Source organism: Lissotriton helveticus, chromosome 4_1, assembly GCF_964261635.1.
Source record: "Lissotriton helveticus chromosome 4_1, aLisHel1.1, whole genome shotgun sequence".
NCBI lineage: Eukaryota > Metazoa > Chordata > Amphibia > Caudata > Salamandridae > Lissotriton > Lissotriton helveticus.
The window spans coordinates 13,519,177-13,591,265 of NC_136063.1; the positions used below are offsets into that span (position 1 = coordinate 13,519,177).

Genomic DNA, 72,089 nt, shown 5'->3' on the forward strand with positions numbered 1-72,089 from the left:
CTGTCTCCCTGCCTGGAGACCCAGTGTGCTGGCTCTGGGCCCAGCCTTGCCCCCTGCCTGCCTCCAGACCTTGCTGGAGCTTTTCTTTTGCCCCTAGCGCTGAAGAGCGCTTCCTTCGTGCTGCCTAGCGCTGGGAGCGCTTTTCCCTGTGGTCCATAGCGCTTAGGAGCGCTTTATTTAATTGAAAGCCGGTGCCCACCCGGCATTGCTCGTGATCACCGCCGCAGCCCAGGGGCTTTGAAACCGTTGCCGGGCCGCTGCCTAGTGCGACCCGGAAGTCCCGCCTCCATACCCCCAGGGCCGCGCTGTCATTGGCGGCCCCAGAGGAAGTCAGGCGGATTGCAGCGTGACGGGCCAGGCCAAAGAAGCAGGAAGCGGCCGGCGCGTCTTCCCGAGGCGCCCGAGTGAGAGGAGAGCCCAGGAGTAGCAGAAGAGCCGAGAGACAGCAGCGGAGCCCGCCCGCCTCCAGCGCCGCCCAGAGCAAGAGACCCGGTGAGTGGGGCCCGGGAGTGCAGAATCGGGGAGGAGGGTGTCGGGCATATTGCCGGTGCCCGCCCCTCCCCGTCAGAGTGAAGAGCCGGCAGTTGTATTGATCCTGAGTCCCCCCTGAGGGACTCCAACGAAGCCCGCATTTGAGATTGGAGCCCCGAAGCTCCTGGGGGCAATCTGTTCGTCGAGCCCGAGAGGCTCAAGGCATCTCTTGTTTTCGAGCCCCTGCGAGGCTCATCGCCCACATTTGTTCTTTGAGGCCCGAGAGGCTCCCGCCCTAATTGATTTACGAGCCTGCAAGGCTGTAGGGGCATTTCATTGGTTTAGAGCGCTGAAGCTCCATAGTGCCTGCATATTTGTTTTGCGAGCCCTGAGAGGCTCTTGGGGACACGAGTGTGGTCAGAACCCCGAGGCTCCCACACAGTACTTGCCCTCACCTGTGTTCTTGAGCCCACGAGGCTCCAACGTTGATCAGCTGTATTTACAACTGTCCAGGACTTAGTGGACAGTTGCTACGTTTAGGCTTGTGTTCTTGGCTGCCTGCGCAGCCTCCCCTGACATTGAGACTCAGGGCATTTCAGCCCTTTCGAGGCCAGTTGGCCTGAGGGACAATTCTAGTGTTGTGCTATATGCACCCTGCGCAAGTTATGATGTACTTGCTTATGTGATCCCTTTGCTAAAAGTGACATGCTTAGGTGATTGTTTATGGTTCTTCCCATGTGCTAAAAGTGACCTGCTTAGAGGATGATTAAATTTTTTATTACCTTTGCTAAATGTGACTTGCTTAGGTGATTATTTTAGGTTTCCTTCCCTTTGCTAAATGTGACTTGCTTAGGTGATGGTTTTCTTTCTATAGGTCCTGATGATAAGGTCCTAGCTCCCTGTGTAATTTTCCTACAGTGGTTAGGGTTGCGTAGGAGGTATTTACCCTTTACCAGGAATTACTGGTTGTGTGCTACATTTATTATTTTTAATGATACAGCCATTATATGTTTATGTGCTAAGTGTTATACCTACAAGTGCTATTTCTAAAAGGTGCATACCCCTGACAGTGGTCCAGGTGGCCCTGTCCTGTACATAATCCCTTGTAAATTCTGCCCGTGCCTTTTGGCACATTGTAAAGTGTGTGTCTTATCTAACGTGTTTTTATTATAATACAAAGGCTATTTTTGATATAACCTTGTGTGGAGTTTCCTTTGTGGTGGGCCTAGGGTGTTGTCGCTGGGGTGCGCGCGCAAACGCTTTACACATCGCCTCCGAGATTAGCCTTGCTGCTCGCGTCACGTTACCTAGAGGGTGAGCAGGGGTTATCTTGGTGTGTAACTCCCTTGCCCTGACTTAGAAATGGTGATCCCTGACTGACTTTGGCATGAGCGTTGGCCGGCCGGGGGTCCCGTTTCTAACATTGGTGGCAAGCGGTGCGGATTGGACTTGCTTTTGCGCTGTACCACAGTGGCGACAGGCCACACTACAAAACTCTGCAATTTTAGATAACCACATTTTTGGGGATTATTGTTTTTTTAGGTGAAGTTCAGTATTGCTTCTCCTGAAAGGTGTCATTTTGTAATTGTGTCCAGTTTATTTGTTTCCCGTCCTGCTCCCAGAGTTTGGTACCTGTGTCACTTATGGTCAGGTTGAGAAATCAGGGGTGGTAGAAACTGCCTTACAGGTCCGAGGGGAGGGTGTGTGTGGATGAATGGTGTGTTTCACTGGACAGATGAGTGCAAGCTCTCTGAGATAGGAATCTTGCTGAATTTTTGTAATTGTATACTCCTGTTAAGCTCAGACTCCCAGGTTCCCTGTGTCAAACTCTTCTTGAGAACGTCCGCCAAAATGGAGCCTGTTTTTATCTCTGTGGTCTTTTTAGGTACAGTAGGTCAGAGCTGGTCAGATTCTGTGAAGAGGGAGGCATGGAGGTGAGTGAGTCGGATACTCAGTCCCAGCTTAGGGACAGCCTGATCCAATGGCAAAAGGGTCAGTGGGATCTTGAGCACAGTGAGAGAGATAGGGCCCGGGCCGCACGCCATGAGGGTGGTGAGTCTGTGGGGAGCCCTGAAGATTCTGATGATGAGAGTGAATGGGCACCAGCAGATAATGAGGACCCCATAGATAGGGAGTCCCTTGCTGGGTCCAGTGTCAGTACCAGCGCCCCATCCCTTGTGCTGTCCCCAGAAGAGTGGTTGGATAGGAGGGAAGAGCGGGACCATCAGTTCGCGATGGAACAGCTCAAGTTAGAGCAGGCCCAGCTAGAGGTTGAAAGGGCCTTGTTGAGGGAGAAGATAACCCTAGAGGGTATGTTATCCCCTGAGTACAGTTTTAAATTTCTGGATTCCCCAGGGAGGGTTGAGTCCAGTGGTGGCAGCTATTTAAATTTAATTGTAGAAAGTCCCACTCCCAGTTCCCCGAGTATGGTACCTGTTTCCCCAGAAGAGGAGCTCAGGTTGAAGTTCAGGAACCATAGGAAACCACCTCACCAGAGGTGTATTTTGTGGATGACTGTTCTGATGCAATGTGGGGTTGGCTGACGGCTAACTCGGACAATGAGGTGGACGGAGTAGTGAATATGTTTCTCAAAGAGAAGTTGCTCAGTGTTGTGTGTCCAGAGTTGCGCCAGCACCTGCTGAAGTTGAAATGTTTTTGTCCTTGGGACCTTGCATAGGAAGCAGAACGCTGGGACAGTGCGAGAGGTTCTTTAGAGTCACTAGTGAGTGATTCCAACAATAGTGGGTCCGGTGTCCTCCAGCCCAGCGTGGTGGAGGAGGGTGAGAGTAGCCCAGCTAGGTCCCAGTATAGTGAGGAGGGTGTAGGGGCTTACTGCCTGTCTCAGTCGAGCGGGAGTGAGTGTGAGACCGAGAGTCCCCAGACGCCCGAAGCCCTGCCGCAGAGCCTGGATGGTTTCTTTAGGGAACACTAGGATGGGAACCTAAGCTTTCCTGTTAGTTCACTTGAGGGAGATCTCCTAGTGTGTAGAGGACCTGGAGCATCTGTAAGTGGAGCTTCTATGGTTCTAGAGTCTGGCAGTACCGCTCCGGTGGGGAGAGTACAGGAGTCCAGCACAAGAAGTGATAGGGGAAAAGTATGTGAGTCCCCAGAAGTCCTAGAGTGCCAGGCATTGGTTCCACCAAAGGTTCTAGACCAGAGGCTGGAAGGCCAGGTTCAGGATCAGCCTGACCTGAAGGGTGGGACTACTGTAATCAGTGTCCTGACCAGTTCTTCATCCAGAGGTACCGCCCCGGTTGGGAGGGAGCAGGACTCTGGAAGGGGGTGCAGAGGGTGGGAGAGCCCACCTCTGACCCCGGTGCAACCTGAGGGGTTAAACCCTAGGTTGGGAGAATGGTGTTCAGAGGGTACCCCTCGCAGGAGGAGGAGGAACCCTAGAAGAAGAGGTAGGGGGAGGAGAGCCTTCCCTGAGACTCCTGGTCCGCCTGAGGTTGTAGACCCGAGGCTGGAGAACCAGAGGCAGTCTAGCCCGGTCTTGCAGACAGGAAGGGTGGAGAATGGCTATTATGTGCCAGGGGTTACTACCCCCCACTCTGTGAGTAGGCAGGATTCAGTGGCACCTGGGTGGCCTAGGGCCTGGTCCTGGCCATGGGCAGCTGGAGAGTACCAGTGGGGTACCCCAGTTAGTCCCTACAGTAGTTTTAGAAGGAACCCCAGGGGTTCACCATGGCATAAAACAGGAGGGTGTCCCTGCAGTTGCGGGCCCGCGTTCGTGTTTTATCGCCCCAAGCAGGGAAGCCCATCATGGTGGTGATTGGTCTGCCCTGCGTTTTGGCCGGATGGGGGTTGTGTTGGACTTGGCCCTTAGGGCAGGTTCACCCCTAATCTTTTTGCTTTTATTTGTGACCCTATGTTAGTGATTTTTGGGTCTCTGCGCACTTTTTCCCTGTGTCCCAGGGTAAAGTGCGTGCGTGTAGTATGGCTGGCCTGCCCTCCCATAGGAATGCATGGGGAATGTGTGTGGCCATGTTAGTTCCTGATGTGTGGGGAGTGCAGGCTCGAGTTTGGTATGTGTGAACTCGTGAGAGTGAATGCTGCGCGATGGTATGTGCCGCTTGTATGTGTCTAGTGGGGAAGTGCTGCTTCTGGACATTGATGTATGTGTGCAGTGAGGGTGCTGGAGCGTGATTGGCTGGAGCTGACTGGCACGCCTGGCTCCAGGAAGTCTGGATGGGTATGCCCGGTGGTGAGTGTGAGATCAGCATGTTGATGGCTGGGGAGGGCTGCACCTGGTTCCTTGATGGGGCTGGGCTTTCCCCACACAATGCTGGCTCCGCCCCCCTGTGGTGCGTCTAACGACCCTAGCCTCCCCAGTGAATGAAAGGGGTGGTTGGGCCATCAAGGGTACTCCCAAGCCAGCTGCAACTGGTTTTCTCCCCACCCTGCACCTAGAGACAAAGGAATGACCTGTATAAGAAGGGGCTGTGTCCCCATGAATCTTGTTCTCTTTCAGGATCTTGCCAGAGGGGGCTGCTGCTGTTGCTGGGGCCAGGAGGACCGCCACTTGGACTGTCTCCCTGCCTGGAGACCCAGTGTGCTGGCTCTGGGCCCAGCCTTGCCCCCTGCCTGCCTCCAGACCTTGCTGGAGCTTTTCTTTTGCCCCTAGTGCTGAAGAGCGCTTCCTTCGTGCTGCCTAGCGCTGGGAGCGCTTTTCCCTGTGGTCCATAGCGCTTAGGAGCGCTTTATTTAATTGAAAGCCGGTGCCCACCCGGCATTGCTCGTGATCACCGCCGCAGCCCAGGGGCTTTGAAACCGTTGCCTGGCCGCTGCCTAGTGCGACCCGGAAGTCCCGCCTCCATACCCCCAGGGCCGCGCTGTCATTGGCGGCCCCAGAGGAAGTCAGGCGGATTGCAGCGTGACGGGCCAGGCCAAAGAAGCAGGAAGCGGTCGGCGCGTCTTCCCGAGGCGCCCGAGTGAGAGGAGAGGCCCGGAGTAGCAGAAGAGCCGAGAGACCGCAGCGGAGCCCGCCCGCCTCCAGCGCCGCCCGGAGCAAGAGACCCGGTGAGTGGGGCCCGGGAGTGCAGAATCGGGGAGGAGGTTGTCGGGGGATATTGCCGGTGCCCGCCCCTCCCTGTCAGAGTGAAGAGCCGGCAGTTGTATTGATCCTGAGTCCCCCGTGAGGGACTCCAACGAAGCCCGCATTTGAGATTGGAGCCCCGAGGCTACTGGGGGTAATCTGTCCGTCGAGCCCAAGAGGCTCAAGGCATCTCTTGTTTTCGAGCCCCTGAGAGGCTCATCGCCCACATTTGTTCTTTGAGCCCCGAGAGGCTCCCGCCCTAATTGATTTACGAGCCTGAGAGGCTCTAGGGGCATTTCATTGGTTTAGAGCGCTGAAGCTCTATAGTGCCAGCATATATGGTTTGCGAGCCCTGAGAGGCTCTTGGGAACACGAGTGTGGTCAGAACCACGAGGCTCCCACGCAGTACTTGCCCTCACCTGTGTTCTTGAGCCCACGAGGCTCCAACGTTGATCAGCTGTATTTACAACTGTCCAGCACTTAGTGGACAGTTGCTACGTTTAGGCTTGTGTTCTTGGCTGCCTGCGCATTCTCCCTTGACATTGAGACTCAGGGCATTTCAGCCCTTTCGAGGCCAGTTGGCCTGAGGGACAATTCTAGTGTTGTGCTATATGCACCCTGCGCAAGTTATGATGTACTTGCTTATGTGATCCCTTTGCTAAAAGTGACCTGCTTAGGTGATTGTTTATGGTTCTTCCCATGTGCTAAAAGTGACCTGCTTAGAGGATGATTTAAGTTTTTATTACCTTTGCTAAATGTGACTTGCTTAGGTCATTATTTTAGGTTTCCTTCCCTTTGCTAAATGTGACTTGCTTAGGTGATGGTTTTCCTTCCATAGGTCCTGATGGTAAGGTCCTAGCTCCCTGTGTAATTTTCCTACAGTGGTTAGGGTTGCGCAGGAGTTATTTACCCTTTACCAGGAATTACTGGTTGTGTGCTACATTTACTATTTTTAATGATACAGCCACTATATGTTTATGTGCTAAGTGTTATACCTACAAGTGCTATTTCTAAAAGGTGCATACCCCTGACAGTGGTCCAGGTGGCCCTGTCCTGTACATAATCCCTTGTAAATTCTGCCCGTGCCTGTTGGCACATTGTAAAGTGTGTGTCTTATCTAATGTGTTTTTATTATAATACAAAGGCTATTTTTAATATAACCTTGTGTGGAGTTTCCTTTGTTGTGGGCCTAGGGTGTTGTCGCTGGGGTGCGCGCGCAAACGCTTTACACATCGCCTTCGAGATTAGCCCTGATGCTCGCGTCACGTTACCTAGAGGGTGAGCAGGGGTTATCTTGGTGTGTAACTCCCTTGCCCTGACTTAGAAATGGTGATCCCTGACTGGCTTTGGCGTGAGCGTTGGCCGGCCGGGGGTCCCGTTTCTAACAAAGTGCAACACCAGAAGTGTGATGCAGTGCTACACCAGAAGTGTGATGCAGTGCAACACCTGATGTCTGATGCAGTGCAACACCAGATGTGTGATGCAGTGCAACACCAGAAGTGTGATGCAGTGCGGCAACAGATGTGTGATGCAGTGCAACACCTGATGTCTGATGCAGTGCAAAACCAGATGTGTGATGCAGTGCAACACCAGATGCATGATGCAGTGCAACACCTGATGTCTGATGCAGTGCAACACCAGATGTGTGAAACAGTGCAACACCTGATGTGTGATGCAGTGCAACACCTGATGTGTGATGCAGTGCAACAACGGATATGTGATGAAGTGCAACACCAGAAGTGTTATGCAGTGCAACACAAGATGTGTGATGCAGTGCAACACCAGAAGTGTGATGCAGTGCAACACAAGATGTGTGATGCAGTGCAACACCAGTTGTCTGATGCAGTGCAACACCTGATGTGTGATGCAGTGCAACAGCGGATATGTGATGAAGTGCAACACCAGAAGTGTGATGCAGTGCAACACAAGATGTGTGATGCAGTGCAACACAAGATGTCTGATGCAGTGCAACACCAGATGTGTGATGCAGTGCAACACCATAAGTGTGATGCAGTGCGACAACAGATGTGTGATGCAGTGCAACACCTGGTGTCTGATGCAGTGCAACACCAGAAGTGTGATGCAGTGCGACAACAGATGTGTGATGCAGTGCAACACCTGATGTGTGATGCAGTGCAACAACGGATATGTGATGAAGTGCAACACCAGAAGTGTGATGCAGTGCAACACAAGATGTGTGATGCAGTGCAACACCAGATGTCTGATGCAGTGCAACACCTGATGTGTGATGCAGTGCAACAACGGATATGTGATGAAGTGCAACACCAGAAGTGTGATGCTGTGCAACACAATATGTGTGATGCAGTGCAACACCAGTTGTCTGATGCAGTGCAACACCAGATGTGTGATGCAGTGCAACACCAGAAGTGTGATGCAGTGCGACAACAGATGTGTGATGAAGTGCAACACCTGATGTCTGATGCAGTGCAACACCAGAAGTGTGATGCAGTGCGACAACAGATGGGTGATGCAGTGCAACACCTGATGTGTGATGCAGTGCAGCAATGGATATGTGATGAAGTGCAACACCAGAAGTGTGATGCAGTGCAACACAAGATGTGTGATGCAGTGCAACACCTGATGTCTGATGCAGTGCAAAACCAGATGTGTGATGCAGTGCAACACCAGAAGTGTGATGCAGTGCGACAACAGATGTGTGATGCAGTGCAACACCTGATGTCTGATGCAGTGCAACACCAGAAGTGTGATGCAGTGCGACAACAGATGTGTGATGCAGTGCAACACCAGAAGTGTGATGCAGTGCGACAACAGATGTGTGATGCAGTGCAACACCTGATGTCTGATGCAGTGCAACACCAGAAGTGTGATGCAGTGCGACAACAGATGTGTGATGCAGTGCAACACCTGATGTCTGATGCAGTGCAACACCAGATGTGAGATGCAGTGCAACACCAGATGTGTGATGCAGTGCAACACCTGATGTGTGTTGCAGTGCAACAATGGATGTGTGATGCAGTGCGACAACGGATGTGTGATGCAGTGCAACGCAAGATGTGTGATGCAGTGCGACAACGGATGTGTGATGAGGTGTGACAACGGTTGTGTGATGCAGTGCAACACCTGATGTGTGATGCAGTGCGACAACAGATGTGTGATGCAGTGCAAGACCTGATGTCTGATGCAGTGCAACACCAGATGTGTGATGCAGTGCAACACCTGATGTGTGATGCAGTGCAACAACTGATGTGGGATGCAGTGCGACAACGGATGTGTGATGCAGTGCAACACCAGATGTGTGATGCAGTGCGACAACGGATGTGTGATGCAGTGCGACAACGGATGTGTGATGCAGTGCAACACCAGATGTGTTATGCAGTGCAACACCAGATGTGTGATGCAGTGCAACAGCAGATGTGGGATGCAGTGCAATACCTGATGTCTGATGCAGTGCAACACCATATGTGTGATGCAGTGCAACACCAGATGTGTGATGCAGTGCAACACCTGATGTGTGATGCAGTGCAACAACTGATGTATGATGCAGTGCGACAACGGATGTGTGATGCAGTGCAACACCAGATGTGTAATGCAGTGCGACAACGGATGTGTGATGCAGTGTGACAACGGATGTGTGATGCAGTGCAACACCTGATGTGTGATGCAGTGCGACAACAGATGTGTGATGCAGTGCAACACCTAATGTCTGATGCAGTGCAACACCAGATGTGTGATGCAGTGCAACACCTGATGTGTGATGCAGTGCAACAACTGATGTGTGATGCAGTGCGACAACGGATGTGTGATGCAGTGCAACACCAGATGTGTGATGCAGTGCGACAACGGATGTGTTATGCAGTGCGACAACGGATGTGTGATGCAGTGTGACAACGGATGTGTGATGCAGTGCGACAACGGATGTGGGATGCAGTGCAACACCAGATGTGTTATGCAGTGCAACACCAGATGTGTGATGCAGTGCAACACCAGATGTGTGATGCAGTGCAACACCTGATGTGTGATGCAGTGCAACAACTGATGTGTGATGCAGTGCGACAACGGATGTGTGATGCAGTGCAACACCAGATGTGTGATGCAGTGCGACAACGGATGTGTGATGCAGTGCGACACCGGATGTGTGATGCAGTGCAACAACAGATGTGTGATGCAGTGCAACACCAGAAGTGTGATGCAGTGCAACACCAGATGTGTGATGCAGTGCAACACCAGATGTGTGACGCAGTGCAACAAAAGATGTGTGATGCAGTGCAACACCTGATGTGTGATGCAGTGCAACACCTGATGTGCGATGCAGTGCAACAACTGATGTGTGATGCAGTGCAACAACTGATGTGTGATGCAGTGCAACACCAGATGTGTGATGCACGGCAACACCAGATGTGTGATGCAGTGCAACACCAGATGTGTGATGCAGTGCAACACCTGATGTGTGATGCAGTGCAACAACTGATGTGTGATGCAGTGTGACAACGGATGTGTGATGCAGTGCAACACCAGATGTGTGATACAGTGCGCCAACGGATGTTTGATGCAGTGCGACAACGGATGTGTGATGCAGTGCGACAACGGATGTGTGATGCAGTGCAACACCAGATGTGTGATGCAGTGCAACACCAGATGTGTGATGCAGTGCAACACCTGATGTGTGATGCAGTGCAACAACTGATGTTTGAGGCAGTGCAACACCTGATGTGTGATGCAAGGCAACACCAGATCTGTGATGCAATGCAACACCTGATGTGTGATGGATGGCAACAACTGATGTGTGATGCAGTGCAACAACTGATGTGTGATGCAGTGCAACAATGGATGTGTGATGCAGTGCAACACCTGATGTGTGATGCAGTGCGACAACGGATGTGTGATGCAGTGCGACAACGGATGTGTGATGCAGTGCAACACCAGATGTGTGATGCAGTGCAACACCAGATGTGTGATGCAGTGCAACACCAGATGTGTGATGCAGTGTAACACCTGATGTGTGATGCAGTGCAGCAACTGATTTGTGATGCAGTTTGACAACGGATGTGTGATGCAGTGCAACACGAGAAGTGTGATGCAGTGCGACAACAGATGTTTGATGCAGTGCGACAACGGATGTGTGATGCAGTGCGACAACGGATGTGTGATGTAGTGCAACACCAGATGTGTGATGCAGTGCGACAACGGATTTGTGATGCAGTGCAACACCATATGTGTGATGCAGTGCAACACCAGATGTGTGATGCAGTGCAACACCTGATGTGTGATGCAGTTCAACAAATGATGTGTGATGCAGTGCGACAATGGATGTATGATGCAGTGCAACACCAGATGTGTGATGCAGTGCAACACCAGATGTGTGACGCAGTGCAACACCAGATGTGTTATGCAGTGCAACACCTGATGTGTGATGCAGTGCAACACCTGATGTGCGATGCAGTGCAACACCTGATGTGTGATGCAGTGCAACAACTGATGTGTGATGCAGTGCAACACCAGATGTGTGATGCACGGCAACACTAGATGTGTGATGCAGTGCAACACCAGATGTGTGATGCAGTGCAACAACTGATGTGTGATGCAGTGCGACAATGGATGTGTGATGCAGTGCAACACCAGATGTGTGATACAGTGCGCCAACGGATGTTTGATGCAGTGCGACAATGGATGTGTGATGCAGTGCGACAATGGATGTGTGATGCAGTGCAACACCAGATGTGTGATGTAGTGCGACAACGGATGTGTTATGCAGTGCAACACCAGATGTGTGATGCAGTGCAACACAAGATGTGTGATGCAATGCGACACCGGATGTGTGATGCAGTGCAACTAAACTAAAACCTTACGTCCCCGTGCGTCAATTGAGATCGAGCAATCGGAAACTGCTCAGCACACGGAAAATTGGTAAAGTTAAAATGGGAGGTTGTGCTTTTTCCCATGTAGCCCCAACCCACTGGAACAGACTGCCAGATGAGATACAAGCCTGTTCAAACCTAGCACAGTTTAAGAAACAACTGAAAACCTGGATGTTCTAATGATCACTTTGAACCTGCAGTGTGCCACCGTGGCGCCGAGAGAGCCCCTAGGGGATGATTTGTTGCTCCATACAAGTCCTAATAATAATAATAATAATAATATTACAAAAATTAAAATATTGAAAAATGATAGTTCTGAGTGATTTAAAGTACGTCTATCCTTATATTATCACTCAGAGCAAAAACTAAGGGAATTAAAATATGGCTAGACCTTTCAGGAAACAAATCAATTTGCCCTAAACCAATCAGCTTATTTCCAATTACCATAGACAGAAAATGGAGTGAAAGTGGGGGTCAGGCGAGCCCCAGGGAGTTCTGGTGCAGGGCAGACATGGCTGAAGTCACCACGACCGAGCATGGTGCTGCTGTTATAAGCATGTCTTGGGCCCGCTATGCTGCAGTACCTGCCATCCGGTGGCTTTTAGGCTGCATCCTGAGTCGCAGACTTTCTATGTAGCTGCTCCCTATGCTGTCCCCTATGCTTTATATATTTTATATATAGCACTGCTAAAGCAGCGAAAGGTGTGACCTCCCGCCAAAGCATGCCTTTGTTTTGGGCTCCTGAGAGAGTTGACATCTCAACTCGGATTCCTGTCTCAGCAGCAGCAGTCTACCAGCCAGAGCACAAGAAAGGCAGGGACAGCCAGGTGGGCAACCTCTATGGTAGCCACCTGGGAGCATGCCACATTAAATGCAACTTTGGAATCAAGCCAGTTTTGATGAGCCAAGTCATTTGATACCAAACATGACACTTTTCAGTGGGACCAAATGGAAATAGCAACCTTGGGGTGCCCGTTTCCAGCACATATTATGCTATGGCACCTGCCCACTTATAGTAGCCTTCAATGAAAGGACATATAGGCTTGCACATATATGTCCTCACCTTCAATATAATTCATCCTGCCTCCTGGGCTATCCTAGGCCTATCCTAGAGTTGAGTGGACTATTTTAAAAATAATGCTTTGACGCTGCCATATGATGGTGAGGGCAGAGATAGGTTTGAGTAATTCGCACTTCTCCTGCAGTCTGCAAAGGCAGACTTGATGTCATCAGTTTACTTGGGTCACTCAGGGTGGCACCACCGGTGCTTCAGGCCCTGGTGACACCTTTGACACCTTTGCCCTGGGTACCACTGGTATCATTTAGTAGGGACCTATAAGGGGGTTAAAGTCCTTGCCAATTGGGGCTACCAATTCACATGCATCACATTTGGGGAGAGAGCACTGGGACTTGGTTATCAGGCTGCAGTGCACTTTCAGAGTCATAACAATTAGCATTGAAGAAATAAAGTGTGGGGATGACCATACAAAAAGGGCACATTCCTACACGTTAGCCCTAGTTAACAGTTTAAAAGTGCAAAAGTGCACTGAGTCATACAAGCCAACAATAAAAGCTGAGAATTCAAAGAGTGGGTTTCTGCCGCCGAGATTCTAAAAGCAGGTTAGTTTGAATTGGATTAAATGAGATGTTATTCAAGCTTACAGAGTTCCATTAGAAGGACAGAATTGCTAGGTGACAGCCAGTATTACAAGAAGAGGATAGGGGAAGATGGATTACTCTGATCATGAGGTATCAGGTCCTGAGCAAGAGAAGAGGAAGTCCGCCAAATAGGCCAAATAGGTGGCACTAGTAACCTGAAGAAGGCCTTGAATGTAGGGCTGTGAGGAGCAAGACCTGCTCTTCTCCCCAGTAGCTCCTCTGTGCGCTGCAGTGCCGCCGATCCCCAGGCCCAACCCAGGTAGGGTTCGAGACCACACCACCCCTGGCGAGTGCCCACCTCGCATTCTGACACTCAGTGTCCTGTATTTTTGTGCCATTAGTGATTCCTCTCTCTGTGTGATCTGTTCTCCCATTCTGCCCATTCATTGTTAGTCATTATTCTTTTTCTGTAACTGTGCCCATACGTTTCTGTTGCGTCTTTTCCCGCTATTACTGCCCCCGCTCCTGCCTCGCAGCTGCACATTCCCTCCCCCTTCCCTACTTAATGGCAGCCGCTGTGGGGAGCGGGAGCAAGTCCTTTGACCCAGGTCTGAGGCCTGCTCTTCTCCCGAGCAGCTGCGCTGTGCACTGCTCTGCAGCAGATCCCCAGGCCCAATCCAGGTAGGGTTCGAGACCCCACCTCACATTCTGGCACTCTGTGATAGCGTTGCTGTCCGCTTGTAGTGATCATGTATTTTTGTGCCAATTGTGATTCCCCACTCTGTGAGATCTGTTCTCACATTCTGCCCATTTATTGTTAGTCATTATTCTTTTTCTGTAGCTATGCCCATATGTTTCAGTTGCATTTTGTCTTTTTCTGCCTTTACCGCCATAGCTCCCGCCTCCCAGCTGCATGTTCCCTCCTCCTCCCCTACTTAATGGCGGACGCTGTGCAGTCGCGCCAAAGGCACGCCTAAGGCATGCCCATCTGCACTGTTCTGTGACCCGACTGCGGGCAACGCCAGGAACCCTGGATCTATGACCGTCCACTTCCACGACTCAACCACACTCCACACACTCAACCCTGGAACCATCAGAGACTGCCAACAGGCCTCTCCGAACACCACAAATGGCCAGTTCACCTGCCTCCACTACCGCCGGACCTTCACCACCACCCCAGGCTTCAACCCAACCAACCCCACCATTGACCACACCCGCAAATGCATCCTCCTCAACGTACGTTCTGTATACAAACACGCCTTGGAAATCTGGAACCTACTCGACTCCTCTCACCCAACATCGCTTTCTTCACAGAGACCTAGACCAATGCCACCTACGCTCCTGACATCCGCACCTCCATCCCGGATGGATAACAGATCCAAAGGAAGGACTGCCCAAACTGCCCTGGAGGAGGCCTTACCTTCTACCACAACCACCTCCAGTGGAACCTTCTCCCCCGCCGAGCACCTGCACTTCTGGATCCTGAACAGCCATAATACCACACTCCGAGGAACCCTCTTCTACAGAACCCCCGGTCCGCAGGCACCCTTTGCCACCGCCATCACCAACTTCAATGCAATTGCCATGGACCGACCACCACTGCGTTCACTTCACCATCGACAAACCCAAGGCACCAAAACCAGCCCCCGCCCACCACGAAGGAACTGGAGAAAGGTGAACGACGAGCAGCTATACTCCACCCTCACTCGGGACAACCACACCTGGGCATCCGACGGAAGGACCACAGCCAGAGGACTCTACACTTGGATCATCAACTGCGCGGACGACCTCACCCCGCTACACAACCCCAGCACACAGTGCACCAGGAAAGCCGCCTGGTTCACCACCGATCTCCAAAAGCCAGACGTACCTGCAGATGCCTGGAGAAGAACTGGAGAAACACCAAGACAACCGAAAACTACTCCACCTATGGACATGACGGACTATCACAACCATATCAGAATCACCCAGAGGAACTTCATCCACAAGAAAATCGCCGTCAACACCACCTACTCCAAGGAAATTCTTCAGTGTCATTCAGGAATTCACAAACCCATGCAGTGAAGCCACAGACATCACACTGTCCCAGAACCTTTGCAACAAGTTTGGAACCTATTTCCACCTCAAGATCTAAACACTCTACGGCAACTTCATTGATCACCCACAAGACACCACACCCAGCCCCATCACCCAGAGGCACCAGCCAGCCCACCATCTTCGAATGGACACCGATCACAACCAATGACACAACTGTGACCATGAAAGGCATCCACTCTGGGGCCCCCACAGACCCTGCCCTCCACACATCTACCACAGACACCATCGCAGCCGATGCAGAGAAGACAGAAGTCCTCGTCCTGGGAACCACCCCATTAACATGGGACAACACCTGGTGGCTCACTGCCCTCGGAATGCCACCTACCGCCACAGACCAAGCCAAAAACCTCAGCATCAAACTAGATGCATCGCTCACCATGAACCGACATATCAATGCCGTCACCTCCAGGTGCTTAAAAACCCTCTGCATCCTCCGCAAAACCTTCAAATGGATACCCTCGGAATCAAGAAAGACAGTCGGATCACAGAAACGCTCTCTTCGCCTGCATAAACAAGGCCGTACTCCGCAAGCTCCAGACGATTCAGAACACTGCAGCCAGACTCGTCCTCGGCATCCCACGGCACAAACACATCAGCCTATGGAGACTCCACTGGCTCCCTGTGGAGAAGAGAGTCACCTTCAAAGTCCTCACTCACGCCTACAAATGCCTACACAATAGCGCATCCAAATACCTCATCGACAGAATCAACTTCCACGTACCCAAAAGAAACCTCCAATCCTCCAACCTCGCACTGGCTAAAACCCTGCACAGCCGCAGACCCTTAGCAGGAGGATGATCATTCTCTCACACTGCTGCCAAGACCTGGAACAAACTACCAGCAGACATCAGAGGCGCCCCCTCCCTGAGCACCTTCAGGAAGACCCTCAAGATCTGTCTTTTTGGCTGAACAGATCTGTGCACCCCAATCGCCTTGCGACTCCCTTGATTGATTGATTGATTGATTGTGGAGGCTGGAATGTCTGAGTATGAGCTATCACACAGAGACAACTGATTTTTATGCATATCATTGAGTATTGTGACTTTGCATGACAGTGTTAACAGATGTGTTTAATTTTGTACCAGCGTCCGGAGAGACTCTCGACCTGATTTAGATCTTGGTGGACAGGTTACTCCATCATAACAGTGACGGATATCCCGTCCAACGAAATATAAATCCCAAAGGATATAATGGGTTTTATATTTCAGAGGACAGGATATCCGTCACCATTGTGATGAAATAACCTGTCCACCTAGATCTAAATACGGCCCTCTGTCAGGTAATTTCTAGTATTTGGACGCAGCTTTTAATTGTCAAAACCAGCACATATGACAATCTTTCTCATGGTGGCACTGTTTGTCCAATTTAGGGATCATCACAACAACAGCTGTTTATGAATTCAAAATACATTTAAAATGATTGATAGCAGCCACCCAAACCCTTCTTATAGCCTTGGGAACCTGTTAGTTGATGTGTTGGTACTGTCATTCGCAGCGCTGGAAAGAGTAGTTGGTGGCGCAAGCTGCAGTGGCCTTCACACAAGGGCCCAGACATTAATTTACAAATTAAGCACTGACGGGCCTCATTTATGAAAAGTGATGCATGGCAGCGAGAAAACAGCGATGCGTCACTTTTCATTGCGCCCTCCTTGAGACACCAATGATGCGTCCTATTTATAGAATGACGCATCATGTCGCAAGGAGTTACAGATACGTCAGAATTTCTGACATAGGTGTGGGTGCAAAAATTACACATTGCTGGTTCAGGTATAATGTGGTGCAGGGGTTTACAAAGTGACACATCCACATAGATGCGTCACTAGATAAATATGATGCAACATGGCGCATTTTTTACCCTGCTGGTGCGTCACAAAAAGTGATGCACCACCAGGGCAAAAGTGACACAAGGAGTCATAAATAAGTCCCTGATTGTTTTCGCATTTTATGCTGGCGCAGGGTCTGTAAGGAGCATGAGATGATTGGACAGTGTTTGGCAGAACAATTCCTAGTATTCCTAGGATTGAATGCTGAACCCATTCTAAAACAATTGATGGGTGAGGACTTAATGGAGACATTTTTACCAGGGGTGGGAGGAACTCACAGAGTTTCACTCAGCAAAAGTCTGCAGAGTTACATAAAACTCCACGGGATTCCACAGAGCTCGGCAAAAAGGGTGGAAAATATGCATGCTGCACTGCTCACGCTGCAATTTAGCAGCAGTAGTGCAGTCAGTGCTGAGTAAGCAGCGAAAACATTCCTCCACGTGGCGATTGGGGAAATTTGGCAGGATCTCAGCATTACAAGAGTAACACAGAGTCACCAAATTCTGCCAATTTCACAGGTGGAATGAAACATTCCGCCCACCCCTGATTCCTACACTGTGACTTGTGCTTCTATTGGTGGTTTATGTGGACAATACATTTATTTTATGAATTCACTGATGCCCATTGCTATGTGGACATTGATGTGGACATGTCTGTGACACCACTCCTTGAGATGTAGTCAGGGTTGCTAATTAGTTCTCAGACCAAAGAATTTTCAAATCTTGAGAGCTTGGTGCATATTCCTCACGTAGGATACTATTCAGTAACTACTCACTGTTGCAGGATGCATAAATAAAGGCCTCACACATGCTTTTTATTTTACTTTTCATCAGGCGGCAACACCAAAGACTCAAATGAAAAGTCTGTTGAGCTTATTCTCAGCATCCTTTGTCCATTCATGAGTGTACAATTACAAAGAGCATTGTCAAATTTTGTAGTTTGATAAATAGGTTTAGAGCTGCCTGTCTATGCTGTGCAGTATAGCACAAATTCCTCATATACTTCCTTTCACAATGTAATTCAAGACTTATTTGTGTTATTTGCAATCACATTTTCACAATTTTTATAGGATTAAGGAAAAAGAGAAGGAGAAAACTACAAACAAGAAAACAAACTAAAAAGAGAAGAAATGGCTGCAGGTATGGATCTTTATTACGCTCCTGAATAGAATTTATAACACTTATTGTCATACTATGTCCTGAATGTCCTGCATTTATGATAAACACTGTAATTTTCAGAAACATGGAGTGTTACAATTGTACAAAATATATTTTTTTAATTCTTTATAATTTTGTACTGGGATTGTCAGACTTTTGAAGAATTTTCAGTGGAAATAGGAAAAACAAATATAATGACTTTTTGGGTGTTTTTATTGAACAAAGAAGTAGTATAAAAACCCAAATTTCAAAGGGAGACATAAAAAAAGCAAATGTAATCAATATGTTATCTCCATTATACAAAGAAGGCAAATTATTCAGCATTTTTATTTGTTGTATTATTTGTCTATTGCATCTAGAAACATTTAATTGCGAAATCTGAAAAGAATGTGGCAAATCCAAAATTATGTAATGTTATGTTATGCTAAAAGAGACTTATAACGCGCACAATTACTCTGGAGTATCCCGGTGCAATATGGACTCAGACGTGCGGAAGGAGAAGATTAAAAGAAAGCTTGATAAAAAGGTGTGTTTTGAGAAGTCTCTTAAAGACACCGTGATCCTGCGTGTGATGTAAGGCGACTGGAAGACTGTTCCAGAGTAAGGCTGCCTTGACCGAGAGTGACTGACCCCCCAATCTAGAGCGTCAGAAGCGGAGGGTGGCCAACAGACGTGAGAGGCAGAGCACAAAGAGCGTTAAGAAGTATAAAAGGCCACACATTTCCTAATATAAGAGGGACCAGAGTCATACAGGGCTCTATGTGCTAAGGTGAGGGCCTTAAACTGCACTCTCTGGGCCACCGGCAGCCAGTGAAGGTCACGGAGGTGTGCCCTTATACTGGTTCTCTTTGATATATTAAATAAGAGTCTGGCCACCGTGTTTTGGATCAATTGGAGTTTGTTCACTAAATATCCCGGAATGCCAATGAAAAGCGCATTTGCATAGTCTAAACGGGACAATATAAGTGCCCGAGCGACCATTTCCTTGGCAGGCTGAGGAAGCAAAGGGAAAAATCTACTAAGTGACTTGAGTGTACCGAAACAGACACCCATTAGTCTCTTGATGTGATCGGAGAATCTAAGATCCTTCCCGAACCAAACCCCCACATTTTTAGCCGGACCTGCCTCTGAAAGTGGGCGGGGAAAATCGGAGGGCCACAAAGCCTCCACAAAATGAGGCAGAAATTGGCCATACAAAAGAACTTCCGATTTCCCCTCATTGCACTTTAGCTTAGCCTGTGCCAGTCATGTGAACACGGCGGTAAAGAAGCTCTGAGCAGCCCCAGTGCACAGGTTGAGTCCGTTCCAAGTAAATAAAAGCTGGGTGTCGTCGGCATAGGCCATAATTTTGGCCCCCAGCTCTTCAGCCAGGGAGATCAAAGGAGTCAGATAGATGTTAAAAAGCAGAGGGCTCAGAGCCGAGCCCTGAGGGACTCCAGTAGCGACCTCCCTGGCCGAGGATGAGAAAGGAGGTATCCAGAAACACATACATCTACTGACCCTCCTCACTCTCCATTGGTTTATCAATTAACTATTCATGATGGGTAAATCTAAATATTCTAATACTAGTCGGTTCAAATTGCAAGCTTCACTGTGGTGAAATCAGCTTTTTCAAGCTAACTTGGCCAAATTAACATGGTCTAGGAAAATACTTTACTACTCAGTGATTACATATCCAATAATGGTATAATGCAGCATAATACTGCAAACAAGGGCTTCAGATGACATAAACAGTCACCAGACCTAACAGCCCTGACGATGGTAAAGCTGTGGTTTAAGGGTTGTCATAGTAGATATGAATCCATAGTTTCATAATTCCCCCTGAAATGTGGATTTTATACCACTGTGTTTTGTGCACTAAAATCACCAAAACATAGAAAAACATGCATAATACATATGGTATTGAGAGGAAAGGTCTTTTTGCAAGTTCACCCCTACTTTATGCCTCATCTTTGGACTTGTAGTGGCTCGTGTAATGGTTCTGTAGTACACTGGGCCCGGCTGACAAGGTCTCAATGCCTGTGCTATGACTTTTAAATGTGTATATTTAATTGGCTTATTCCTTATTGGCATAGGTTAACTTTCTTATAAGTCTGTAGTATATGGTACCGGGGGCACCCAGAGCTTGTAAGTTAAACATGGACTGCAGCACTTACTGTGCCAGCACAAGTGTGACAAAGCCAAGCAGAGCTCATAACCAGTCATTGCTGGCTGGCAGGACAGAACTCAAACTGCTGACTCAACATTGCCTTTTAAAAACATGTCAAGTTCCAGACCCTCTGTTTTAATATAGATGGTACCCCTAAGGCAGGCTTTCAAGCCGTAGGAAAGGGAGCTGCATATTAAAAAGTGGAACAAGTGTTCTGGCATGTGTTAACAGTAAAATTCCCAAATTATCATAGAAAGGCAGGTACCCCATTGGTGAGAGAAGGGTTACACACTTACCACTCAGATGTTCTAACGTCTGAATGGGACTAATAAAATTTATACTTCCAGGTATCAAAATATTTTTTACATAAAACCTGACTTGTCTAATCTAATATACCTTTTGCCGAACATTTTCCAGTGATTGTTTGTGGTTGCTGGCTATGAGACAGCCTCCTGCACTCCTAGGGGGACAGTGTGAATGGCTCCCAGGAAGGAATACAAAGGGTTTTGTCTTTGGAAGAGGAGGTCTCTCTTCCTGGCAGGAAGGCAAACACAGGATGTGAGCCCAAAAAAGTGAGTTTAAATGGGGAAGCCGCCTTTGAAGGGCAAATGCTCCACAAACCAATAGTGGGGTCTGACATTTTGGGAGTAGTAGGAATATTGCATTCTGGGATAGCTAGATGCCACTCTTTGTAGGACGTCATCATGAGACAGGAGGAGACTTGCTATCCTATTGGTTAGTAACTGCTAAATCCCCCAAGGGTTCTTTCTGGGTATAAAGTATCACCCCTGGTACCTAGACCTCAACAAACATCTGCAATTGATGGAGGACTGGTGAAGGACTATCCTGCTGTTTCCAAGACCTGGCAAAGAGCGGCTGCTCCAAAGACTGTACTGCACCTGCTCCTTCTAGGCTAGCAAAGAGAGAATTGTGTCTGTGGCACTCTGCTGGAGGAACAGTTGCTACCAAGCCTCAGACAAAAGTAATGACTACGAGATTCAGTTGACTGACTTCCTGTGATATCTACGGGCCACAAAATGTGAAGAAGGCACCTTTGTAGTTTGGAAGTCCAGATTGCCTGATATCTACTGACCACCACAACACAGCCCAGTAGACTGAGTCTCGATGCACAAAAGTTGCACCAAGTCTGCTGAATCTGGGTGAGTCAACAAAGTGTAGTTTCATCATCCAAGATGGATACTAGCCTCAGTTAAATGGAACCACTGGTTTCAATGTAACTGGAGACCAGTGGCAACTAGGTTTTGGCTGGACTTTTTCTGGACTTCAAGGGACATTGACCTCTGTGTTCATGGCCCAAAGGCTGTTCCTAGAAAGAACTCCATAATCAGATGAGCATCCTCAGCATCCTTTAGCATTTTCACCATCTTGTAACCCTTGCTTCGGGACCACTCCATTGATGTTTAAAGTGGTTTGCTCATAGAACCCGCAACTAGACAAGAGACTGCTTTGTGTAACTCTCTTACCAAGACTTATTGGCCCCAGCGAGCTGCTACCTGCTGGAGCAAGTTGCCCAAAGCAGGCCAGAGATGCAAAACACAAATGTGTTCAAGTTTTCAAAATTCTTCAAATTAACCACCAACTGCAGTAGTTACCAATGTTTGTTAGCAATTTGGCTGAAAAGCAGTCATATACTATTCATCTCCAGGAACCCCTGGTGGATTTTGTTCATTTTGTTGTCCAAAAATGTATAAATAAAACAACTGTATATGTTGTGTTTCTTTCTAATTCAATTGTTTCAATACATCTGAATACTTTACTCTTGTTCCGTTGAAAAGGCCTGGCTGTTCACACCACAGGCACCCCGGGTTAAGCTAAGGTTTTTCAAAAACATCTGACTGGAAACAGTGCAGGCAGTGAGTTTATTACAAAGGGGGGGTCTCACAACAACGCCATACAATCAACCACTTTCCTCACATTGATGCCTATTGTTGGGATCCAGAACTTGAGTTTTGCGGTATTGTATGGTTAATGAGTTTGTAACTGCCAAAAGTCCATTGAGTCAACACCTAAGGACACGTTCTTGTGGTTTACAATTAAGTTGCTAAGTTCTGGAGTATCCTAAACACCATATTCAAAGGTCTGTAAGCTTCTAAAAGGTTTTAAGAAAGTGTAGAAATGTTTGTAAAATACCCAGAGCTAATCCCATAGTATTCAGTAACTATACCGACTTCGCAATTGCCGTTTCCAGTAAAAACTTTGGAACGTTATATGAGCAAAAAACTATCAGCACATCTGGAAAAACTGAAACTTCTAGAAGAAGAATAGCTTGTGCAAAGTTTGGACAAGTGGCAAAGAAGGACTAGGAAACATGGAGATTGATTCGGTCAAACTGTTCAGGAGAACTCAGATATTTTGTTTTTTAAAGAATAAAGTGGAAAAGTTACAACATAAATAAATCAGTCAAAGTAATTCATATGTCGCAGTAGACTATGACCCACATGCAATTTCGGGCCGACCACAATAGAGAGTGTGTTGGATTTACCAAGTGGATTGTTTCCTATGAAAATCTGGAAGCCAAAATGTTTTAAAAACTTTTGAAGTCCAACTTCAGAAAGGGGCTTTTTTACTTGCCTGAAGAAACACTTGAACATTGACATGTCTTTTAAGTCACCATGCAGAATGGAATTTGGCTACTTTTTGAGAAGAAAAATTCTCCCACCATCGGTCGCTGCTGAAACTGTAGCTGCTCAGTGGAACCAAAGTCTAGATACCTAAAGCAGTTTTGTTCTTCTGGTACTCCAGAGCTGTGGAGATTGCTATCTGAAGATGTTTTCAGTCCCAATGCAGAATTATTTTTATTTTTTCAGAGGTGCAGGGATCCCTGAGTGGGATGAAGTTGATATCCCATCTGAAGCTGTGGAGCTATCAATCCCATTCTATTTCTGGTATATAACCATGAAGCTAAGGAGGAATAGATTTCAAACGTTTTCAGACTTACTTCAGGTGCCAGAGCAACCGCAAGGCCACAAGGGAGGCCCTTATGTGCGTGTATACTTGTAAAGCGCACTGCCGCCCGATCTCGGGGCTGCCTGGCGCTGTATACCGCTGTGGAACCCTTCCTGGCATTCCCTGTGAGATGCCCCTTACTGGGCACCCCCAGGGTGAAGCCAGGCATCCCAGCACTATTGGGGCCAATGTGAAGATTAAGCAAGCTATTGCCCAGAGTTGCAGAGTGGGACCCATGATTTGAGTGGGCACCGAGGCGAGAATTATTGAGTCCGCGGACATTGAGCCCAAGACCCTGCCGCGTCGGGAATTGAACCCTGGTCCCAGTCCTGACCTCTGCTTCCGGGTCTGCCGCTTCTAACCAGTGAGCCACACTTCTCCAAGTTCTCAAAGTGGCAGACAGAGGTCTACAGCAGGGCTCAGGTTCCATTGCTACTGATTTTCTGAGGGCTTCAGACAAATGCCTCTTGCAGATTGTCGTGTGCCTGTAGCAAAACAGGAGGTCACCCAACGGACTGTTGGAGTCTATATCTTTGTCCTGGGTTCAAGTGAGAGCAGGTCCATCTCTTCAAGTCTCCTTGCAAGTCTCAATAAGCAGGTACGGTCCCCCTTCTGTTCTTACATAGGTCCAGAATGTGTTCTGAGGATGGTGATTTAGGGTGCCATATTTATACCTGGCACCAGCTAGTGGGGATGGGGGACTCCTGGCTCTTCTCTATCCAATGGGGTACATGTTTCCAGGACAACCCTTCCCACCATTTCAGCAGTTCATGTAAATAAACAGTCCTGCAGTGCATCTTATTACCAAGATTCAAGATGGGGAAACCCATCTCTCCTTCTGCAGATCCTGTGTGTCCACCTAGAGATGTGGCAGTAATGATGAGCAGTCTCTCTCATCTGTGGTCAATTAAAATTGATAGATTTCCTCCCTTTGGGTTTGGCGGAAGCCCGACTATGGAGCTAATGGCTGGACATTTCCAGGTGTCGCCAAACATTTTTTATGATAGGGCAGGCACCTTGCAAGTTAAGTAACTGGGCCAAACTGGTCATCTTGCCAGGTGAAGAAAGCATCTTCCTACTCTGAGGCCATCGTCCCTGTTCTGGAACCAGTTTTCACACCTCATTAAGGTCAAATACTTGATTGATAGATGCATCTGCTGGAGATCTAATATAAAGTAGCCTTCAGGAGCTGCAGGCAGGGTAAATATAATTTTTTAATGTTACTTTTCCTAAATATTTATTAAAAATCCATCTAGAAATTGATGTGGCCTTGTAATAATTATATTATAAAAAAAAGAGTGGGTACAAACCTGAGGTATAGAACCAATATTTTAATGTGTGCTCCAGTTTTTTCACAGGACAGCTAAGACCTTCCAATGTGAATACAGCTCTTTAGGACTTTTCACTGCAGGAACATGGTAACAAATCATTTCTACAGGTCACATTTTTAAATAACAAAGCCTACGTAGAGGTAACTTTAAAATATATTAAAATGATGGTTCTTGTTTGTGCCAAAAGTCTTATTTTGACAGGTTAGCCTGCAGGCTTAAACTGGAGCTGTCAGGCTATACTGGTAGGCTTAAAGCCATGTTTTCCTTGCCATGCAAGTTAATGGCAGAATATGTGCTGCAGTTCACAAGTGACACTTAGCCTTCCATGCAATAGGTGTACTTTCTACACATATACTATAACATTACAAGAGACTTAAAATACCATTTTAGGATTAGTCACTGGTAACTTTTTTTAGGTGTTGAAACACATACATTAGGGACTTGAAAGCAGTGCTCCAGTGTGCAGAGTAAATGTCAGTAAATAATCGGGTGAATATCCAAAAAAAGGCATTTCCTCACATGTACACTAAAGAGCAGCCCATGTGTGGTCTTGTGGATTCTTCACCAGTGAGGAAGTAAACGGCTACTGCTGGGCCGGACCCCTTACTAGATACTAGCAAGATACAGCAGGGTGCTTCCTGGGAGACCTTGTTAACCAATGCCTACTATGCAGTATTTTTGTTTACAATCACAAAAGGGAAGAGTTCCGAAGAGGGTCCTTTGCCTATAGCTAAACATGTTAGCCCAGCACACTCAATATACAAATGTCACAAAGTACGCAATCAGTGGCAAAGAAGTTGTTCCAAAGGCGAGTCGATGTTAAATTTCAGTTCATTCTTTATTTTTCAGTCTAAAAGCTTTTGAAACCGCCAACACGTTTCGTCCCATCCAGGGACTTCTTTAGGGTTTTAGATTTCAGTTAGTGCGCTTCCTCAACGGTTAATTTTCATATGGTTTTAGCAGGTACATTTCTCTTTAATCAGCACTATATCCCGGATAAGGTAATTCCGGTCCAAAGAGAGTCCTCGGAAAAGTCCGTCCTACTGCAGATCTGGATAGCGCTATCCAGATCTGCAGTAGGACGGACTTTGTGGGTAATTTGTGAGGGCATGAATGGACTATGGCGTGGTGGTGGTGTATCAGTCACTCACTGACATTATCTGAAGTTCCTCAGGGCTCAAAGCCTGTGAAAGTAATGCATATCACTGAAGATCAATTGGGCATGATGATTCTGTTTTGAATGTTGTCTTTGTTTTGAAAATCTCAAAAAAATAGTTCCACAAAAAACTAAAATGTGAAGATAGCCATAAGCACATGAAAATGTTTTTAACTTGTTCTATCCGTATCAAAACATTTGATTTATACACGTCTCCAACTTTTCGTGTTTAAAATAAAGGTCCCTCCCCCATGTATTGTTGTCTGGTCTTGTTACTAGCAGGAATGAAGGTGGGTGAGAGGGGCCTTTATACACTAAATAATAAACAGATACTAGTGTGTTAGGGTGCCTGTTGGGAGGTGGGACTGCCTCATATTGCAATGACTAGGATGAGGAGGACCTATGAGGGGGTAATCAAAACTGACTAAACTGGGAACCGTTAAGGGGGACATGACTGGAACCAGGAGGACATAAATCGGGGTAATGAATATTACTGATCACTTACGGCCCATTGTTTTCCTGTCTCAGATTTGTTTCTCTGTCATAGTAAGTGTGAAGTTCCTAGATATACATGAAATGTTGATATTGTGGAGGTGAGCCTTTTCAGGAGCCCACCTGGTGCAGGGGTTCGCCCATTTGAGAACTGGTCAATTAGACTAACGAAGTAGAGATTGGCACGGAAGCTGCAATATCAAGAAAGTATTTTATTAGGACTCATGAGTGGAACTACATCGATACAGAACCCTCAGGCAATGTATGAGGCAGCACATGGAGTACAGAAACCATGGCCCTTTTATACTGTAGTAAGTGCAGTGTAAGCATTGAGGCTCAAAAAGAGGCAGTACAAGTGCGCACAAGAATAGCTGTTCACTTACAAGGATACATCAGAATTGCATAGTCAACATAAAGGGAGTAGCTATATTACTGCTGACATCCGTTAAAATAGCCTGACAGTTAAATACATGACAGGTGCATCCTAACAGCTAAGGCCTGTCTGAGCATGCACAGTACTCAGGGTCAGTGCTGCGAGGAGCTAACGTTGGATGATGACTCAGGCGTAGTGGAGAAGCAGGCAACAGCGAAGATGGGGAAACAGAAGGCAAACACATGGCCTAACTAAAATGGATTGCAAACACAACAGTGATGGACAGAATGTGGATCAATGTCACACATTCACCCCAGTCCAAAGATCTGGGCCCAAATCCATCGTTTTTCCACTCCACACCACCCTGGGTTAGACAATGGCGATATGCAAATCAGCGCTGACCCTGTGCCCCATGGGAACAGTCCAGTCCGAACTACAAAAGCCATGTCCTTCCCAGAACGGAATCAAGCATCCGAGGACCGGCCCGGTTTCGAGGTAACACCTCTCATCAGCCCGGCTAGCTTGACTCCAGTGGTGTGGAGTGCCTGGGACTCATGTCTGAGCATCCCCAGTACACTTAGAGCGGTAATTGCAAACACAACAGTGATGGACAGAATGTGGATCAATGTCACACATTCACCCCAGTCCAAAGATCTGGGCCCAAATCCATCGTTTTTCCACTCCACACCACCCTGGGTTAGACAATGGCGATATGCAAATCAGCGCTGACCCTGTGCCCCATGGGAACAGTCCAGTCCGAACTACAAAAGCCATGTCCTTCCCAGAACGGAATCAAGCATCCGAGGACCGGCCCGGTTTCGAGGTAACACCTCTCATCAGGGGTGAATGTGTGACATTGATCCACATTCTGTCCATCATTGTTGTGTTTGCAGTTACCGCTCTAAGTGTACTGGGGATGCTCAGACGTGAGTCCCAGGCACTCCACACCACTGGAATCAAGCTAGCCGGGCTGATGAGAGGTGTTACCTCGAAACCGGGCCGGTCCTCGGATGCTTGTTTCCGTTCTGGGAAGGACATGGCTTTTGTAGTTCGGACTGGACTGTTCCCATGGGGCACAGGGTCAGCGCTGATTTGCATATCGATATTGTCTAACCCAGGGTGGTGTGGAGTGGAAAAACGATGGATTTGGGCCCAGATCTTTTGACTGGGGTGAATGTGTGACATTGATCCACATTCTGTCCATCATTGTTATGTTTGCAGTTATCGCTCTAAGTGTACTGGGGATGCTCAGACGTGAGTCCCAGGCACTCCACACCACTGGAATCAAGCTAGCCGGGCTGATGAGAGGTGTTACCTCGAAACCGGGCCGGTCCTCGGATGCTTGTTTCCGTTCTGGGAAGGACATGGCTTTTGTAGTTCGGACTGGACTGTTCCCATGGGGCACAGGGTCAGCGCTGATTTGCATATCGCCATTGTCTAACCCAGGGTGGTGTGGAGTGGAAAAACGATGGATTTGGGCCCAGATCTTTTGACTGGGGTGAATGTGTGACATTGATCCACATTCTGTCCATCATTGTTGTGTTTGCAGTTACCGCTCTAAGTGTACTGGGGATGCTCAGACGTGAGTCCCAGGCACTCCACACCACTGGAATCAAGCTAGCCGGGCTGATGAGAGGTGTTACCTCGAAACCGGGCCGGTCCTCGGATGCTTGTTTCCGTTCTGGGAAGGACATGGCTTTTGTAGTTTGGACTGGACTGTTCCCATGGGGCACAGGGTCAGCGCTGATTTGCATATCGCCATTGTCTAACCCAGGGTGGTGTGGAGTGGAAAAACGATAGATTTGGGCCCAGATCTTTTGACTGGGGTGAATGTGTGACATTGATCCACATTCTGTCCATCATTGTTGTGTTTGCAGTTACCGCTCTAAGTGTACTGGGGATGCTCAGACGTGAGTCCCAGGCACTCCACACCACTGGAATCAAGCTAGCCAGGCTGATGAGAGGTGTTACCTCAAACCGGGCCGGTCCTCGGATGCTTGTTTCCGTTCTGGGAAGGACATGGCTTTTGTAGTTCGGACTGGACTGTTCCCATGGGGCACAGGGTCAGCGCTGATTTGCATATCGCCATTGTATAACCCAGGGTGGTGTGGAGTGGAAAAACGATGGATTTGGGCCCAGATCTTTTGACTGGGGTGAATGTGTGACATTGATCCACATTCTGTCCATCATTGTTGTGTTTGCAGTTACCGCTCTAAGTGTACTGGGGATGCTCAGACGTGAGTCCCAGGCACTCCACACCACTGGAATCAAGCTAGCCGGGCTGATGAGAGGTGTTACCTCGAAACCGGGCCGGTCCTCGGATGCTTGTTTCCGTTCTGGGAAGGACATGGCTTTTATAGTTCGGACTGGACTGTTTCCATGGGGCACAGGGTCAGCGCTGATTTTCATATCGCCATTGTCTAACCCAGGGTGGTGTGGAGTGGAAAAACGATGGATTTGGGCCCAGATCTTTTGACTGGGGTGAATGTGTGACATTGATCCACATTCTGTCCATCATTGTTGTGTTTGCAGTTACCGCTCTAAGTGTACTGGGGATGCTCAGACGTGAGTCCCAGGCACTCCACACCACTGGAATCAAGCTAGCCGGGCTGATGAGAGGTGTTACCTCGAAACCGGGCCGGTCCTCGGATGCTTGTTTCCGTTCTGGGAAGGACATGGCTTTTGTAGTTCGGACCGGACTGTTCCCATGGGGCACAGGGTCAGCGCTGATTTACATATCGCCATTGTCTAACCCAGGGTGGTGTGGAGTGGAAAAACGATGGATTTGGGCCCAGATCTTTTGACTGGGGTGAATGTGTGACATTGATCCACATTCTGTCCATCATTGTTGTGTTTGCAGTTACCGCTCTAAGTGTACTGGGGATGCTCAGACGTGAGTCCCAGGCACTCCACACCACTGGAATCAAGCTAGCCGGGCTGATGAGAGGTGTTACCTCGAAACCGGGCCGGTCCTCGGATGCTTGTTTCCGTTCTGGGAAGGACATGGCTTTTGTAGTTCGGACTGGACTGTTCCCATGGGGCACAGGGTCAGCGCTGATTTGCATATCGCCATTGTCTAACCCAGGGTGGTGTGGAGTGGAAAAACGATGGATTTGGGCCCAGATCTTTTGACTGGGGTGAATGTGTGACATTGATCCACATTCTGTCCATCATTGTTGTGTTTGCAGTTACCGCTCTAAGTGTACTGGGGATGCTCAGACGTGAGTCCCAGGCACTCCACACCACTGGAATCAAGCTAGCCGGGCTGATGAGAGGTGTTACCTCGAAACCGGGCCGGTCCTCGGATGCTTGTTTCCGTTCTGGGAAGGACATGGCTTTTGTAGTTCGGACTGGACTGTTCCCATGGGGCACAGGGTCAGCGCTGATTTGCATATCGCCATTGTCTAACCCAGGGTGGTGTGGAGTGGAAAAACGATGGATTTGGGCCCAGATCTTTTGACTGGGGTGAATGTGTGACATTGATCCACATTCTGTCCATCATTGTTGTGTTTGCAGTTACCGCTCTAAGTGTACTGGGGATGCTCAGACGTGAGTCCCAGGCACTCCACACCACTGGAATCAAGCTAGCCGGCCTGATGAGAGGTGTTACCTCGAAACCGGGCCAGTCCTCGGATGCTTGTTTCCGTTCTGGGAAGGACATGTCTTTTGTAGTTCGGACTGGACTGTTCCCATGGGGCACAGGGTCAGCGCTGATTTGCATATCGCCATTGTCTAACCCAGGGTGGTGTGGAGTGGAAAAACGATGGATTTGGGCCCAGATCTTTTGACTGGGGTGAATGTGTGACATTGATCCACATTCTGTCCATCATTGTTGTGTTTGCAGTTACCGCTCTAAGTGTACTGGGGATGCTCAGACGTGAGTCCCAGGCACTCCACACCACTGGAATCAAGCTAGCCGGGCTGATGAGAGGTGTTACCTCGAAACCGGGCCGGTCCTCGGATGCTTGTTTACGTTCTGGGAAGGACATGGCTTTTGTAGTTCGGACTGGACTGTTCCCATGGGGCACAGGGTCAGCGCTGATTTGCATATCGCCATTGTCTAACCCAGGGTGGTGTGGAGTGGAAAAACGATGGATTTGGGCCCAGATCTTTTGACTGGGGTGAATGTGTGACATTGATCCACATTCTGTCCATCATTGTTGTGTTTGCAGTTACCGCTCTAAGTGTACTGGGGATGCTCAGACGTGAGTCCCAGGCACTCCACACCACTGGAATCAAGCTAGCCGGGCTGATGAGAGGTGTTACCTCGAAACCGGGCCGGTCCTCGGATGCTTGTTTCCGTTCTGGGAAGGACATGGCTTTTGTAGTTCGGACTGGACTGTTCCCATGGGGCACAGGGTCAGCGCTGATTTGCATATCGCCATTGTCTAACCCAGGGTGGTGTGGAGTGGAAAAACGATGGATTTGGGCCCAGATCTTTTGACTGGGGTGAATGTGTGACATTGATCCACATTCTGTCCATCATTGTTGTGTTTGCAGTTACCGCTCTAAGTGTACTGGGGATGCTCAGACGTGAGTCCCAGGCACTCCACACCACTGGAATCAAGCTAGCCGGGCTGATGAGAGGTGTTACCTCGAAACCGGGCCGGTCCTCGGATGCTTGTTTCCGTTCTGGGAAGGACATGGCTTTTGTAGTTCGGACTGGACTGTTCCCATGGGGCACAGGGTCAGCGCTGATTTGCATATCGCCATTGTCTAACCCAGGGTGGTGTGGAGTGGAAAAACGATGGATTTGGGCCCAGATCTTTTGACTGGGGTGAATGTGTGACATTGATCCACATTCTGTCCATCATTGTTGTGTTTGCAGTTACCGCTCTAAGTGTACTGGGGATGCTCAGACGTGAGTCCCAGGCACTCCACACCACTGGAATCAAGCTAGCCGGGCTGATGAGAGGTGTTACCTCGAAACCGGGCCGGTCCTCGGATGCTTGTTTCCGTTCTGGGAAGGACATGGCTTTTGTAGTTCGGACTGGACTGTTCCCATGGGGCACAGGGTCAGCGCTGATTTGCATATCGCCATTGTCTATCCCAGGGTGGTGTGGAGTGGAAAAACGATGGATTTGGGCCCAGATCTTTTGACTGGGGTGAATGTGTGACATTGATCCACATTCTGTCCATCATTGTTGTGTTTGCAGTTACCGCTCTAAGTGTACTGGGGATGCTCAGACGTGAGTCCCAGGCACTCCACACCACTGGAATCAAGCTAGCCGGGCTGATGAGAGGTGTTACCTCGAAACCGGGCCGGTCCTCGGATGCTTGTTTCCGTTCTGGGAAGGACATGGCTTTTGTAGTTCGGACTGGACTGTTCCCATGGGGCACAGGGTCAGCGCTGATTTGCATATCGCCATTGTCTAACCCAGGGTGGTGTGGAGTGGAAAAACGATGGATTTGGGCCCAGATCTATTGACTGGGGTGAATGTGTGACATTGATCCACATTCTGTCCATCATTGTTGTGTTTGCAGTTACCGCTCTAAGTGTACTGGGGATGCTCAGACGTGAGTCCCAGGCACTCCACACCACTGGAATCAAGCTAGCCGGGCTGATGAGAGGTGTTACCTCAAAACCGGGCCGGTCCTCGGATGCTTGTTTCCGTTCTGGGAAGGACATGGCTTTTGTAGTTCGGACTGGACTGTTCCCATGGGGCACAGGGTCAGCGCTGATTTGCATATCGCCATTGTCTAACCCAGGGTGGTGTGGAGTGGAAAAACGATGGATTTGGGCCCAGATCTTTTGACTGGGGTGAATGTGTGACATTGATCCACATTCTGTCCATCATTGTTGTGTTTGCAGTTACCGCTCTAACTAAAATGGATGCCAAAAACAAAATGGCTTCAAAATGGCTACATTTCATGCCAACAGTAATCTCTGCCAAGTCATCAGGGTCTCCGTGCAAAATGTTAGAAATCTTTCTCTTGTTTTCGCTGACCATGACATATCTTGGTGCATTTATTTCTGATTCTGTGTTAATGTTCATGCTATATGCACTATTCTAGGATTTTACAATCAATATTTGAATAGCATTTGCCCAACTATAGATATGATTTTTGAGTGTGTTATTCATATGTAATGACTAATTGGATTGTCACTATGTCCCCAAATTATTCTAATGGGATTGATAGTATCTAGAATACACTGCCTGTGCACGGCTGCTCAGGGGGTTGGGTAAGGGCTGCAGACCAATTGGCTTTTTAATTAAATGTTGGTACACTAAACTGAGTCCTTGCATCAGACGGTTAGAAAAGCGAACCCTGGGGTTTTTGGGGAATCCCACATTCAAAATAAGACACAAATTATAACGTAAAAATACACAATATTAAAATCTCTATTTCTCATTTCTGTAGTTAAGAATGAGTAACACAGACCTTAATGTCTGTTAAAAGAAATCAGTACAAACATGTAAGACACGTCCGAGAATCTATAATTGGACTGATGTTTCATTTAGAACATGGATACTCGTAAATATTTTCCCAGGACCATAAAGAGTGGTCTGTGATGTGCCTGAGGGCCTCATTAATTCAAGCTAGGTGGGAGTGTGGCTTTAGTGGGGGTGAGTTTAAGGAGGGAATAGGGGAACTGAAGGCGTCTGGACATTACGTCACTGAGTTATTTTGAGAGTTTCATTCCTTGCTGTCTTCTAAAGTAAGTTTAAAGCCTTAAGTGAGCCCCTAGTATCTAGAAGAGTCAGAGGTGTAACAAAGCTGTGTTATGTTGTATTTGAATTGCTATCATTTTACCACTACAGCAACTTGACTACCTTGAGAGACTCAAGGGATAAAAGGAAGCAAACAAGAATATTGAAATAGAATTTGTGGTAAAAGGGCTCTTTGCAGTTGTATCCCCACTTTATGCCCCCATTTGGGAAACTAGAGGCTGTTTTTCAGACTCTGATTATGCCCTGGCCTCTGTTAACAAGCCCCAGGGCCAGTGCTCTGTTTAAAAGGAATATGATAATTAGGTGTAATTACAATTGGGACTGACAGCCTACCTGTAGGTCCCTAGTCTATTGTAGGGCATGTAGGTTTAGAGGCCCAGTATCTTTAATGCACTTAAGTGTGCAGTGCTGTGTGCCTGCTGTCATTTAGAAAAGCCAGCCCTGCTTTGCAGGCAGCTTTTGAAATAAAACAATGTCTAAATTTGAGTTTGGAATTAAAGTACTTACAAAGTCTTAACCTACCTTATTTTAACATATAGGTCACCCCTAAGGTCTACCCTAGGAGTCAGTGGTAGGATGCATTAGGATAATACGTAGGGACATTGTGAAATATGATGTATATGCCCTGGTGAGGGAAAAACTGCAAATTTAATTTCCCCCCATTGTAGATTGCTAGTTCCATAAGCTAACAAGCAAAGGTTTCATTTAACATTAAGAAAGTCTATCTTTTGACAGGAGTGAGCTAGAACTGTTCTTCAAAGTATTAAAATAGTATTTACAATAAATCCAGCAACGTGCCAATGTTGGATTTATTATACCTATTGCAGAGCAGTGGTTTTAGAACTGCTTTCCTAAAGTTACCTACAACCAACCCTTAGCAGCCTCTTCTGTTTGGCCAGCCTTTGACTGCCCGAACCTTGCTTCCTTAATGAGGTGTCAAGCAGCCTGGGATCAGACAAAGGAGGAATCTGATGGGAGGAGATCTGCTGCCTGCTGATGCCAGGAGACGAAGGGGTCTGTTTAGGAAAACTGGTCTTCAGAGGGAGAAAGACAGGACAGAAAGCAGGCCCACCCCAATTTCCTGTGATGGAAGCCCCTGCAATTGAATTAGCAAATGGGCTGGAAGGAAAGTGAAGGAAAAGCTTGGTCATACTTGTGAGTTTGGTTAGCCAGACCTGGACTCTAAAAATAGATTTTCATAAATTTTTATTTTTGTGGAACAGTGCTTTCTGGGAATCAAATATAATAAGGAAGTTGTCATCACAGAGGGTAGCGACCTGCACCCCATTGGTCAGGATGCCTCCCTTCGAGCCATTCCAGAAACCTGTATAAATATGGGAGAGCTGGTCAACAACTCAGATCCTTTGCCTGGAAACATCAAGAGAAGAAGGACTGCCCTGCTGAGCCCCTGGCAGGCATCCAGAGAGGACTTCACTCAATCAATCAATCAATAAACAATATGGGCTCAATTCACAAAAGTACACTTTGATCAAAAGTAAAATTTTTGACCTGAAGTCTAAATTTAAACCTAAAGGCTAACTTTACTAGTAGTAAAGTTAGAATGTTGGTCTAAGTTTTACTTTTGATTTAAATTACGATCTATGTGAATTGGGCCATGGATATTTTCCTCTTCAGTAACCTAAAAGCTCATGTCAAAAGAAACATATTAATAAATATTAAAACATCTCATAAAAGCAATACACTAGATCAATACTGCACACACAAAGACTGCACCTGCTGCACACTCTGGGCTTCACACTTCACTGTGACGTACCTAAAAAGTTTGTGGAGTAGTCACCTGCATCAACTCACCCAAGAAGAGACCAGCTGACCAGCATCCAGTGAATTTTCAAGGATGTGACCAGGTCCATTGTGGGAATTGTAGTTCCAACTCTCCAAGGACCAACTCAAAGCTTTTGGAACCTTGGCTCATTATGTGGACACTTCAAGACCACAGGTCCTTCTGAAGAAGCTCCAGATTTTAAGACCGTTTGGAACTTTATGGTAAAAAGCTCCTTATAATTGACTGGCCTGTCATCGAGAGTCAAGACGACGAAGTCGAACCCTAATTCAGACTGAAATTCTGGTTTGTCTCTCTGAAAGCTCCAGGGCTCTCCCTATCGACAGTGAGAACCAAGACCACCAGGATTTCACTGAGGCCTAGTGCTGAAGCAAGCGGCTGTCGAACCACAGCCCAGCCTGATGAGGAGTCTTGCTCAACATAGAGAGAAAAAGAACCAAAAAGAGACTAAGTCAGAAGGTAAAAACGTGTCCAAGCACTGCCAATCCTTTTAACCAACCCATGCTCCATCGCCGTTAGCCTGAAAGTTGTCGCATTTGGCATTTACGCACTAGAAAGCACCTTTTTACATTTACAGTTTACAAATTCATATCTCTGGTTCCCTACATTGGATGTTTGTAATTTTGGTGCAACTTTAAAGATAAAAATATTTTTTTTTTAATTTAATTGGAGATGAATTTTTATTTTGTGTTGTGCATTACTTATTTACTGTTTTGGTAATATTAAATGCTTTACACACCTGTCTCCTAAAATAAGCTTGACTGCTTATGAGCCAGCTACTAGAGGTTCAGGGAGCGTTAATTTATTGAGACAGACTGGGCACACTTTTTGATTGTGATGTTATAACTACCTGTAGGTACCTACATGCACCTACTAATAAACCACCTTTCAACAGAATTAAATAGAATGACACAATGTAATCCAGAAAATCTGGGATGAATCCCGGATTCATCACTTGACTAAACTGCATGATCCCGGGCCGTTATTTATTTGACTTTGCCTTCCCTTTTTTCATTATGACATATCAGAGCACCTTGAAACCTTCTCATGTGTTTCATTTATTAAATTATAATGTTGTCCACTCAGAAGGTCTACATGACTACTGACTTGCCTTTTAGTTCAATATCGATATTGTTGTCAGGCTGGGAGGAAGCTTGAACATTTCTTTGTTAACGAGAATTTATCATATTTTACTATGCTGGCTGCAAGATGTCTTTAAAAATTAATTTGTTGTTATAGTTAAGTAATGCAGGATATCCTCTTTGCTAATTTCATTTTACTTAGTTAACATCTAAAAAAATGCTTGCCCTTTTATTTCTGTGTTCCTGAGACATCTGACTGGTGATATTCTGTATTAGATTGTGTTTCAATCCTTTAAATGTTCCTTTTGCACTGGAGAACAGTCATAGGTGGAATAACCTGATCTTTGTACTTTTGAAATGCAGCCAGTATGACCTGTGTGTGACCTGCGCATTCTTCTCTTCACAGGGACTCGTGAGCTGAGGATCGTCCTTGTGGGGAAGACGGGAGTGGGAAAAAGTGCGACCGGAAACACCATCCTCGGGCAGGAGGAGTTTATCTCCAGAGTGTCTTCGAAGGGAGTGACAAGTGAATGTGCAGAAGGGTCCTGTGTAAGGAATGGACAAAAGATTGCAGTTGTCGACACTCCTGGATTGTTCGACCCAGAGGTTCCAAATTTAGTAATTGCTCAAGAGATCTCTAGATGTGTAGTGATGTCAGCCCCAGGCCCCCACGCTATTGTCCTGGTGCTTCAAGCCAGTCGTTTCACCCCGGAAGAGGCGAGGGCTGTCCAAGATATTCAGGAACTATTCGGAGAAGAGGCCGCAAGATACATGCTGGTCCTGTTTACACGAATGGATGACCTGGAAGCTGATAAAACTACCCTGGAAAACTACATCCAAAGTTCAGATTCTAAGCTGAAAGGGGTAATTAGGGGCTGTGGGAACCGCTACGTGGCCTTCAACAACCGGGCTCAAGGGGGGGTGCGGGAGCAGCAGGTGTGTGCACTGATCTCAATGGTTGAGAAGATGGTGAATGACAATGGGGGCTTGTACTACACAACAGAGATGTTTCAGAGGGCAGAGGAGAAGATCCAGAGAAGGGAACAGGAGATTAGGGATGAGAGGCAGAGATCCGGACAAACTAACGAAGGAGTGTCGACTCCCCGTGAAGAGGCTAAGAAGAGCGTCCTAGAGCACATACTGGAAATATTAAATGCATTGCTACCGGTGCTGGAAAAGCTAAGTAGTATTGCAGCAACTTTGAGAGAAATATTCCAATAACTTAAAGACATAGAAAAGAAAACTGCAGCTTTCTGGTTAAGGGCTGCTGGCTCATCTATTTTTATTTTCATTGTGAAATGTCTTGTGCTCACACTTATTCACTGCCACACTCGGCACGTACATTCTTTTCTTCAGTGATTGGAATTATGACATTCAAAAGGAAGGAGTGACCTTCTGGTCTTAGACCACTCAATAACAACACCAAGGGCTTACCCTGCCCGAACAGTTAAAATAAAATATGTGAATCTAAACTTGTGAGGCACATTTACCAGAAAAAGCCATGCATAATACCAAGTACCTCATCCTTCATTAGTACATTCTGACGCAAATATCACCCTTCTGTTGAGATCACACCGAAAGATCAGATAGCTGGCCACCACCTTTTGCCAAAACCAGCGCTTCACACCTAACCAGCTAGATGGCTAGGTGATAAAAACAACATGGGCAAAAAGGTCAAATAAGCTTGGCCAATCAGTGTTGAGCATGCTAAATTGCACAGTGTGCAGTCACACCAATATACCTTTGATACCGCTTTGATTCTGAGAACTGAGACCCACATAAGTGGTTTCCATGCACATCATGTTAGGGTATACCCACCTACATGCGCTTCTGTTTCTGCTTTCACCGAACACTTCATGGACATGGTATCCTCGAACATGGGGAGACCAAATACTCAAATATTCCTTGGAGACTTCAATCTCCACTGCGATGATCACAACGATACAGTGGTTAACAGTCTCAAGAAATTCCTAGTTGACCTAGACCTAACCCAATTCTGCAACTCTCCCACTCACGACAAAGGTTCGATCCTGGACCTAATAATCTCTAAAAGAGACTCCATTCAACTGGAGTCGATCCAACCGTGTGATTGGTCAGACCATCACATTATCACCTTCACCATTAAGGAAACTATGAAACTAAACTCAGCTCAATCCACAAGACCAAAAGTGTGGAAAAGAGACCTAAAAGAAATCAACTCCAACACCCTGCCATCCACCTGTTGCAACCGACTTTTACCTCCTGCCGGATCTTCTGGTGTACATGTTCTCACCAATCATTATCTTTCTGCCATGACCTCGATAATAGATGAGGTCGCTCCTCTTCAATTAAAAAGACCCTCTATAAAAGGTTCCAAACCTCGGTACAACGGAATACTCAATGAGGACAGGCATTCACTCAGAACTTCTGAACGTGCTTGGAGATCGGAGCCATCCACCAATCACCTCAAAATCCTCAGAACAAAGAGAAATGTATATTTCCGTAAGATTAAGCGCACTAAAGCCGACTTTTTCAGCCAACAACTTGACCAGGCAAGAAATCATCCCAGAAAACTTTTTGAACTTATCAAAACCCAATCCAAGGAGGCACCTCATCGTCCACAAGACATAACATAACATAATATAACATAACATACCATAACAGGTGTATTTGTAAAGTGCATGTTCGCTCCAGCAACGGGGCATCTTGGCGATGAAAAAAAAGATGTATATTGTTACCCAACTCAATGTTACTAATTTTATCGGCCTCAAATGGATGAAAGGCTGAGTGGACCCGCCAGGATATGAACCTGTGACCATGAGGTCGAACACAGGCCCCTGCAGTGGATGCATTAGTCCACTGAGCCACCAGACCCGGCATAACTTGCCCACAACCAAACTGTGAAGAGTTCTCCAGCTACTTCACTCGGAAGACCGACACCATCAAGAACGACCTCCTAATTGATCTAGCCGTACACGTACGACTGCACCCACAAACCCACCCAGCACTCCCTACTGCATCATGCCAACTCACTTCGAAGCCTAACCGAAAAAACGATGCAACCTGGTCTTCATTTACCACCTACTCCTAAGAAAACATTGGCAAAATCCTCAGTGCCCTGAACCCGGCCAATCACTTCGTTGACCCGCTTTCTGCAAATACAGACAAAGACCTAACTCCTCTGCTTCTACCTCTCTGGTCCAAGATCATAAACAGTTCACTTCAACAAGGTTGCATCCCAGGCTGCCTCAAAGTAGGCCAAGTATCACCCATACTAAAGAAGCCCATGGACGACCGTACGGACCTAAACAACTACCGCCCTATTCCAATATCCTACCTTGGCCAAGCTCCTGGAAAAATGTGTGCATCTACAACTAACAAAGCATATCGATCATTCCGACCTCCTTAACAAACACCAATCAGGCTTCCGGGCAGGTCATAGCACCGAATTAGCCATGACACACATAATTGACGACGCACTGTAAATCCTCGATCAAAATGGAAAATGGTTCCTGTTTACTCATCCTTCTAGACCTCTCCTCAGCCTTCGATACGGTCAAACATGAGAACCTGTTAAACCTCCTGGAACACAGAATGGGTCTATCAGGGGCAGCACTAAGTTGATTTACCTCATTTCTCCAAAATCGGACACAAAATTTAAAAGTCAATAAATCCCTGTCCAAACCAGTCCCAGTGACGTTCGGAGAGCCACAACGTTGCTCACTATCCCCTACACTGTTTAATCTCTGCATGGAACCACTCACTGAAATTCTACAAGTCTCCAAAGTGCAATATCACATGAACGCAGACGACACACAACTATACCTTAAGATACACACCCCAGAGGACTCACAATTGCTTAACATAATGCTCAGAAATACCCAGGCCTGGCTAGCAGAAAATCATCTCAAACTGAATGCCCTAAAGACTGAATTCCTTCTAATAGCTCCACCTGCACAAATCCCCAAAATGCAAGATTGGCTCAAACACATTACGGCACTCAACATTCAACCCTCCATTGTGGACTCAGCGAAGTCACTGGGAATAACATTGGACAGCAACCTTAACATGCAAAAACATATCAGCAGTGCTACAAGGGGAGCAAACTTCCAGATACACACATTGGGGAAAATGAAACACTACCTACCACACAATGGCTTCAGGCAAGCAGTACAAGCTCTAATCATCCCTAGAGTAGGATACGGATGTATCCCTCTGTGCGGCCTACCCAAAGCTTCGACGGCTCCATTACGAGCCTCAATCAATGCAGCAGCATGACTCACAAAGCCATGCATCACAATGCCCCCAGCAACTTGGCACAGAAGCTGACGATCTCTGGTGGGATCAGACCCTCAAGAAATGCTGAAAAACTACTTCTGAAACCTCAAAAATTCAATAACAAAAACACATATAACCGATCCTTCTCTGGGATGGCACTGCCTCATTTAAAAAGGAAGTAAAAGCCATTCTCATGGCCAAATTCACATGAATATGGTACATAGAAATCCTCAACCTGTACGGGATAAAAGACCCTTGTTAGCAATGTTTGCATTATACCGACCCTCGGTCTCACACTACGAGACAGACTGTACATCGCTTCTTACTTTGTTCGTCCTTTTATGATATGCCCCTGTACATATGTTTTGTTTTGATTTGCTCTTCTTTTTTGATGTATAAGTAACATTTATTGACTGTATAGCGCTCTGATATCCGCCAGGATCTAGTTCTATAAAACTTTCAAAATAAAAAAAAAAATGAGAAAGAACTATGCCTACTGATGTTATTTTGTATTACCTTTGTAACCATTTCTTACATAAAATGATGAGCTTGTATCCTTGCCCTTTGTAGTTTTATGGTTTAGATGTCGCTGAGTGTTAGAAGCACCTTGGAACATCAGCTTTTCTTCTGAAACCAGAGGACTGATCTTCTCCACTTGTTGTAATGCATTAAACCCATATTGCTTTGCCAACTTGTTTTCTTGGGGATTGTTCAACAGATTTTCCCTTCAATAGTGTAAATGTCCTTGTTAAACCTTCTAAAAATGCAATCAAATCCACTATTGCCAAACATACTATTCTGGTCAGCTAGGACTCACTAACATGTAAAAGTATCCACAGTGTGATTGTCCAAAATGAGGGTGGGGATGTTTGAAGAATATTTTAAATAACTTCCATTTTGACACATACTCCCAGCTAGATATAAATGCATAAATATGTTAGTAAGGGCCCATTACAGAGTGACTTACTGCTGATCATTTGTTTTCAACTCAAAAACAAGAACAAAAATCAAATGTTTGGAGTGCAGCCAGTAACATCGGGACATAAGAGGAAGAAGCCTTATAATACCATCAATTATCAAGCAGCTGTCCTGTGTGTGATTGCTAAGGGACAGAAGAGACTTACTGCATTCATGGAATGGATAATTTAAAGAAAACAATCCTTGCGTCTTCTCTTCAGATCAACTGATTCTCACTACCACAAGCATGTCATGGTGTTTTAGCACCATAACTATAGAATTGTATGCTGCACCCCTGAAGTTGTATTCTCTCTGACGAATAATGCATGCACCTACATAATGCCCCATGTGATTATTGGAAGGGCAAAGTGTTCCTGATAAAAGGCATTTCTTATTACAAGCAGTATGAAACATCAGTAAAAATGATGTCCCTTGCAGCCTGTCTCTGAACTCATAAATACATAACATTGGACAAGTGTGTAGGGAAGGATCAGCCTTATAGTGTAAGGACTTGTGTTCCACACCCTCTGGAACTCCATCCAGAGTGAGCAACTAGTCCTGTGAGCTCCTGCTTCAATGAATTCACCTCTGACTGGAGGCCAGCCCTGCACCACATTGCATCTTTTGAAACATACCTTAAATAAATAATATAGGTAATTCAATGGTGCATAATAATAATAATAATAGCAGAATTTACAAGAGCGCGAACAGCTACCTCATACAGAGGTGTCCCGGCGCTAAGAAGAACCACGGGTGCGCCCGCTAAATCGGCAGGTTGGGTGCCGGGCTAAGGATCTAAACTAAAGAGCCACGTCTTCAGGGCTTTCTTAAAGACAGGCTCCGATTTGATCTGCCTCAGAGAGTTGGGCATCGCATTCCAGAGCTTTGAGGTCACGGTCTCAAAGGATCTGCCTCCAATACGAGCCTTCTTGAACTTGGGGACGCTCAACAGGTTCGGGGCATTAGATCTCAGAGTCATATTTTGTTTGTAGCTACACAGACGTAGTTTCAAATAGTTAGGGCATTTTCCATTCAGAGACCAGAAAGCAAGGGTAAGTGCCTTGAATTCTATTCTCCTAGCCACCGGAAGCCAGTGGAGTTTCTTAATATGTGGCGAGATGTGATGCCGGAAGGTTACTCTCCTAATCATTCTTGCTGCTGAATTTTGGACTAGTTGCAGTCTTTTAATTTGGTAGGCCGGCAGCCCCACATATAGGCTGTTGGCATAATCCAGTCTTGACATCACCGTGGCATGTATAATCACCGACAACATTCTTCAGGCAGAAGTTGGATGACTTTACGCAGGTTTTTTAGTTTCCCAAAACAGGCCACTGACACCTGCACAATCAGGGCTGAAAGGGAGAGGTCTGTCTCCCATCTAACCCCTACATTTTTTGCCGATGTTGCCGGGATGGGTGGATGGCCCATTTCCAGTCACCACCAAAGCTCCATGGGTGGGGGGCAAATATTTCCAAAGAATATTACCTCAGTTTTATTGGCATTGAGCTTCAATTTATTAATGTTCAACCAGTGAGAGATGTCTGTCATGCAGCCCTAAAAGTTTACTAGGGCTGTGTCTTTTTTTTCTTTGAAGGAGAACACCAACTGGGTGTCGTCGGCCTAGGATATCGCCTTCACGCCCCACTTGGCGATAAGTTTACTAGGGCTGTGTCTTCTTGTTCTTTGAAGGAGAACACCAACTGGGTTTCGTCGGCATAGGATAACACCTTCACGCCCCAGTTGGCATTAAGAGTGAACAAGGGAGCCAAGAATATAATAAAGAGGAGCGGGCTGAGAGCCGAGCCCTGGGGGACACCGCACCGGATCTCTTTACATTTAGATTTAAGAGATAGCAGAGCAATTTGTTGTGACCGGTTAGACAGAAAAGAGATTAACCAATTTAATGACATCCCCCCCATGCTGCTCTCTTTGAGTCTAGATAGTAGTATCGCATGGTCCAACGTATTGAAAGCGGCGGATAAATCCAGTAACACCAGCATTGCTGAGGTCCTCTCATCCATAGTAGATTTGAGGGATTCTGAAACTTCCAGGAGGGCAGTTTCAGTGCTGAAGCTGGGTCTAAAACCAGATTGGGTATCGGCAGGATGCTGGAGTTTGCCACGAACAAGGACAACTGTCTTTGGATGCTCTTCTCAAGCATTTTAGCAGGAGCTGGCAGAAGTGAGATGGGACGATAGTTACTGTGGTCTTCAGGCACCCCATTATGCTTTTTCTTAAGGGGTAACACCGTGGCGTGTTTCCACATCTAGGAGGAAGATGACAGTTGCTAAGGAAGAGTTCCAGAGGTGTACCCAATTTTTGGGAATTGAATGGGCCCCTATGCTCCATAATTTAAGGGGACAAGGGTCTTCCGGGGAGCCAGATTTGCAACCATTGATCAAGGATATTCCATCTCGGAGAGCGATAAGGTTAAAGTCACATAGTGCTGTTTGTAGACCGTGGCGGTCAGTCGTGTCCTGTAGACCGTGGCGGTCAGCTACTATAAATGGTGCGAATGTTGTTATCAAAGAAGTCGGCGATGTCGTGATATAGGGAGATATGGTAGTGATATAGGATTTGTTTTCACTATGTTAATATTTAATAGGTACAAAGCATACATTTGCCACACTAATGTGCATCCACATGAACGAAACACAATGTGATATAACATTTACATATTTAAATCCAAATTAAAACCCTTCCAAAAACAAAATGCACTGTTATCAATATCTCACAGATTTTCTAAATTTGAATCTATCATAAATGCAAACTGAAAACAAAATACAAAACCTAATTGTCTGAGGCCATGTATGGAATACATTTAATCTATTTTCGCTTTAAATGCATAATAACCTGTGTGCAAAATTGGGTTGTTGTTTTTGGGGAGGGTGAGTCCTTCTCAAGCAACAGCACAATCCCCTTCAGGTTATAACACTAATGTCACTAAATTAACCTCTGCTTAACCCCCTGGAAGTTTGGCACAAAAGCATTCAGACTTAACTTAGAGGCAATGTTTAAAGTATTGATAAACAAACACAAACAGTGATAAAGTGAAAACTGAACCCAATAGTTAAGTATAGCGTATGGAAGCACAAAGCACCACTCACGTTTATCTGGTTGTACAAAAGCGGGTGAAAGTTACAAGTTCAGGCTGACCACGATAGAGTGTGGCCCAGATACAGGGACTAGGTTAGTGCTGCTGGAATAGTTACCTTCTCAAATTCCAGCATTAAGAGTCCAGGTTGTATCTAGGGGCAAGAAGAGCATGGCAGGTGGCCATGTCTGTAGCATAAAGAACAGGCTGAAAGTCAAGGACTGTAGTCACTGTTGTGTGAAGATCCTACTGGACGTCACACAGGGTCGAGGTTGGAGCTTCGAGATTATGGTCACTGTGGGCAGTCGATGCTTTTGCATGAAGATGAATCTCGCATTGCTGCTCATCGCTGCATGTTGCTGTAGCACGAATCATGCTCACCAGAGATCTGTGTTAGTTTTTGACATGGGAGCCAAGATATTGGTGCAAATGGGCCTGGAATCAGCAGTCACAAAGAGCCCACAACATCAGGAGGAGCTGAGCTGATGCTAGCCAAAAGGGCCAAGACCTGGGGAGGCACTGCATGGGGAGCAGGAGCTCACTCCTCAGAAGCCAACATGGCTTTGATAGGTACAGGTAGTTCAAGTGCACCAGGTCAGCTGTGCAGTTGCAGGGATGCCTCTAGAGCTTTTATGTCCCTATAGTTCTGAAAAGAAGGCCAGTCAGCGAATTCAATCAATCGAATAGGATTTGTAAATTGCTGCTTATCACCCCTGAGGATAACCAGGTGCTGGTGGAGGGCTGCTTATGTGCTGAATTAGTCCAAGAGGCAGGTCTTCAGGTCTTTCTTGATCTCTTGCAGGCTGGGTGATGTGCTGAGGTGAAGGGAGAGTTCAAGGTTCAAGTTTATTTATGTATGATCTTGGAATTCCAAAGAGATCCACATAAACTGAAAAGACAACAACACATATATTAAAAAAAGACAAATTGTGCAGCAAGGTTTCTACAATCATAAGTGAAAGCCGACAATAGAAAATCTCCAAGTACAAAACATTAAAATATTTTATAAAATAGGAACAATTTAAATATCCTTTATTCCCTTAATACTATACAACATCAGGTAAAACCAAAGTTAATGATTTCATACTTCACATAATGTATGTTAATACAAATTTTGAAAACAATTAAAAGAGTTAAAAATCCAATGCCAAAACTTTCATTTGGTGGCTCATAAATAGAATCAGTTAGTGCAGAGGCCGAAAGAATAGATAATTGTAGACAAATTGGTCTCATCCATTTATGCCGACACATTGATAAATCTGGACACATAAATAGAACATGGTTAACGTCCTGCCTGGAATTATTACAAATCAGAGAATAACCAGACCATTTAGACACTACGTTATTTAAAGGAAGCATACCCTGCCTCAATAATAGCCAAAAAGGTGCACTCCATGGGGCAGGTTCCAGGAAATATAAGCCTGTACTTTATTTATCACACAGGAATCTATGGCTGGATGGATACCCCTCTTTAAGATACAAGCTTCTCTATCCTTAGTGAAGCCTAATTCCCAAGTGGGGGAGAGTTTGTTCCAGGACTTGGCTACCTGGTGTGAGAAGGCTCAGCCACTGTTCCTGCTTCTTTGGATGCATATTTGTTGCTCCATCCATACAGACTTGAAGAAAACTTACTTGCCACTGGCAAGTGTTAGTTTCTTTCATACCAAGCCTATACACTCTAAGTTGTCCAACATACTGCCAGAGCTGGTAGATCTTACATCTCTGAGACGCTGCAGCCACCACATGACTCGACGCGATGTGACGCCTGCTCCCCACACTCCATGACCGCAGGAAATGAGTAAGCCTGATATACAACCGATAGTGTGCCGGTACTTCCACGATCCAGCTTCTCAGCTCAACCCGGGGTAGGCTACCGGCATGCGTCCTTCAAGGACAGGTGTGTAAGTGGGCTGCTCTTCAGGTAGTTATGTAATAGTTGTGTTGTCTGGACTTAATAGGTCCTTTTGAGCATGATCGTTTGGATGGCCGGAACCTCACCGGGCCACTGCTGCGGATATTTGCGTGGCTGCGCAGCTGAAGTAACTGCCCCAATAGTTTTGGAAATTTTGCGAAGTTTCGTTAAACAACGCCAAAGAGTTTGGCAAATCAATAAATGTGCTTCTTATGGAAACTAGGTCCTAACTAAAACTAGCTACTGCTGTCTGCCAGTAGGTGATATAACTATATAAACAGAACTATCAAATTTTAGTAAGAAAACATTTACTATTCCCAGTCCAGTTTCTGCAACAGTAGGGAAAATGTTGGACTCAGAAAGGGCAACATTTACTAGTCCTACTCCAGTCAGTACAACAGTAGGAAAAGTGTTGTATTGCGGAGGGGTAACATTTACTATTCCCACTCCAGTAAGGAAAAGCATTGAACTCCAGTCGATGCAACAGTAGAGAGAAAGAGTAGCTAACTTCAAACAAATAACAAATTTGAAAAATGCCATTAAATAACAAGCAATTGAAAGATTTAAAATTATATGTATAATTATTTTAGAACAAAAAAAGGACATAAGTATTACAATTTTTAATACATATTTTAAATTACAACTATTAATAATGCAATTAAAATACCTCACTATAATGTCACAATAATAACAATAAACAAATATAAGGTTATGTACATTTGAAAACCATAACAACAATTAACAGATATCTTAATGAATAATGTGCTATTGAAAAAGTAGATAACTTGATCTACATTTTACTCTAACATAAATACCTTCCTGCCCTATAGCTCTTCAATTCAACAACACACACAGAAAATATATCTTAAACAATATAATATTAAAAAATGTTTACATAGTTAACTATCAATCAAAAAATAAACAATAATTCATTAATAAAACAAAAATGATATTTAATTAACTTCCTAACCTTTATCCACTGGCAAGTGTTAGTTTCTTTCATACCAAGCCTATACACTCTAAGTTGTCCGACATACTGCCAGAGCTGGTAGATCTTACATCTCTGAGACGCTGCAGCCACCACATGACTCGACGTGACATGACGCCTGCTCCCCACACTCCATGACCTCAGGAAATGAGTAAGCCTGATATACAACCGATAGTGTGCCGGTACTTCCACGATCCAGCTTCTCAGCTCAGCGCAGGGTAGGCTACCGGCATGCGTCCTTCAAGGACAGGTGTATAAGCGGGCTACTCTTCAGGTAGTTATGTAATAGTGGTGTTGTCTGGACTTAATAGGTCCTTTTGAGCATGATCGTTTGGATGGCCGGAACCTCACCGGGCCACTGCTGTGGATATTTGCGTGGCTGCGCAGCTGAAGTAACTGCCCCAATAGTTTTGGAAATTTTGTGAAGTTTCGTTAAACAACGCCAAAGAGTTTGGCAAATCAATAAATGTTTTTCTTATGGAAACTAGGTCCTAACTAAAACTAGCTACTGCCGTCTGCCAGTAGGTGATATAACTATATAAACAGAACTATCAAATTTTAGTAAGAAAACATTTACTATTCCCAGTCCAGTTTCTGCAACAGTAGGGAAAATGTTGGACTCAGAAAGGGCAACATTTACTAGTCCTACTCCAGTCAGTACAACAGTAGGAAAAGTGTTGTATTGCGGAGGGGTAACATTTACTATTCCCACTCCAGTAAGGAAAAGCATTGAACTCCAGTCGATGCAACAGTAGAGAGAAAGAGTAGATAACCTCAAACAAATAACAAATTTGAAAAATGCCATTAAATAACAAGCAATTGAAAGATTTAAAATTATATGTATAATTATTTTAGAACAAAAAAAGGACATAAGTATTACAATGTTTAATAAATATTTTAAATTACAACTATTAATAATGAAATTAAAATACCTCACTTTAATGTCACAATAATAACAATAAACAATTATAAGGTTATGTACATTTGAAAACCATAACAACAATTAACAGTTATCTTAATGAATAATGTGCTATTGAAAAAGTAGATAACTTGATCTACATTTTACTCTAACATAAATACCTTCCTGCCCTATAGCTCTTCAATTCAACAACACACACAGAAAATTTATCTAAAACAATATAATATTAAAAAATGTTTACATAGTTAACTATCAATCAAAAAATAAACAATAATTCATTAATAAAACAAAAATAATATTTAATTAACTTCCTAACCTTTATCCACTGGCAAGTGTTAGTTTCTTTCAAACCAAGACTATGAACTCTAAGTTGTCCGACATACTGCCAGAGCTGGTAGATCTTACGTCTCTGAGACGCTGCAGCCAGGCCCACCACATGACTCGACGCGACGTGACGCCTGCTCCCCACACTCCATGACCGCAGGAAATGAGTAAGCCTGATATACAACCGATAGTGTGCCGGTACTTCTACGATCCAGCTTCTCAGCTCAGCGCGGGGTAGGCTACCAGCATGCGTCCTTCAAGGACAGGTGTGTAAGCGGGCTGCTCTTCAGGTAGTTATGTAATAGTGGTGTTGTCTGGACTTAATAGGTCCTTTTGAGCATGATCGTTTGGATGGCCGGAACCTCACCGGGCCACTGCTGCGGATATTTGCGTGGCTGCGCAGCTGAAGTAACTGCCCCAATAGTTTTGGAAATTTTACGAAGTTTCGTTAAACAACGCCAAAGAGTTTGGCAAATCAATAAATGTTCTTCTTATGGCAACTAGGTCCTAACTAAAACTAGCTACTGCCGTCTGCCAGTAGGTGATATAACTATATAAACAGAACTATCAAATTTTAGTAAGAAAACATTTACTATTCCCAGTCCAGTTTCTGCAACAGTAGGGAAAATGTTGGACTCAGAAAGGGCAACATTTACTAGTCCTACTCTTGTCAGTACAACAGTAGGAAAAGTGTTGTATTGCGGAGGGGTAACATTTACTATTCCCACTCCAGTAAGGAAAAGCATTGAACTCCAGTCGATGCAACAGTAGAGAGAAAGAGTAGCTAACCTCAAACAAATAACAAATTAGAAAAATGCCATTAAATAACAAGCAATTGAAAGATTTAAAATGATATGTATAATTATTTTAGAACAAAAAAAGGACATAAGTATTACAATGTTTAATAAATATTTTAAATTACAACTATTAATAATGAAATTAAAATACCTCACTATAATGTCACAATAATAACAATAAACAAATATAAGGTTATGTACATTTGAAAACCATAACAACAATTAACAGATATCTTAATGAATAATGTGCTATTGAAAAAGTAGATAACTTGATCTACATTTTACTCTAACATAAATACCTTCCTGCCCTATAGCTCTTCAATTCAACAACACACCCAGAAAATATATCTTAAACAATATAATATTAAAAAAATTTCACATAGTTAACTATCAATCAAAAAATAAACAATAATTCATTAATAAAACAAAAATAATATTTAATTAACTTCCTAACCTTTATCCACTGGCAAGTGTTAGTTTCTTTCAAACCAAGACTATGAACTCTAAGTTGTCCGACATACTGCCAGTGCTGGCAGATCTTACATCTCTGAGACGCTGCAGCCACCACATGACTCGACGCGACGTGACGCCTGCTCCCCACACTCCATGACCGCAGGAAATGAGTAAGCCTGATATACAACCGATAGTGTGCCGGTACTTCCACGATCCAGCTTCTCAGCTCAGCGCGGGGTAGGCTACCGGCATGCGTCCTTCAAGGACAGGTGTGTAAGCGGGCTGCTCTTCAGGTAGTTATGTAATAGTGGTGTTGTCTGGACTTAATAGGTCCTTTTGAGCATGATCGTTTGGATGGCCGGAACCTCACCGGGCCACTGCTGCGGATATTTGCGTGGCTGCGCAGCTGAAGTAACTGCCCCAATAGTTTTGGAAATTTTGCGAAGTTTCGTTAAACAACGCCAAAGAGTTTGGCAAATCAATAAATGTTCTTCTTATGGAAACTAGGTCCTAACTAAAACTAGCTACTGCCGTCTGCCAGTAGGTGATATAACTATATAAACAGAACTATCAAATTTTAGTAAGAAAACATTTACTATTCCCAGTCCAGTTTCTGCAACAGTAGGGAAAATGTTTGACTCAGAAAGGGCAACATTTACTAGTCCTACTCCAGTCAGTACAACAGTAGGAAAAGTGTTGTATTGCGGAGGGGTAACATTTACTATTCCTACTCCAGTAAGGAAAAGCATTGAACTCCAGTCGATGCAACAGTAGAGAGGAAGAGTAGCTAACTTCAAACAAATAACACATTTGAAAAATGCCATTAAATAACAAGCAATTGAAAGATTTAACATTATATGTATAATTATTTTAGAACAAAAAAAGGACCTAAGTATTATAATGTTTAATAAATATTTTAAATTACAACTATTAATAATGCAATTAAAATACCTCACTATAATGTCACATTAATAACAATAAACAAATATAAGGTTATGTACATTTGAAAACCATAACAACAATTAACAGATATCTTAATGAATAATGTGCTATTGAAAAAGTAGATAACTTGATCTACATTTTACTCTAATATTAAAACCTTCCTGCCCTATAGCTCTTCAATTCAACAACACACACAGAAAATATATCTTAAACAATATAATATTAAAAAATGTTTACATAGTTAACTATCAATCAAAAAATAAACAATAATTCATTAATGAAACAAAAATGATATTTAATTAACTTCCTAACCTTTATCCACTGGCAAGTGTTAGTTTCTTTCAAACCAAGCCTATACACTCTAAGTTGTCCGACATACTGCCAGAGCTGGTAGATCTTACATCTCTGAGACGCTGCAGCCACCACATGACTCGACGCGACGTGACGCCTGCTCCCCACACTCCATGACCGCAGGAAATGAGTAAGCCTGATATACAACCGATAGTGTGCCGGTACTTCCACGATCCAGCTTCTCAGCTCAACCCGGGGTAGGCTACCGGCATGCGTCCTTCAAGGACAGGTGTGTAAGTGGGCTGCTCTTCAGGTAGTTATGTAATAGTTGTGTTGTCTGGACTTAATAGGTCCTTTTGAGCATGATCGTTTGGATGGCCGGAACCTCACCGGGCCACTGCTGCGGATATTTGCGTGGCTGCGCAGCTGAAGTAACTGCCCCAATAGTTTTGGAAATTTTGCGAAGTTTCGTTAAACAACGCCAAAGAGTTTGGCAAATCAATAAATGTGCTTCTTATGGAAACTAGGTCCTAACTAAAACTAGCTACTGCTGTCTGCCAGTAGGTGATATAACTATATAAACAGAACTATCAAATTTTAGTAAGAAAACATTTACTATTCCCAGTCCAGTTTCTGCAACAGTAGGGAAAATGTTGGACTCAGAAAGGGCAACATTTACTAGTCCTACTCCAGTCAGTACAACAGTAGGAAAAGTGTTGTATTGCGGAGGAGTAACATTTACTATTCCCACTCCAGTAAGGAAAAGCATTGAACTCCAGTCGATGCAACAGTAGAGAGAAAGAGTAGCTAACTTCAAACAAATAACAAATTTGAAAAATGCCATTAAATAACAAGCAATTGAAAGATTTAAAATGATATGTATAATTATTTTAGAACAAAAAAAGGACATAAGTATTACAATTTTTAATACATATTTTAAATTACAACTATTAATAATGCAATTAAAATACCTCACTATAATGTCACAATAATAACAATAAACAAATATAAGGTTATGTACATTTGAAAACCATAACAACAATTAACAGATATCTTAATGAATAATGTGCTATTGAAAAAGTAGATAACTTGATCTACATTTTACTCTAACATAAATACCTTCCTGCCCTATAGCTCTTCAATTCAACAACACACACAGAAAATATATCTTAAACAATATAATATTAAAAAATGTTTACATAGTTAACTATCAATCAAAAAATAAACAATAATTCATTAATAAAACAAAAATGATATTTAATTAACTTCCTAACCTTTATCCACTGGCAAGTGTTAGTTTCTTTCATACCAAGCCTATACACTCTAAGTTGTCCGACATACTGCCAGAGCTGGTAGATCTTACATCTCTGAGACGCTGCAGCCACCACATGACTCGACGTGACATGACGCCTGCTCCCCACACTCCATGACCGCAGGAAATGAGTAAGCCTGATATACAACCGATAGTGTGCCGGTACTTCCACGATCCAGCTTCTCAGCTCAGCGCAGGGTAGGCTACCGGCATGCGTCCTTCAAGGACAGGTGTATAAGCGGGCTACTCTTCAGGTAGTTATGTAATAGTGGTGTTGTCTGGACTTAATAGGTCCTTTTGAGCATGATCGTTTGGATGGCCGGAACCTCACCGGGCCACTGCTGTGGATATTTGCGTGGCTGCGCAGCTGAAGTAACTGCCCCAATAGTTTTGGAAATTTTGTGAAGTTTCGTTAAACAACGCCAAAGAGTTTGGCAAATCAATAAATGTTTTTCTTATGGAAACTAGGTCCTAACTAAAACTAGCTACTGCCGTCTGCCAGTAGGTGATATAACTATATAAACAGAACTATCAAATTTTAGTAAGAAAACATTTACTATTCCCAGTCCAGTTTCTGCAACAGTAGGGAAAATGTTGGACTCAGAAAGGGCAACATTTACTAGTCCTACTCCAGTCAGTACAACAGTAGGAAAAGTGTTGTATTGCGGAGGGGTAACATTTACTATTCCCACTCCAGTAAGGAAAAGCATTGAACTCCAGTCGATGCAACAGTAGAGAGAAAGAGTAGATAACCTCAAACAAATAACAAATTTGAAAAATGCCATTAAATAACAAGCAATTGAAAGATTTAAAATTATATGTATAATTATTTTAGAACAAAAAAAGGACATAAGTATTACAATGTTTAATAAATATTTTAAATTACAACTATTAATAATGAAATTAAAATACCTCACTTTAATGTCACAATAATAACAATAAACAATTATAAGGTTATGTACATTTGAAAACCATAACAACAATTAACAGTTATCTTAATGAATAATGTGCTATTGAAAAAGTAGATAACTTGATCTACATTTTACTCTAACATAAATACCTTCCTGCCCTATAGCTCTTCAATTCAACAACACACACAGAAAATTTATCTAAAACAATATAATATTAAAAAATGTTTACATAGTTAACTATCAATCAAAAAATAAACAATAATTCATTAATAAAACAAAAATAATATTTAATTAACTTCCTAACCTTTATCCACTGGCAAGTGTTAGTTTCTTTCAAACCAAGACTATGAACTCTAAGTTGTCCGACATACTGCCAGAGCTGGTAGATCTTACGTCTCTGAGACGCTGCAGCCACCACATGACTCGACGCGACGTGACGCCTGCTCCCCACACTCCATGACCGCAGGAAATGAGTAAGCCTGATATACAACCGATAGTGTGCCGGTACTTCTACGATCCAGCTTCTCAGCTCAGCGCGGGGTAGGCTACCAGCATGCGTCCTTCAAGGACAGGTGTGTAAGCGGGCTGCTCTTCAGGTAGTTATGTAATAGTGGTGTTGTCTGGACTTAATAGGTCCTTTTGAGCATGATCGTTTGGATGGCCGGAACCTCACCGGGCCACTGCTGCGGATATTTGCGTGGCTGCGCAGCTGAAGTAACTGCCCCAATAGTTTTGGAAATTTTACGAAGTTTCGTTAAACAACGCCAAAGAGTTTGGCAAATCAATAAATGTTCTTCTTATGGCAACTAGGTCCTAACTAAAACTAGCTACTGCCGTCTGCCAGTAGGTGATATAACTATATAAACAGAACTATCAAATTTTAGTAAGAAAACATTTACTATTCCCAGTCCAGTTTCTGCAACAGTAGGGAAAATGTTGGACTCAGAAAGGGCAACATTTACTAGTCCTACTCCAGTCAGTACAACAGTAGGAAAAGTGTTGTATTGCGGAGGGGTAACATTTACTATTCCCACTCCAGTAAGGAAAAGCATTGAACTCCAGTCGATGCAACAGTAGAGAGAAAGAGTAGCTAACCTCAAACAAATAACAAATTTGAAAAATGCCATTAAATAACAAGCAATTGAAAGATTTAAAATGATATGTATAATTATTTTAGAACAAAAAAAGGACATAAGTATTACAATGTTTAATAAATATTTTAAATTACAACTATTAATAATGAAATTAAAATACCTCACTATAATGTCACAATAATAACAATAAACAAATATAAGGTTATGTACATTTGAAAACCATAACAACAATTAACAGATATCTTAATGAATAATGTGCTATTGAAAAAGTAGATAACTTGATCTACATTTTACTCTAACATAAATACCTTCCTGCCCTATAGCTCTTCAATTCAACAACACACCCAGAAAATATATCTTAAACAATATAATATTAAAAATTTTTCACATAGTTAACTATCAATCAAAAAATAAACAATAATTCATTAATAAAACAAAAATAATATTTAATTAACTTCCTAACCTTTATCCACTGGCAAGTGTTAGTTTCTTTCAAACCAAGACTATGAACTCTAAGTTGTCCGACATACTGCCAGTGCTGGCAGATCTTACATCTCTGAGACGCTGCAGCCACCACATGACTCGACGCGACGTGACGCCTGCTCCCCACACTCCATGACCGCAGGAAATGAGTAAGCCTGATATACAACCGATAGTGTGCCGGTACTTCCACGATCCAGCTTCTCAGCTCAGCGCGGGGTAGGCTACCGGCATGCGTCCTTCAAGGACAGGTGTGTAAGCGGGCTGCTCTTCAGGTAGTTATGTAATAGTGGTGTTGTCTGGACTTAATAGGTCCTTTTGAGCATGATCGTTTGGATGGCCGGAACCTCACCGGGCCACTGCTGCGGATATTTGCGTGGCTGCGCAGCTGAAGTAACTGCCCCAATAGTTTTGGAAATTTTGCGAAGTTTCGTTAAACAACGCCAAAGAGTTTGGCAAATCAATAAATGTTCTTCTTATGGCAACTAGGTCCTAACTAAAACTAGCTACTGCCGTCTGCCAGTAGGTGATATAACTATATAAACAGAACTATCAAATTTTAGTAAGAAAACATTTACTATTCCCAGTCCAGTTTCTGCAACAGTAGGGAAAATGTTGGACTCAGAAAGGGCAACATTTACTAGTCCTACTCCAGTCAGTACAACAGTAGGAAAAGTGTTGTATTGCGGAGGGGTAACATTTACTATTCCCACTCCAGTAAGGAAAAGCATTGAACTCCAGTCGATGCAACAGTAGAGAGAAAGAGTAGCTAACCTCAAACAAATAACAAATTTGAAAAATGCCATTAAATAACAAGCAATTGAAAGATTTAAAATGATATGTATAATTATTTTAGAACAAAAAAAGGACATAAGTATTACAATGTGTAATAAATATTTTAAATTACAACTATTAATAATGAAATTAAAATACCTCACTATAATGTCACAATAATAACAATAAACAAATATAAGGTTATGTACATTTGAAAACCATAACAACAATTAACAGATATCTTAATGAATAATGTGCTATTGAAAAAGTAGATAACTTGATCTACATTTTACTCTAACATAAATACCTTCCTGCCCTATAGCTCTTCAATTCAACAACACACCCAGAAAATATATCTTAAACAATATAATATTAAAATTTTTTCACATAGTTAACTATCAATCAAAAAATAAACAATAATTCATTAATAAAACAAAAATAATATTTAATTAACTTCCTAACCTTTATCCACTGGCAAGTGTTAGTTTCTTTCAAACCAAGACTATGAACTCTAAGTTGTCCGACATACTGCCAGTGCTGGCAGATCTTACATCTCTGAGACGCTGCAGCCACCACATGACTCGACGCGACGTGACGCCTGCTCCCCACACTCCATGACCGCAGGAAATGAGTAAGCCTGATATACAACCGATAGTGTGCCGGTACTTCCACGATCCAGCTTCTCAGCTCAGCGCGGGGTAGGCTACCGGCATGCGTCCTTCAAGGACAGGTGTGTAAGCGGGCTGCTCTTCAGGTAGTTATGTAATAGTGGTGTTGTCTGGACTTAATAGGTCCTTTTGAGCATGATCGTTTGGATGGCCGGAACCTCACCGGGCCACTGCTGCGGATATTTGCGTGGCTGCGCAGCTGAAGTAACTGCCCCAATAGTTTTGGAAATTTTGCGAAGTTTCGTTAAACAACGCCAAAGAGTTTGGCAAATCAATAAATGTTCTTCTTATGGAAACTAGGTCCTAACTAAAACTAGCTACTGCCGTCTGCCAGTAGGTGATATAACTATATAAACAGAACTATCAAATTTTAGTAAGAAAACATTTACTATTCCCAGTCCAGTTTCTGCAACAGTAGGGAAAATGTTTGACTCAGAAAGGGCAACATTTACTAGTCCTACTCCAGTCAGTACAACAGTAGGAAAAGTGTTGTATTGCGGAGGGGTAACATTTACTATTCCTACTCCAGTAAGGAAAAGCATTGAACTCCAGTCGATGCAACAGTAGAGAGGAAGAGTAGCTAACTTCAAACAAATAACACATTTGAAAAATGCCATTAAATAACAAGCAATTGAAAGATTTAACATTATATGTATAATTATTTTAGAACAAAAAAAGGACCTAAGTATTATAATGTTTAATAAATATTTTAAATTACAACTATTAATAATGCAATTAAAATACCTCACTATAATGTCACATTAATAACAATAAACAAATATAAGGTTATGTACATTTGAAAACCATAACAACAATTAACAGATATCTTAATGAATAATGTGCTATTGAAAAAGTAGATAACTTGATCTACATTTTACTCTAATATTAAAACCTTCCTGCCCTATAGCTCTTCAATTCAACAACACACACAGAAAATATATCTTAAACAATATAATATTAAAAAATGTTTACATAGTTAACTATCAATCAAAAAATAAACAATAATTCATTAATAAAACAAAAATGATATTTAATTAACTTCCTAACCTTTATCCACTGGCAAGTGTTAGTTTCTTTCAAACCAAGCCTATACACTCTAAGTTGTCCGACATACTGCCAGAGCTGGTAGTTCTTACATCTCTGAGACGCTGCAGCCACCACATGACTCGACGCGACGTGACGCCTGCTCCCCACACTCCATGACCGCAGGAAATGAGTAAGCCTGATATACAACCGATAGTGTGCCGGTACTTCCACGATCCAGCTTCTCAGCTCAGTGCGGGGTAGGCTACCGGCATGCGTCCTTCAAGGACAGGTGTGTAAGCGGGCTGCTCTTCAGGTAGTTATGTAATAGTGGTGTTGTCTGGACTTAATAGGTCCTTTTGAGCATGATCGTTTGGATGGTCTGAACCTCACCGGGCCACTGCTGCGGATATTTGCGTGGCTGCGCAGCTGAAGTAACTGCCCCAATAGTTTTAGAAATTTTGCGAAGTTTCGTTAAACAACGCCAAAGAGTTTGGCAAATCAATAAATGTTCTTCTTATGGAAACTAGGTCCTAACTAAAACTAGCTACTGCCGTCTGCCAGTAGGTGATATAACTATATAAACAGAACTATCAAATTTTAGTAAGAAAACATTTACTATTCCCAGTCCAGTTTCTGTAACAGTAGGGAAAATGTTGGACTCAGAAAGGGCAACATTTACTAGTCCTACTCCAGTCAGTACAACAGTAGGAAAAGTGTTGTATTGCGGAGGGGTAACATTTACTATTCCCACTCCAGTAAGGAAAAGCATTGAACTCCAGTCGATGCAACAGTAGAGAGAAAGAGTAGCTAACTTCAAACAAATAACAAATTTGAAAAATGCCATTAAATAACAAGCAATTGAAAGATTCAAAATTATATGTATAATTATTTTAGAACAAAAAAAGGACATAAGTATTACAATGTTTAATAAATATTTTAAATTACAACTGTTAATAATGCAATTAAAATACCTCACTATAATGTCACAATAATAACAATAAACAAATATAAGGTTATGTACATTTGAAAACCATAACAACAATTAACAGATATCTTAATGAATAATGTGCTATTGAAAAAGTAGATAACTTGATCTACATTTTACTCTAACATAAATACCTTCCTGCCCTATAGCTCTTCAATTCAACAACACACACAGAAAATATATCTTAAACAATATAATATTAAAAATTTTTTACATAGTTAACTATCAATCAAAAAATAAACAATAATTCATTAATAAAACAAAAATGATATTTAATTAACTTCCTAACCTTTATCCACTGGCAAGTGTTAGTTTCTTTCATACCAAGCCTATACACTCTAAGTTGTCCGACATACTGCCAGAGCTGGTAGATCTTACATCTCTGAGACGCTGCAGCCACCACATGACTCGACGTGACATGACACCTGCTCCCCACACTCCATGACCACAGGAAATGAGTAAGCCTGATATACAACCGATAGTGTGCCGGTACTTCCACGATCCAGCTTCTCAGCTCAGCGCGGGGTAGGCTACCGGCATTCGTCCTTCAAGGACAGGTGTGTAAGCGGGCTACTCTTCAGGTAGTTATGTAATAGTGGTGTTGTCTGGACTTAATAGGTCCTTTTGAGCATGATCGTTTGGATGGCCGGAACCTCACCGGGCCACTGCTGTGGATATTTGCGTGGCCGCGCAGCTGAAGTAACTGCCCCAATAGTTTTGGAAATTTTGCGAAGTTTCGTTAAACAACGCCAAAGAGTTTGGCAAATCAATAAATGTTCTTTTTATGGAAACTAGGTCCTAACTAAAACTAGCTACTGCCGTCTGCTAGTAGGTGATATAACTATATAAACAGAACTATCAAATTTTAGTAAGACGCCCTCTTCATTTTTGGATTGCCTTTCTTCAGTGTGGACTGCGCCGTTGGACCCCGCCCTGAGACCTTGCTGCTGTCTTCCATCCCACTCCTCGCAGGACCCGCTGCGCGGGTCCCGCATCGTTGGCGAGGTCAGCTGGGCTTGCTGCTAAGGTGAAACGGGGAAGAGCTGCAGGGCTGCGAGCGACTGCAGGGACTCCAATTACCAGGAGTCCCTGCCCGGCCAACAGTCTACACCTGGCCCGCTCTCCCTGCAAGCCCCGCCCCCAGCGAACGGACTCATAAAACCTTGCCTGTTCTGTGTGCCGGTGGGACACCCTCTTCGTTTTTGGATTGCCTTTCTTCAGTGTGGACTGCGCCGTTGGACCCCCGCCCTGAGACCTTGCTGCTGTCTTCCATCCCACTCCTCGCAGGACCCGCTGCGCGGGTCCCGCATCGTTGGCGAGGTCAGCTGGGCTTGCTGCTAAGGTGAAACGGGGAAGAGCTGCAGGGCTGCGAATGACTGCAGGGACTCCAATTACCAGGAGTCCCTGCCCGGCCAACAGTCTACACCTGGCCCGCTCTCCCTGCAATCCCCGCCCCCAGCGAGTCACTTCCTCTACAAACTCAACACCGTTACCGCTGCGCGGGAGCGCGCGGGAGCGCCCGAGCGAAGCCCTCGCAGGCCGGAGTAGGCTGGGCTGGGCCCACCCTCTTTTGTCTGCACGTCTTCGGCTGTGCCAGTGGACCCTGATATAGGTAGTGGACATGTCGACATCGGCTATGGAGGGAACACCGTCGAAGGCGGGTGGACTCAGAAACGGGACCCTTGATAATTATTTTTCACGGGCACATGGTGATGTGGGTGATGTGGATAAGGAGAACTCCCTGTCGGAGCATAGGGCAGAACGTCGACGTTCTATTGAAAATATGAAAAATAGGCCTCTTGGTAATATCGTTCCCTATCCTATCTCCCAAGAGGGAGGTCCCCTTAACATTAGCCTTGAGTTATCACCCCAGGATGATGTCCCTCTCTTATTGCGGGATGAAATTCTTAACCCGGCCTTAACCATTGATAAGACCCCTGATGTTACCACTTTTTCCAGCCCTACCAGTATGACTGTCGACTTAGTCACTCAAAGTCGAAGCAGGTAGGTGTGGTTGAGAGGCACGGTCCACCACCAAACAAGCGTAGAAGAAAGTTGAGGGGAGGGCAGGGCAAAACTAAAATTTCCCACTCCGATTTTGGAAAAGTCCTTAAGCCCCCTTCTATTCCGGATAGGTTAATACTGGATGCCGATAAAGTTCTCCCCGATAAGGCTTCTAATACTACTGACCCAGTAAATGTCCCTGGAGATAATTTATATAACATTTCTGCCCCCGTTACCTCCATAGGGAATATAGAATTTTTGCTTAGATCATTGCTTCTTCCTATCACTGACAGCTTGAAGAAAGTAGAGATCAGACTTACTATTTTGGAGACAACTATAAGTAGTCTGAAAACCTCAGTCAATAATCAGGGTAGACCCCCCGAAACTAATCCTCCTCCCAATTGTCCTACTAATATCCAAAAGCATTCAGCAAACGCGGGACCTCCATTGTGTGCTATTGCTGCCCCCCTTACACAACCTTCTACGGCCAATTTAGTTCCAACACTATTTAGCAAACTTAATATCCCTTCCTCACAACCAGTCGGCCCAGTTCCCCCTTTGACTACCTTGGATGGAGCTGTACCTAATGTTAGTATAGCTCCTCTGTTCTCTGAGAAGCCTGCCCCTAGACTACGGAGACCCGACTTGCCACCTGAGGCCAATAGGCTAACGGTGGTTATGGCGGGTGCTCCCCCTCTTGAAGAGGGAGAAGGCGAGAACTTCCATTTACTCAAAAGGAAAATCATCAAATGGTTGAACTGGAATAGACCTCTCCCGGCCCATTTTAATAACGAAATTATTATGGTGAGAAGGGTACCGTGGTTGGGGAAAACTAGAAAATCAATAATTGGGGACTGCATCCTGGTGAGTTTTCGAGACCCTAGGACTGTATTACACATATGTGCGGGGTCAAATAGATCTTTTGACTCTACCATACAGACTCTCCCAGTGTCCTTTTTCTTCCCCCCTATCCATATCCACCACGATTTACCCGAAGGGAATTGGACGAGGGTTGAACGGAGGGCTAGATACCGGGGGTATGCTGCACGATCTTTTTACCAACCTCCGGAGACATCTTTTCTTCATCATAACCGATTCAATTGTCTGGAAGGACTGGACGGGGTTGATTGACTGTCCCCAACCCCAGATTCCAACCCAGTCATTCCTGGAAATGGGTTTGATGTAATATCTAGTATCGGTCCCCCTTTAAATCCTAAGATTGTAACTCCCCTCATTCCAGTTTTGGAATACTCACCATCACAGGAAATAGGAATTATTGCTAAAGATTCAGTTACAGTAATGGCCCAATGCTTACCAGTTAATACACTAAATAGGGAAATTATCAGTATAATGTCCTGGAACGTGGCAGGGCTTAAGTCAAAATTACTGAATCCCATCTGGTTAAAAATAATAGAAGAGATGGAAATTCTCTGCACACAGGAAACGTGGACCTTAGAGCCTTTCCACCTCGCAGGCTATAAAACCTACTTCACACCTGCAGTGGAGGTCCTCCACGGTAGGGCGAAAGGGGGACTGACAACGTTTATATCTAATTCCCTAAATTGTAAGAAGATTCACCTATTTTCCCACAACCCTTACTATCAGCTACTGAGGATTGAAGCAAGCAAAGAACAGTGCCTTTTAATAATAAACTTTTATAATAATATACCGTCTGCTGATTTAGAACCGATCCTAAAGAAGTTAGGACATGATATAAATAATGAATCAGATAAAAATACTAGGGATGTTTGGGTTGTTTGGGGGGGTGATTTTAATTGTACCATATGTACGAAAAGTCAGAAAGGAGCATGTGGGTTCATGATGGATCCGGATACTGATTTAACTCATTTCAAACATTCCAGTTGCGGAGACTTGTTGAATGAGATTCTCCATTCTGAAGATCTAGGATATGCAAACGAAATTGGCCAAATTGAGCTCCCCTTCTCCCCTACGTTTAATGGGAGGGGTGTTTTGTCCATAATAGATTTCATAATAACTTCTGTTAGACACAGGCATATGGTCAAGAGGTGTTGGACTCTTGATATCCCTCTTAGCGATCACTACCCGATAATTATGGAGATTAGAAATCCCTTTCAAGTGGTGGCTATAGAGAGGAGACCTACGCAGAATATTACTGACATTAGTATGGCAAAACAAAATGGATATGCATTAAAATGGGATAGGGTAGTCCCAAATGATTTTTTAAATAATTTGGTAACCGAGTGCTTGCCTAGTTTCCTGACTATTCTGGATGGAAATACGTCTAATCAGGAGATTCTTAAACAGTTTGAGGTTATTGCTTCCCAAATTAAGGGTAATCTTTGGGTGGCCTCTAAATCAAATAAGGAAAAGACGGGAAAATGGTTTGATCCCACGTGCACAAAGGCCCTTTCTGAGCTTACAGGAGCTTTACATGCTGCCCCCCGAAATCCCTTAAGGGTTAGGGAGGCGAGGAAATCCTACCAGTACGCATTGAAAAAAAGGAAACTGGCAATTAAAACTGAAGCCTGGGAAAAGCTCTGTGAGGCCTCACTGAGTAAGGATGCTTGTGCTTTTTGGAAAGCAGTAAATGCTCCCTTCCTTGATTCAAGAAAAGCAAGTATTGAAATCGCCATTACCGAGGACTCTTGGGTGGGACATTATTCTAGCCTGTATAGTACCTCAAATGATGAGCAGATTCCCGTAATGCTCAATCAGGGGGAAATGAAAGTAAATGGCCTGGATTTAAAACTTACTCTAAAGGAAATAACTGAGAGCCTCAAAGCAACACGGGGCGGTAAAGCCCCAGGTCCAGATGGCATACCTCCCGACCTGTTTAAAAATAATGTTGATTTATGGGCCCCACTACTAGTACAACTATTTAACGCATCCCTAAAGACGAACTTACTCCCATCGTGGTTTATGTCTGTTATTGTTCCAATTTTTAAAAAAGGGGACAGACAAAACCCCACCTGCTACCGTCCTATCTCCCTATTGGACAGTACGGTAAAAATATTAGGCAGAGTAATATTAGGTAGGCTTCAAGAATGGTCGGATGACAATTCTATAATTAGCGATCTTCAATACGGGTTCCAAAAGGGGCTGGGGACTGTAGATCAGGGCTTAAACTTGTTTATTTTACAGCAGAAATATACTAAGGCACGACGTGAACCAATTTACTTCACTTCTGTTGACTTGACGTCAGCGTTTGACTGTGTTTCACACAGCAAACTATGGGACATTATGGAATCTCTTGGTGTAGAAGACAATATAATAGCCTTTCTCAGGGACTTGTACTCAGGTACCATCGCAACAGTGCGCTATGGCAAAAAAGGTGAATGTACTAGTTCCTTTGATATTGGGCGTGGGGTGCGCCAGGGCTGCGTGGCTGCGTTTTAGCACCTTTCCTTTTCCTGGTATATATTAATGGAATAGAGAATGCCCTAGTGGAAACAACTTGTGACATGCCTAGGGTAGCCAAAAGACCAATTCCTGCTTTACTTTACGCAGATGATGCGGTCTTAATGGCTCGCACCCCGGTGGCTCTGCAATGCCTTGTAACATCCTTTAATAATTTTATGGCTAATTTGGATCTAAAAATTAACTGCTCCAAGACATTTACCATGAATTCTGGCCCTGGCGCGAGCAGAAGAAGGAGGCGGATGTTTATTAATGCTAGTCCTATTGAGCATACCGCCACCTTTTCCTACCTTGGTATATTATTTCATGAAGCTGGGAACTGGATAGAGGCGATAAAAGTAAGGAAATCCCTGTTCTGTAAATCTATTACTGCCCTCAAAAACTTCGCTAAAAAGATGAGGAAAAAATCTACTGTAGAGCTTTTGAAAATTTACAATGCCACCTGTGTCTCTATTGCGGTCTATGGTGCTGGTCTGTGGGGGTATGAAAATGTTAAAACTATACAAGTGGTCGAAAATAAATTCCTGAGACACATCTTGGCTGTACCTGAGAGTGTCTCTAGTTACATCTGTCATACGGAACTGGGCCAATGTTATATTGAAGATTTGGTTAAAATTCAACCAATATTGTTGTGGCATAGGGCCTGGACTAGTGATGGTTGTGTACTGAACCGTGCTATCCTAACTGACGGACTAAGCTTGGATTATGTTGGGAGGATAGGGTGGTTTACATACATTAGGGAATTCCTTGGAGATGTTGGCTGTATGGGCTATTACGACAATCTCATGTCCATGTGTAATATCTCGAGAAAAGCATTAAAAATAAAATGCATGAAACACCTGGAGGAATGTAGAATTGCAGTGGAGCATGAGAAGAAAACTGTCTTAGCCCATCTACCTGTATCAATCCAAGGGAAAATCCAACCATACTTAACCCTTCCTATGACAGAATTTTCGCGGTTCATATTGACCCGATTTAGACTAGGCATCCTCTTTAGGGCCCTTAGTTTCCCCGACATGAATTGTTGGTCCCGTAATCTCATTAAATGTCCATGTGATGACCAATCGGAACAGTCTGATATCCATATCCTTTTTTTCTGTAAATATTATACTTTATTTAGGAAAAGACTGATTATTCCAATTTTAAGGGAAATGGGGGTGAGACGTTGTAGGGTTGCCTTTCTGGAACTCCAGAAACTAGATGTTATCTTCAATGCTGCCTGCATCTCGGAATTTCTTAAAAACGTTTTTAGAGTACGTAATTCAATTTGCACTTAAGTTTAATTCTTGTCTTATCAGAAATTTATTATGTACTAATTTTGACAAATGTATTATGAACTGTTTTTAAATGTACTTTTATGGTTATCATTCTTTTAACCGAATAAAGTCAAATTGAATTGAATTGACTTGACAGGTGTGTAAGCGGGCTGCTCTTCAGGTAGTTATGTAATAGTGGTGTTGTCTGGACTTAATAGGTCCTTTTGAGCATGATCGTTTGGATGGCCGGAACCTCACCGGGCCACTGCTGCGGATATTTGCGTGGCTTAACTGACAGCGTGGACAGACTTGCAGCAATGGTAATTTCTGGACGGGCCATCCCTACAGCAATGCTGGGGGTGTATCCACCGTCTTTACCACGGACCTTCCTTTGTTCTACGAGGCCCAGCGGGCACACAGGATTGTTACAACAGGGTTTGGGTGATCTTTTGGAGGACAAGCCAACAGTCTGGGGCCCGTTTATGCCTTGCCCACCATTGCTGTTTGACTGGTGACAACAGTCACTATGTTTTGCTTTATCGTCCACTCTACAGGACAACACCAATTTAGGTGTCTGGAGCTGAGAAGACTGTATGGAGCAAACGCTACAACTCAGATTGGTGAGCTGCACCTTGATGGATATATTTAAACCCGTTATTTCTCTCCTTTTTAATGTCATTTTTAATCCAGTCACTCTCTCAAAAACCCTGTGATTTTAATAAGGGGTGCATTACTCGCTCACTATGCAGTGACCTGATGGACACTTGTATGAGGCTGTGAGGATGACAGCATTCTTTTGTCAGACTAATAAATCTAATCATTTTATTTTCCATGTCATCCTTGCTTAGGTTACTACTAGGTTTGGCAGGACCTCCTGCTCGCACTCAAAAATAGTGGTAGGTTGGAACTTTTCCGCCCACCACCATGTGTAGATAGTGTTGTTCACATAGGCCCTGATGAAATGCAGTGTATCATTACTGAACGTATTGCATGAAACGTGCCCACCATTTGCTAAGAGTTGAGCATCGCTCCACTGGACCGTTGAACAAGCGAGCGGCCACAATATTTTTGGATTATTTAACCTTTTTTAACATCACTCACTCACGTCACCTCTGCAGAGTCCCCTAGGGCCCTCACACCCACGGCACCATACGGCATGGAACAGAAGATTTCCGCTAAGGAGCCCCTGTATGGCTCCCCGTCTGGTATTGCAGTGCCGACCCAACGAGGAGCAAGTCCATAGGATGAAGCATGACACCTAGCTTCCTGGGTGTGTGAGGACTCGCGTTCCGAAAAGGAGGATTTCCCTCCTTAGGCCTCCCTGCATGTGGTGTGAATGCCAGGTAGTCTAGTACCTCAAGGATTCATTACATCTGTCGTCTCACCCCTAAAAGGCACTGACACATCCACTGAGGTCTCTTAAAAGATGGTGACACTCATAAGAGTTGCATGACAAGAGTAGGCCTTTCATTCTGGGTTAGGCCTGGCATTGAGAACTGTGCCTCTCTATTAAAACTGGTAAAAAATATGAGGTTTAAAGCATCTTGACAAATATATAAACCTGTATCCTAGTCCATATAATTCTACGCAAAGGTAAACTGCAAATAGGCATAGATAGCGATGTGTGTGCTTGAAACTGAATATATATTCTATCAAGTTTGAATATGTGACTACTACCATATCTCAGCTATGTCTCTATTTCTATGTGAAGTGTAACATGTGTGGTGCAGCTAATGAACCTAACTTAAAAATTATATGGTCGATCATTCTCCTGGACAAATATTGTCACAGCTACTTCCCTTTTCATTCCCACAAGCCCAGATCTGTTTTTTAGGCAGGTCTCACGGAAGCACTTGAACACAGAGCTTCATACCCGGTTGCCCTCTGAAACACGCAGAAAATGATCCATGTAGCATGTGGTGTGAAACAAAAGTAGTCTAGTACCTATTTCCCTGCTTTACATGTGTCATCTTACCCATACTCATTGATCCCTCTAGGAATATGCTGACAGTAATATGAGTGAAATGGCATGACATCTCTCATGAAAGAAAGTGGGAGAGGAATGTAAGATTTAAAATATGGTGCAAAGTGTATTACCCTCTATCCGAGTCCATATAGGCAAATGTACACTGCAAATAGGCCATAGGTAGTGATGTGTATGCTTTGAACAGAAAGCTTATGCAGTGTAATATCCGACTGCTGCCATATTTCAGGTATGTCTGTAGTTCTCCATGTAGACTGACATTTATGGTGCAACTATTGACCCAAACTTTAAAACTATATATTCTATCATACCCATGGACAAATACTGTGAGAGATGACATAATCCACAGTGACTCCCACTAAAAATAAACAGAAATTGCACTTTTTGGCCCAGAAGGGTCCCTGTGGGACCCCATGGACAGACCTAGAGGGTCATGGTGTTTCTCCCCTGCCACCTTTTTCTTTTTTTCTTTTTTCTCTTGTGACTCCATTCAACTGATTCACAAGATGGATGGCAACACTTCCTGGTTTTAAGTGTTGACAGCCAATTTGATCTCAGGCACAAGATTGGGAGGGTTAACGGATCCTTCACATCCCTAGAAATACAACTGAGAATTTATTTAAGTTTCTCAACACCTACCGAATGGAATCACACCATTAACAAAAAGAGTGATTTCTGGACCAAGACGTAACTTTTTGACAAATTTGGTGCAATTCTGTTCAGCAGTTCGGACTGTACCCGTGAGTAAAGTTTACAATTCAAATTTATATGGAGAAAAAGCATTTTGGGACCTCCCTTTTTCTCGGCCCCTGCTTGATGAATCTCCCCAAAATTTTCAAGACAGCAGCTGAAGTAACTGCCCCAATAGTTTTGGAAATTTTGTGAAGTTTCGTTAAACAACGCCAAAGAGTTTGGCAAATCAAAATGTTCTTCTTATAGAAACTAGGTCCTAACTAAAACTAGCTACTGCCGTCTGCCAGAAGGTGACATAACTATATAAACAGAACTATCAAATTCCCAGTCCAGTTTCTGCAACAGTAGGGAAAATGTTGGACTCAGAAAGGGCAACATTTACTTGTCCTACTCCAGTCAGTACAACAGTAGGAAAAGTGTTGTATTGCGGAGGGGTAACACTTACTATTCCCACTCCAATAAGGAAAAGCATTGAACTCCAGTCGATGCAACAGTAGAGAGAAAGAGTAGCTAACTTCAAACAAATAACAAATTTGAAAAATGCAATTAAATAACAAGAAATTGAAAGATTTAAAAATTATATGTATATTTATTTTAGAACAAAAAAAGGACATAAGTATTACAATGTTTAATACATATTTTAAATTACAACTATTAATAATGCAATTAAAATACCACACTATAATGTCACAATAATAACAATAAACACATATAAGGTTATGTACATTTGAAAACCATAACAACAATTAACAGATATCTTAATGAATAATGTGCTATTGAAAAAGTAGATAACTTGATCTACATTTTACTCTAACATAAATACCTTTTTGCCCTATAGCTCTTCAATTCAACAACGCACACAGAAAATATATCTTAAACAATTTAATATTAAAAAATGTTTACATAGTTAACTATCAATCAAAAAATAAACAATAATTCATTAGTAAAACAACAATTATATTTAATTAACGTCCTAACTTTTATCCCTGCAAAGTCAACAACACACACATAATATATAAATCTAATATTATATACTTTATATGATGTACCTATGCAATTATCAATTAAAAAATTATTAACAATCAACTAATAATACATCAATTAACTTCACAACCTTTACCTCTACAAATTCAATAACTGATAATTAACTAAAACCATCTTAAATCCAAAACATATATACTTATGTAATTATCAATTACATATCCATTAATAATTGACATTAAATAATAATAATACATCCTTGACTGCAAAAACAAAAACCAACTCCAAAACTATAAATACAAAATTAAATTAAATACACAATTTACATTCTTAATGATCAATTAATAAACTAATAGTAATTAAAAATGTATTATTAAGGATTTATAATTAATTTATGTCCCACAGTATAATCCGGAGAAAGCCACATACTGCACCTAAATCTTAACTTAATTAATTTTCAATTAAATAATTATAATTTCAATAATTCACGTTTCTATTATAATTGATTTACTTCCCACCCTGTGCCCCTGTAAAATCCACAACCTGCTACAATACTAACAGAAAACTAATTAATTACATTTTAAAACAACTTGAAATTTAGAAACTAAATTAAAAAACAATTACCAATAATTATACAAACTGTTATATTTCCTAAGCTAGGCCTGAATAGTACAGCAACCTTTAACCTACATTTGTCCTACTTTTCACCACATAATGGTACTAGCGCTGACCTTTTACCCAGTTATGTGCTGTATAAATGTCACTTGGTTTTCTTTGAAAACTTTCCTCATTATTATGCATGAGGATTTTTAGTATCATATCTTAATCCCCTGCACATTACGCACATAACAGGATTAACATACTCTGTATAATACTTCTGTACAAAAGTCACCTCTGTCGTCATCCTTGGATGCCAGGCCTACTGTGCATAATTGCAATTAATGATCCAGGTTGATTTACATAATTGCAGCATAATATATCATTTGAGGTAGAAATCCTCAGGGTACGTTTTGGGTATAAAAGAACCAGACCTGCCCTGGGTAACCAGGGGAGAAGCTTCCATGCTGTCCCTGAGGACCCTGCACGTAGATACTCCAGCACACAGTGGTCTGACATTCGTTGCAGGGTGTCCAACTCGAGACCTAGACAAAGTCCTTCATTATCTCCCATTAGGTAATGGGGTTGGCTCTTTCCTAGGGGATTCTTGGCTTCACACCCACATACATGCTTCACATCTACATATCCGTTAGCTACATTTAGATAAACATAGATAAGATCCGCATTAGTAGGAGTATACAGTGATTACTGTTATTTATATGCCTGCATATATTCATTGCTTTAGCGCCATGGTAGAAATATATCTACTGTTTACTCTTTTGGTGCTCGCAATTTCTTACGTTTGCTTCTGTCTTCTGATTGTTGCAGCACATATGTTTTAAACTAGAATGACGCTGGTTTAATAAATGCTTATTGAAAACATCCTCAACGTATATTCTGTGTATCTCTCTGAGGCAAAATGAGCACGATTGACTGAGCAAAAGTACTGTATTGTTTCCATAATCCCTGTGGTGTCAGGGTTCTCATGCTCAGTGGTTGTCAGAAACTATTCGGTCCTTAGTCAGGTTCTGGGGCTTATAGTGGCACTATCAGCTAGCTGGTCCATAAGCCAACATATCCTGCTGGGGTCCCAAATCAATCTGACACCAACCCCTTAGTTTACGTTGTCCAACAAATGTGTAGACCCTATGTATTTTCCAGGAACAACATGACATGGCACCCAACATTGGTTTGGTTCGTACTTAACGGTCAAATCTAAGTAGTACAGGCATGCTCACATTTAACTAGAGACGTCGGGAGTGGAAAGGGAATTTCACCTCAGCTGAGTAGCTACACCCTATGAATTGAATGTAGGTTAAATCAAGCTTGAAGGATTATAGTTCCCCACATTGTGCAGACTTTTTCTCACTACTTCCTCCTACTATGTCCAAGAACGGAACGCTGGTACTAGTGGTCCAAGTATAGCGGAATATTAGCAGGTAGGTGTGCTTAACATTTTAGAAAATTGCAGACATGCAGTTAATCTGAAATGAATTGGTTACAACCTTACCGCAGCAGGTTTTGTTGTTACCTTTGGGATTAAGGCATATGAAGCATTCAGAACTGAGGTATTCTATTAATGGGTTAGATTCCCGCCTGCTGACACATGCACACAAATGTTTAACTCTTACATTGAGGATTAAATGCCAAATGAATACTTTCCATCCTTGGACATAGAAGACCCATTAAAGTACTAAGAACACATTAATTACTTAGAGGCGCACACCACAGCAAATGTGAGACTCGGTCAGCTCAGCAGAGAAGGAGAGACCTGCCCGACACTAGCTGCTTACACACCGCATCCAGACATTGATACATTGTCAGCAGCAGAACTATGTACACTTTATAGAGGCATAGTAACACTGTACTGAAATCTTACACAGTTCGTAATGAGACCACTTACACTACAACCTGTGCACACTACTCCAGTTGATCAACTTCAATTGACCTCAAGTGACTACCCAAACTATCAGCCCACAAATGCTATATGCGATTGTGGGGAAAATGCCCACCAAGGGGGATCACATTCCATTCTGAATCGCACTAAAAATAGCACAGCTGGTTGCAGTATTTCCCCTTATGAGCCACAAAACAGCACAGACTGTTAACAGTTTACTTGACAATGGGGATGGCGCCCCCTATGGAGAGATGTACCACTTGGGGTACACTGTTTGCTGCTGTTTGTATCAGAATTCATGGTACCCCTGCAATAACAGTCATACCAGAAGCAATGAAACAAATGCATATTGAGTACGGGGCAAAACCTGCCCTGGACTTGGGTATGAAACGGATGAGCAATTTTGCCCAGGTATCAGGAATTATGTTAAGTAACATAAAAGAGGAGGCAGCAGCGGTGGCTATATGCCAACGCCTAAGGGAATGCACTCCTGCACAACAGGAGAGAGAACTACCTAAGATTATTGAAGAAACCTATGCTTCGCTGGGTTGAGATAATTTGGTAGCCAAACCTGGGAAACCATAATTGGCAGGTAAGTGTGAAAAGGAAAAATTGAAGCAAGCATCCGATTCTTCTAAGAAGAAATGGGATAATAAACATCCAAAAAACAGTAAGCAGAATTTACCAAGATCATGGGGTGGGTCTCATCAACAGGAGCCCTCTGAAAAGTGGAATAATCTTTATAACCTTAGGAACCGATTGGCAATATCCCTTACCGCCACTCGGTTTCATCTTACCTGAGGAAGCTACATTGGTTACCTGTCACCCGGCGTATCCAATTTAAGGCATTGACTTTTGCTTTCAGGGCCCTTAATGGACTTGGCCCAGGTTACCTGAGAAAAGGGCTCAAACTTGTCCATTCTACCAGATCACTGAGGTCTAACAGTCTCCGCCTCCTGGTTACCCCGCGCTTCCGCCGGTCCAGAATGTCGGGTCGAGCATTTGGAGTTGTGACCGCTAAACTTTGGAACAGCCTCCCATTAGATCTTAG

General features: G+C 44.0%; 1 protein-coding gene across 1 annotated transcript; it reads left to right on the forward strand.

Moving 5' to 3' along the window:
- The first annotated feature begins 13,980 nt into the window (after positions 1–13,980).
- On the forward strand, positions 13,981–37,264 carry LOC144826884 (GTPase IMAP family member 7-like). Its single transcript, XM_078685341.1, has 3 exons — positions 13,981–14,178; positions 34,384–34,486; positions 36,450–37,264. The coding sequence occupies exons 1-3, from the start codon at positions 13,981–13,983 to the stop codon at positions 37,262–37,264; spliced, it is 1,116 nt and encodes a 371-aa protein (XP_078541467.1).
- Positions 37,265–72,089: the final 34,825 nt, after the last annotated feature.

Excerpts from the sequence above, each read along its gene's own strand:
- LOC144826884 (XM_078685341.1), top strand. The coding sequence starts at position 13,981 with ATGACCGTCCACTTCCACGACTCAACCACACTCCACACACTCAACCCT. Across the intron at positions 14,179-34,383 it reads GCAAATGCATCCTCCTCAAC|TGCTTTCTGGGAATCAAATA; the intron begins GTACGTTCTGTA and ends TTTGTGGAACAG. Across the intron at positions 34,487-36,449 it reads TCGAGCCATTCCAGAAACCT|GGACTCGTGAGCTGAGGATC; the intron begins GTATAAATATGG and ends TTCTCTTCACAG.